The sequence below is a fragment of the Anguilla anguilla genome, chromosome 2 (genome assembly GCF_013347855.1).
Source record: "Anguilla anguilla isolate fAngAng1 chromosome 2, fAngAng1.pri, whole genome shotgun sequence".
Taxonomy (NCBI): Eukaryota; Metazoa; Chordata; class Actinopteri; order Anguilliformes; family Anguillidae; genus Anguilla; species Anguilla anguilla.
This window is the reverse complement of record NC_049202.1, coordinates 36,081,169-36,153,257: the sequence shown is the minus strand read 5'-3', so window position 1 is coordinate 36,153,257 and position 72,089 is coordinate 36,081,169. Positions and strand designations below refer to the sequence as shown.

General features: G+C 39.9%; 3 protein-coding genes and 1 pseudogene across 7 annotated transcripts in view; 3 read left to right on the top strand and 1 right to left on the bottom strand.

The window, feature by feature from the left end:
- The window catches only part of LOC118220332 (C-reactive protein-like), a 1,421-nt gene extending 974 nt beyond the window's left edge, over positions 1-447 (top strand). For both annotated transcript variants that reach the window (XM_035404183.1, XM_035404184.1), the window contains exon 3: positions 1-447. This exon is cut by the window's left edge. In XM_035404183.1, coding sequence (XP_035260074.1) covers positions 1-370 — 370 coding nt within the window. In that variant the 3' untranslated portion in view covers positions 371-447.
- The window catches only part of LOC118220334, a 5,983-nt pseudogene extending 5,497 nt beyond the window's left edge, over positions 1-486 (top strand).
- Positions 487-24,334: 23,848 nt separating this feature from the next.
- Positions 24,335-36,698, top strand: LOC118221581 (tumor necrosis factor alpha-induced protein 3-like). Of its 4 annotated transcripts, none has more exons than XM_035406791.1 (10): positions 24,335-24,500; positions 26,257-26,354; positions 26,481-26,601; positions 31,735-31,925; positions 32,269-32,410; positions 32,590-32,760; positions 32,881-33,061; positions 33,425-34,266; positions 34,540-34,631; positions 34,746-36,698. In XM_035406791.1, exons 2-10 carry the CDS (start codon positions 26,295-26,297, stop codon positions 34,986-34,988), a joined length of 2,043 nt encoding a protein of 680 aa, XP_035262682.1. In that variant the 5' UTR covers positions 24,335-24,500; positions 26,257-26,294; the 3' UTR covers positions 34,989-36,698. The 4 variants fall into 4 exon arrangements, with proteins under 4 accessions (XP_035262682.1, XP_035262681.1, XP_035262679.1 ...); XM_035406790.1 differs by having other exon boundaries at positions 24,335-24,711; XM_035406788.1 differs by adding an exon at positions 24,618-24,711 and having other exon boundaries at positions 24,337-24,500; positions 26,257-26,601.
- A 19,880-nt stretch (positions 36,699-56,578) lies between these two features.
- LOC118221587 (p53 apoptosis effector related to PMP-22-like) lies at positions 56,579-67,204 on the bottom strand. Its single transcript, XM_035406797.1, has 3 exons — positions 66,792-67,204; positions 61,525-61,665; positions 56,579-59,039 (listed from the first exon to the last, which is right to left on the bottom strand). The coding sequence occupies exons 1-3, from the start codon at positions 66,994-66,996 to the stop codon at positions 58,828-58,830; spliced, it is 558 nt and encodes a 185-aa protein (XP_035262688.1). The 5' UTR covers positions 66,997-67,204; the 3' UTR covers positions 56,579-58,827.
- Positions 67,205-72,089: the final 4,885 nt, after the last annotated feature.

Genomic DNA, 72,089 nt, shown 5'->3' with positions numbered 1-72,089 from the left:
CAATCAAAATGAATGGGACTCTGTCTGCTGTACCTGGGACGGTAGAACTGGACTTACTCAAGTGTGGGTGAATGGAAAACGCAGCATAAGGGTGAAGATCAGCACCGACACAGTCCTAGCTGGAATTCCCATCATAATCCTTGGCCAAGAGCAGGACAATTATGGTGGGGGCTTTGCCAAAAACCAGTGTTTTGTTGGAGACCTTACAGATGTGCACATGTGGAATTATGTTCTTGATATTTGTGAAATCCAGAATTACATGAATTACTTCAGGTTTAAATCAGGCAATGTTCTGAATTGGAAAGCACTAAATTACAAAGTGAACGATGAAGTGCTTGTAGAACCAAAACAATCAGGTGGCTGTAATTAGCAAGCATACCCACTGTAAATTGTGCAAAACAAAACAAAAAAAAAGTGCTAATAAACAAATACCTTGCTTTGAGGATACTCACGTGTGCTTCTCTTATTAGGGCAAAAACACAAAATCAAAAAATATCTAAAGCTGCGTTTCCACCGCAGGAACTAGGGTCTAAATTTAGTTCCGGGGGCTTTGTTTTACCCCCCAAAATGTTCCTGCTCGGGGGGTAGTACTTTCCGAAAGTACAGGAACTTTTTGGGTGGAGCTTGCAGCGCTGAACATTTCTGATTGGTCGAGTACTCGCAGCATTTGTGTTGTATTTATTTTCCGCCATTACCCGCCATGTTTGAAAATATGCAGCGGCAAACCAATTTATTTTCATAATAACTTCAAATCAAACTTGTATGTTATGCGGCGCAGTAGCCTACTTTTGGTTATAGCCTGCCAACGTCTTGGAATTATAACGTGTGCTCTTCTGTTCTTTTCTTGCTTTAGTATTCGTTTTATAAAATGCTAAGCATTCGTGCTGGGACAGCATATTACGTACTAAAACATTCAAACGGATTAATTCGGTTGCTGAATATTTTCTTCCGGATTTTCTTTGTTAGCCCGTTGTAACTGACTCAAAACGTTTGATACAGTTATGTGAGGTATGCGGTAGTTCTGCGTAATTCACATTGGTGATACAGTAAAAGCAAACTGGAAATCACCTTCCGCACTTTTTGTCAGGGTAAAATAACAGGTTAATTCTAGTAATCGTACCTTTAGCTTTTTCAGACTGCCGTAATTTTACTCTGCCATTCTTCAATTCCACAAAAAGACCAGGAAGACTATGGACTAATTTATGGTGCATGGTTCGCATCTGGAGGGCACACTTCGCTGCTCGGCTAGCAGTAACTTCGAAGGAAAACAAACGGTGGCTGTACCACTACTAATTTAAATTTTCACGCAAGTCCGAGTTTTCGTTCTATCCTTGTCATTTTGCATTTAGCCTATATAGAATTGACGATGAGAACGTAATCAAACAGCAAATTGTTTACAACGTGTGCATGTTTTCTGCTGTTGTTGCCAGTTATATTGGAAATGTGAATGCATTCTGTCGCTTCGGATGTCAAGACATGAAAGCGAATGTTCGCATAAAAACATAATGAATGTGTTTGAGAGGATATATAAAACAGTTACAATCTGACTATTGGTCTGTTATATCCTATTTGTTGCATAACGGTCCAAGTTCAACTACCAACGACAGTTTTGCTTGACAACGGTAAAATATGCCCAAACGGCTGCAGAAGAATATTTCAATTCCATGTGATTAAATCGATAAAAATCTATAAATACAAAAGTAACCATATATAGTCATTGTTGGTAACCCGTTGTATATAAGTGGAATAAACCCCTCCGGGCTGTCCCGGTTATTAGAAAATAATGTAGGCTACTTCGATGGTAGTATGGGGTTACAGAAGAAATCATATGAGAGATGGACCGACGACAACGTCACTTTTTCATACGTCAGTGGGCTAATTTGCCTAATCTTTGCGGGACTTTAGACCCCGGTGGAAACGCAGACAACCATTGGCTGAAGGAACCTTTTAGTTCCTGGTAAAGTAGTTCCTGGGACTGAAAGTTCCGGGTAATTTTGGTGGAAACGCGGCTTAATAAAACAGAAAACAGGAACTCAAAAACACAGGCAGGGCAGAACACAGGCAGGCAGAGTACAAGGGCAGGTACATTCAAACAGATCAAACACAAGTAGGAAACAAACACAAGGAACCAGCACCCGAGTCAAGGGAACAAAGAACTTAAATAGACAGGGGGTAACAAGACACAGGTGAACTCAAAAAACAATCAACCCAGAAAAGGAGGGGATAACAAGACACAGGTGGGAACAATGATAGAATAACGAGACAACAATAATACAATTAACAGGGGGGAGCAGGACTCAAAACAGAAGTCCCGCCATCTGGCGGCCCAACAAGGGAAACACAGACAGGAAAACACAGAACCATGACAAATACATTTACACATGAAACACTTTGTATTTAATTTATTTAAATTATTTTATTGGAAAACCAAATACTTCCACAAATAGTATTTAAAAAATACATTCCTTTAAATAAATACTTTCTTTGGAAACCAAATACATTTTCAAATAGTATTTAGAGCCTTTTAAAAAATACATTAAAATACAATTACAATTTTAAAAATTAGCTACAAGCAGCAATGAAGGGGCCAAGCACTACAGGGGCACCAGGTAGACAAGTAACCAGAATAACCCCTGAACAGGACACCAGTCCATCACAGGGTGAACAGACACATTGACACACACTCTTACAGTTACACTTATGGGCAATACAGCATGTCCAATTGACATTACCTGATTGTGTTTGGACTGTGGTAGAAAACCAGAATACCAAGAGGAATCCCACATGAACACAGGGACAAGGCACAAACTGAAAGCGGATGCACCCCGAACCTGAAACCTCCATATTGTTAGGCAGTAGTGCTATCCATTTCCACCACTGTACTGCCCCCCACTATATATATGTCAAGCTTAAACATAAGCAGTGCCATAAAATGCAGTGTGCCTTCTTGGAACATTGCAATAAGAAGTGCCAATGCTGTCGGAGTGCTATTTTTGGGTATCTGAAAAAATCCAAAATCGTGAGAACATACCATATTAGCTGAATATAATAACATGTCCCTGATTAGAAAAGGACCCCCCATTTTTCAACACCTTTTTTGGTAAAAGACTTTGTGAAGATCATATCTTAAGTTTTAAAGAAAAGAATTTCATTTGATATGAATTTAATAAAACTCACTGAATAAAATAAGGTATGCTGATATATTTTCTACATGTTTTAAATGAAATTGTCACATTTAAAATAAAATAAAATGTAATCACGTTTTCAAATGAATAAGTTATTTAAATTAAATTAAAATTAAAATAAACTAGTCAGTCTACTGGGATTTCTAATACCATTAAACCATCCACTTGTGAAAAGCAACCATTTTACAGATAAATGGCGCCATCTGCTGTTGTTAATGTATAATTTCATTAAAAAGTCTAGTCCTCCCATGTAAGACAACCTCACTTTTCAGATGCAATTTCTGAAAAAAAAAGAATCTTATATTCCGGCCAATATGGTAAGTCCAAGTGTTTCTTCAACACTATTTAGTGTATTAGTTGTGGCAGTAGGTCACAACTTTCCAATGCGCCCATTGGCAAATAATATAAATTGTTTTAAATGTTCCAAATTTGATTAATTAGATCATGTATGCTTCGCTAAACTTTACTCATTACTATGTGAATTTCGCTCAGCAGGAAGTCCGCCCAAATCGCATTCACATGTTAACAACATTATAATTACTCTCCATAGAAGGAGACTAAAGGAGGGGCGATGCGAGATCCATGTGAGAAATGCCAAATCTGCGAAGGCGGGATAGAATGTCACAGAGTGTCACCTAATTCACTTCTTTTGAGGTGAACATTTCGTTTAATTTTGGAAAATGATCCGTCCGGAAGCCGACACTGATGAAGAGCGGTGTCATTTCGAACAGCGAACTGATCCAGCTGAGGATCAACTTCATGCGTAAGTATATTTCTTATGTGTACTGTATTGCAACGTATCTGTGTGTTTGTAGGAATATCCAGAAATGTGCGCGTTTGTAAATTCCCACACTACGAACGATTCGAACTATTGCATCTCAAAATTATAGGCTAGGCTCTCTGCGTCTGGTTGTGTTAGAAGTATCAGGTAGACTGTATGTTTTTCGATCATATTCGTAATAAATAGCTCATGCCTGGCGTGTAGTGGCGTGGCTAGGATTCTAAAACTGATGTCCTTGCACAATCGATATTAGCATACTCTAAGTAAGTTCGGGAAATAGCAATAAAATAACCACTTAGCTAAACAGACCTAGCCTAGTTCAGATTGAGGCATTATTGATGAGTTGCGTGTAGTTTAGTTGGAATATCAGTGTTTATTTAGTTAAGCTAATGTTTTTTCGTTGATAGCTTGCAGTATTTGTAAATGTGTGCTGTATTACATTCTCTGTGTGTTTGTAGGAATATTCACTAATATGCGCGCTTGTAAATTCCCACACTACAAATGATTCTAAAACCATTGCTTCTCAAAATTATAGGCTACCTCTCTGCATCTGGTTGTGCTTGTTTGGTTCTTTGTTTGTATATGATGTCACATTTCATAAATTTTGTTTTCATTAGTTAGTGGTTTGTCCCTTTTTTGTAAAGCACATTTAATTTTTACCTGTTGAAGGAAATGTGCTACATAAATAAAGTTTGATTTGATTTCACATTTCCTAACAATTTTGTTTTTATTATATTTGCAGAGATGTTGATCAGGAAACACGGCCTAGTTCACCACTAGCTAAGAGGCCAGGCAGACATTGCAAGAGTACACCAGTCTCATCTCATCTTCCATGCAGTTTACTTCAATAAATGTTCTAAAATCAAAAGTTGTCTTTGATTCTGTCTTCTAAATGGCTCACTGAGTCTTTGTCTGGGGTGGTGGGGAGGCATGCGGCCAGGTGTGAATAGCCTACTTAGCTGGCAGGTATTCCTACCAAATGCATATTCATTACAGAAAGGCCATTTGCCCTCCCATTCTCATCTGGTGTTGAAAAATAATAGTCACAACACTAACTTTTAGCAATTTATTTTATATTTCTCATTGGATTTGCTAAAATATTTTGTCATCTTTTGATACCCAAGACCTTGAAGAACACATTTCAGTGACCAAAAGTCTTATTCACAATTGTTTAGTGTGTTTTATTACAACATTCCTGTGCATGTTCAAAACTACTGTTTACAGTTTGTGTGTTTTTAGAGCAGTTTACAATCCACACATTATTATGACCTACTTACTGCTGCCATATTGTTGTAGCTGAGTTTGTGCTGAAAACAAAGATATGAAACACTTTGGAATCACTGTATATAAAGTTGATGAAATTTACACAAATGTCAGAGCATCGCACAATCACCAGTGTGCCTCATTTTACCCTTAGACCCCAGAGAGTTAAAAGCAAAAATGTACCTTGAAATTTGGCCTGTTGGTGGCACTACAGAGATGGATGGATTGACCCCAAAATTGATACCTGGATACACTGGACTGTCCTTTATCAATGTGCCAAATTTAATCAAAATCCACCAAGGGGTTCTATGGGCTGCCATAGACTCCCATTGCGGAAAGTATAATAACAATAATAATTATAATAATAATAATAATAATAATACTATTACACGATTACAACAGGTGCCCTGCACCTTCGGTGCTTGGCCCCCAGTTAAAGCCACAAGCGGCGTTGGGAGGGGTACAAGCATTGGCACTATTGGCGCGATTTTAAAATGGTTTTGTCCTCATGATCATGTACCTTCACCCAACATATCTACTGAATATCATGATGATTGTATAAAATATTGATGACTTATGGCCAATTTTGTGCTAAGAGACATGCGCTTTGACAAAGTTCAAGAAGTTCGTTGGTTGACAGCGGCCATACCTTTTATCCGAAAGGGCCCATTTATATTGTGTTTATGTAGGTTGTTCCCCTGAGGCTCTGTATCCGATTTGGTGCTGATTGGGCCAAAATTGAAAAAGCCCTGTAGAAATACCTGTTTTTCAAACTAGACCAGATGGTGTCGGATTACTTAGTCACCAAGGATGTCTCCTAGCCGCTTGCCGTAAAGGGCTTTACTATGTCGTAACACTTAGATGGCATGTCGTAACACATGGCCCGGTGCGTATGTAGAGCTACAGCACTTCCGTGCCGCAAATAAAAAAGGCGTAGGACACATATTCCATTCATTGCTCAACTTAGCAGAGAATGCACATTTCAGAGTGCCTCAGAGACAGATAGAATAATAATACATATTTCAAATAATAAATATGGCATTGAGACAAAACGAAACAAAAAACGAAATATCAACTTACCATCCCTGCTACCTGTGTGCTGCCCGCTGAGTACCGTATTATTTATTAATGAATAAGGCAGGATTAATGTGTTCCCTGGTCCCCTCCAAATAATGTCATCCCGGAGCCTCCTCCAATTTTCCATCCATAGCCACTTCTCTGCTCCTGGGTTTGATGCTGAAGCTGCTCCAACTCAAACATTTTTTATTTTGGTTTAGTTTTGTTTGGTTTCTCTCCCTGTACTGCGGCCAAGGCCGCTGTTATCGCTCCCTGCATGGCTGCTCTTTTAGCCTGTTCATCTGTGCACCTATTCCCTTTGGTGTGTGTCTTTACTTTTATTACTGCTACTCACTTTGGTGCCCATACTTTTTTATATAGTCTCTCCAGCACTACTCCCCCATTTTGAATTGGGGATCCTGCACTAGTCAGGAACCCCCTATTCACCCACAAATAATCGTGTCCTACCCCAAATGCGTAGTGTGAATCAGTGTAAATGTTTGTCATAGCCTATCATTGCTTCACATGCCTCTGCTGCTGCATACAATTCTGCCACTTGTGCAGACTGTCCTGTTAGCTGCCCATATCTTATCAATGCTCCGTCCTGTGTGCATACTGCCCACCTTGTGTGTTGTTTCCCATCAACATAAAAAGAAGATCTGTCCACGTACAGATCAAGTGCCTCTGCTATCAGTCTTCCCATTACCGTAGAAGTGCCACCTGGTTCTATTTCAACACACCAATGATGAGACACACCCCCATCTGGTGATGGCAGCAGTGTGGCTGGATTCAAACAGCTGGCACATTTCAGATGAACGGATGGCATAATAAAGCTTGTTTCCCAACGGGTCCACCGAGCCACATGGACTACAGAAGATTTTTTCCTGACAAAATATCAAGGACAGCGTGAGACATAACAATTTCCACATCTTGTGTTCCTATCAGTAGCAGTGCTTGTCTTAGAGCATCTGTAGCCCGGTCTACTGCCTGTAAGCATCCAGCCTGTATGAAAAATAGGCAACCAGCCGCCGCCGGTCCACGTGCTTCTGTGTGAGCATCGCAAACATATGCTCCCCCGAAACATGAGTGAAGAAAGTGAACAGGAGCATAGAACTTGACAGTCCCATTCCTGGGGCCACACACAGTTTTTGCTTCAAAGTGGTGAACGCCACCTCACAGTTCGACATCCACTCAATTACATCATGGGGCCCTCCTTCCCCTTGAAACAAAATATTCAGTGGTTATACAATCTTAAAGTAGTTTGAAATATGCAACCAAAAGTTAAATAGTCCCATAATATTTGCATCCCCCAAACGGTGTCCCCCAAGGTCCTGCATGTGATTCTCCTTGTCAGGAGATGAGATAAACAAATCATCAACATATTGAATCACCTCAGATGGGCATCGAGCCAACACATCAGCCATTGCTCAATTAAACAACATGGGTAAGTTATGGAATCCTTGACTTAGTCTTGTAAAAAGTGTATTACTTTTCACCTATAGTGAAGGTAAACCAAAACTGGCTGTCCGAGTGCACTGGAACAGAGAAAATACCATTGGACACATCCAAAACCAAACAATTCAGCTCTGCCTTCTCCTAACACTGCTGCATGACCTGCTGTATTGCTGCCTCATAGCTCATCACAAAACACATTACAGCATATTTCTCTTTTTCCTTCCCATCTGTAAGCCTTATCCACAACTTGTCTATAGCCTGACCTTCAATCTCCCGCTCCTTTCCCACTCCAGGGGACAGGGGAGTTCCAATACCTAGGCACTACAGACTTTAATGCTTTGTCTCTCCTATTTTTGCACTGCATATTTGCATTCCACACTTTGCCATTTTGGCCCAGCATGTCTGCTATATTCAGGTTCAGTTTATAAACAACGAAAGGGTTAGTAGATGAAGTGCACTTTACTTTCACACTCAGTTTGCTTGCCTTCCTTCCTTATGTGACCACCCTTATTGTCAGTGACTATGGGGATGTTGTGTTTGTGCACAGGCCTCTTTATATGTTTTACTCCAAGTAGGTGGTTTATATTGCTCCCGTTATTATCGGATGTTGCCGATTTATGCGGGCTCCCTACCTTATCTACGACACAAGAGGACTAGGAAGAATGCAGCAAACTCCACTCTCAGAACCACACATACACACATACACACATACGCAGATCTGCACAACCATCACACACACACACACAATGGCCTTATGCCTGACGTCCAATCTGCTCATCTCAAATTAGCCTTCTCAAGAACAATGCTCATCAATGTTCCACAAGGCACCTGATAGCACTAAAAATGGTCCTCAGCCTGCCACAAGGCACCTGATAGCACTAACAATGCTCCTCAGCCTGCCAAAAGGCACCTGATAGCACTAACCTGGGAATGACAACTATGTGTCACACTAGCTTTTCAAAACCATGACATTCACAACATGTCCTGTCCAAGCTGTTCCTTTACGAAATGATTTAGGAGTCACCTCGAATTGGTTCAAGGATCATCAACACCTAGCGAGGGTGGCAAGTTTCATAAAAATGATACTCACCCTCTCGTTGATGCTCATTGATCCAACTGAGAAGATATTTCCAAATCCTATCCTCCCAAACTGTTAGGACCCAGCTTCTTCCCATGGAATCAAAGTCAGGACAATGCAGGAACTCACTAAGACAACAAACACTTTACTGAAGAAAGTAAAAGTTTATTGTAAATCACACCGGCCAGCAGGAAGGTCACTGAAACACAACACAAGTTTGCAATACAGCACCCCCCCCCCTTCCCCCCCTCCCCCACACTGATCTTCTAGCCTAGTTTAAATACCTTTTTGGGCCTTGACTGGGTACGCATGTCCATTCTATCTGCGAGGGCCTATCTCTTTGTTCCCTAATGACGTCTGTTCTGTACATAAACAAACTATGCCCTTAATGTTGCCTGATACCATATGGCGTCACTACTTGCAGAGAGGAAAAACACTCTGAACCCATCAGCGCATTCATGAGAGCCAAAGACTGCTCTCGTGTCCCAGTATAAAATGGTTTACTTTAATCGAATCACTGAGTGAACCAGCATTGGTGTATACAGCCAATTAGCTAATTTGGCCAGGACAACTGGAGGAAACAAAAATCTACATACAGGTCACCAGCTCTCCAGGACTGAAATTGCCCACCCCAGCTCTAGTGGCAATACCTTTTTCACTCCATTGACACCCATGTACATAAAATGTACATTCTTTTCTGAGAAACAAATAAGTGTTGACCATATTTTGATATTTTCGTTACAAAACAGCTTTTAAATATACTGATGCATTCCATGTGTTAATTTGCTTATAAAGCAATCAGGAAAATGTCTGGCCTCTATATTATCCACTCCATAAGCAGATCTGTGGTCAAATACGTGAAAAACCATTCAAATTAAATATAACACAAACTATCAATTTTAATTACACTCGGGAAATTTATTGGAATTAATTCATGTTGACTAAAAATGCATCTAATATAATCTGACGATTCTTTAATTTAAACAGTGAATTTCTTTCCCCCCCTGAATTTACTGAAATGGAGTTGACCCATAATGAATTGACCCCAAACTCAGCTAGAGATAAATGGTAAACAATGGCTCCTTCTGGTGGCCATACAGAGCTTTGTCAGGCCTGGACTGCAAGATAATTATCACGTTGCTTTGATAGTTGTGCTGAAGCAGTGTTTCTTGTTTTAACCAAAATGCAAAATACGTAGTACAAGCATAGCATAGGCAACCTGTAAAATCATTAATATTGTATTTTGTTTCATGTTTCATATTATACTGTCCTGCATTTTAAATTCTGCTATGCGACAGTAATTTATTTGTATGTTTTTTAAAAAGCCCTTGGCTCAAAATCCCACCCGAATTTTGGAATGTCCAATTCGTAAACTATGTACAAGCATGCTCATATATAGCCTAGGCGGCTGGCTCAGGAGAGTGAAGGCAATCTACATTTCTCCTTCCGAAAAACATGCGCCTGCCAGCCAGCTGCTTCTTGTCACACCACAGCCATCAACCTAGCATGTGCAGATTATATGATCGAATATTTTTGTCTCATTGTGCCTCTGGATAAATAAAGGATTGCCACGGTGACACCCCTGGGAGAGAGATGCGGAAGTTCCGCGAGTGCACTTCTGGTTGCCACACGGAGAGAGAGAGAGACACCCACACCAACACGAAATGAGATAAACAAACACTTTCACCCTTCCCCCTTACGGGTTCTGGGCGATAACACTAAAACAACAAACTGAAATAATAAAGACTAAAGAAAGTAAAACTGAGCGACAGTTTTCACCTCACTTCATAGCTTGCTCGCTTTTCAGCTGACCAGTTCCTCCAGCTTTTGAGCGGTGGGTTTTCTTTCCGCCGACACAGCCAAGACCAATCCGCTTCCCAGGCAGACCGAATGTGACCAGGGGGAAAAAAATTAAGTCACGCAGAAGTAAAAAAAAAAATGTTTGCATCGGTGAGTCTCTCTTTTTTTAAAATGCAGTCTCTCTTTTTTTCAGCAAAATAGCCAGTGTTAATTCTAATGTTAATAATTAGTTGAAATTGCCTTTATTTATTGATTTTAAAAGATTTTATTGTTGTTTCAGGAACAAGAGTAGGCCTACACATGAACTTCATACATTGTTTCAATACAGGGTTTGAATGTGAATCTGAATGTGAATGTGAATCTCGTTGTACCCTTGAGCAAGGTACTTAACCTGCATTGCTTCAGTAAATATCCAGCTGTATAAATGGATACAATGTAAAATGCTATGTAAAAGTTGTGTAAGTCGCTCTGGATAAGAGCGTCTGCTAAATGCCTGTAATGTAATGTAATGGAGACGGCTGGTACTGATCCTCTTTTCAAGTTAATGTAGTCAAAGCTGAGCTCCAGATCTATAACAATGAAAAGGGAAAAAAATAAATATGTTTTTATTTATTTATACGTAGTCGAGCTAACTGAGGATATGGCTTTTCTGACTGCATACCCTGTAGAAATTAGTTCGTTTGTGTGTGAGTCAATGATCACACTAACTTGGAACAAACCGCCGATTTATTAAAAATATAAAACCCATGTGAGCAAAACCAACGTGGAGTGAGTCCACTTGCATGACCGAACTAGAGGGAACTAGAGCACGTTGATTAGCCTAACCATAAACACACATACAGGTATGGTGGCTCATAATGAACAAACAGAGCCAAATGATCTACATCCCCTTCCTTTAGCTCACACCTCCTATATAAAACAAAATAGCTCTGGGTAAATATCAACATTACCAAACATTTCTTTCTTACCATGTTGTTATCCGATTTTCATGATAACAGTGATAGGACAAGCCATAGGCAGAGATTACAGGGCCAAGGGATCTGGTGTATAAGGAGAAGAGAAGGGGACTGAGCCCTGGGGAACTCCAGTGGCGAGGGGACGGGGCGGCGATACTTTACCCGCCCAGGCAACCAGGAAGGAACGGTCGGAGAGGTAAGACTCAATCCAGTCAAGGACTGTGCCGCAGATCCCTGTTGCTGCCAGGGAGGACAGGAGGATGGAGTGCTCCACAGTGTCGAATGCAGCGGAGAGGTCTAGAAGAATCAGGACAGAGGAGAGAGAGGCTGCTCGTGCGGCATGGAGTGACTCACTGACCAAGAGGAGTGCAGTCTCTGTCGAGTGGCCAGGCCTGAAGCCAGACTGGTGGGGGTCAAGCAGGTTATTCTGAGAGAAGAAAGCAGAGAGTTGGTTAGATGCAGCACGTTCAAGTGTTTTGAATACAAAAAGGGAGGAGAGATACCGGGCGTTAGTACTGGATGACTGAAGGATCTAGTGTGGGCTTCTTCAGCAGCGGGGTGATGTGGGCCCTCTTGAAGGATGAGGGGAAACATCCAGAAGATATGGAGGAGTTCACGAGGGAGGTGACAAATGGGAGGATGTCTGGTGTGATTGCCTGGAGGAGAGATGAGGGGATAGGGTCGACGGCGCAGGTGATAGGGCGGTGGGAGAGCAGGAGCTGGGAAACTTCAGAGTCTGTGAGGAGAGAAAATGTGGAGAAACGGGGGGCGGAGGGGGCAGAGGTCGTGGGGGGCGCAGAGGGCGCAGGGGGCGCGAAGGGGGCGGAGGGCGCAGAGGGGGCAAAGGAGCTGCGGATGTCTGCAATCTTTTCATTAAAGAATGCTGCAAAGTCATCTGCAGTGAAGGAAGACTGGGGTGGGGGAGGTGGCACGCTGAGGAGAGAGGAGAAAATAGAGAACAGTTGATGAGGGTTAGAAATGGAGTTATGAATTTTAGTTTGATAGAAATTTGCCTTAGTGGCAGTGATAGCAGAAAAAAACTCTGTCAGGAGAGACTGATAGGTTGAAAGGTCAGATGGGTCCCTGGATTTGCCCCACTTCCTCTCAGCAGTGCGGAGGCTGGCCCTGGAGGTGCGTAGGATGTCAGACATCCATGGACTGGGAGGGGATGAACATGCTGGCCTAGGAACAAGGGGACATATAGAGTCTAATGCTGAGGAGAGAGATGAAGTTAGGGTGGAGGATGTAGCGTTAGTGGGGAGCTTGGAGAATGATTGAAGAGGGGGGAGGGAAGCAGTCACTCTGGGAGCGAGAGGGTAAGACAGTGACAGTGGGGGTGGATGGAGGAGTGGGGGTGGGAGGAGGAAACTCATTCAAGTTTCAATATTACTCGTCTTGCAAATTACCTTTGTTATTTAAAGTACTTCACACAGTACAATATGTCATAAGGCACTATACAGTGCAACAGTGCTTTTGGTTTACAGAGTACTCCTTATATTATAAGGCTTGACTTTAACCCTCTGGGGTCTAAGGGTAAAATGAGGCACACTGGTGATTGTGCGATGCTCTGACATTTGTGTAAATTTCATCAACTTTATATACAGTGATTCCAAAGTGTTTCATATCTTTGTTTTCAGCACAAACTCAGCTACAATAATATGGCAGCAGTAAGTAGGTCATAATCATGTGTGGATTGTAAACTGCTCTAAAAACACACAAACTGTAAACAGTAGTTTTGAACATGCACAGGAATGTTGTAATAAAACACACTAAACAATTGTGACTAAGACTTTTGGTCACTGAAATGTGTTCATCAAGGTCTTGGGTATCAAAAGATGACAAAATATTTTAGCAAATCCAATGAGAAATATAAAATACATTGCTAAAAGTTAGTGTTGTGACTACTATTTTTCAACGCCAGGTGAGAATGGGAGGGCAAATGCCCTTTCTGTAATGAATATGCATTGGGTAGGACGACCTGCCAGCTAAGTAGGCTATTCACACCTGGCCGCATGCCTCCCCACCACTAAGACAAAGACTCAGTGAGCCATTTAGAAGACAGAAACAAAGATATCTTTTCATTTTCAGAACATTTATTGAAGCAAACTATACGCATGGAAGATGAATTGAGACTGGTGTACTCTTGCAACGCTTGCGTGGCCTCTTAGCTAGTGGTGAACTAGGCCGTGTTTCCTGATCAGCATCTCTGTAAATATGATAAAAACAAAATTGTTAGGAAATGTGACATCGAATCAAACTTTATTTATATAGCACATTTCCTTCAACAGGTGAAAATTAAATGTGCTTTACAAAAAAGGGGCCCACTGATGAGGCTGAAAAATGACCCTTTTCCAAACCTGCGGCAAGCCCTGCAAAGACTTCTCTTAGAACTACTGTGCAAGCCTGTTGAAGTTGGACTGCATCTACGGGAGCAGCCCCATTCTCCCCACCTTGGTGACTGACTGCTGCCCTGGGCAGGTGGATGGATAGGAGTGAATGCCTGCTGTTCTTCTGCTTGACTGACGAACAGTTGCAGGTGTAGGCAGCTCCTCTTCAAGCTCATCCTCATCCGTGTCTTCCTTCTCAGACCTCTCTCCCTGCTCTGACTGGCTGCTGGCCCTTTCTTCTGAACACCCCTCCTCCAACAAGGGGGCTCTGTTCCTCCGGCTTGATCTTCTGACACACACAACACTATCCTCATCCTCATCCTCACTGCTGCTCCCTGCTGGCCGAGTGGGCAAGTTGGGTGGAGAGTCCTCATCATGCCCCCGCACCTGAACTCCAGGACCGCACAGTTTTAGCTTGGTACGATAGACATTTCTTGGGGGTTTTGAAGACTGGGGCCACTGAATAAACTGGTTTCTGCGGGTCCAACTGTGCAATCACTTGATGTGGAGTAGGGAGCCACATATCCTGGATCTTATGCCTCCCAGTGAACTTGCGATTGCAAACATACACTAACTGACTCGGCTGTAGTGCACTGTCCTTCGCCAGAGGCCCTGCATACTTGCGCCGGGATTCTGCTGCCAGCTCCAACTGCCTCCCAGTCTGGTCATAAGCCATCTGCACCCACTCATTCACATCACCTTGGAATAGATCTTCCTCTTCCTTCCCCAGCATGACATCCAGGGGCACACATGGAGCTTGCCCAAACAAAAGAAAATAGGGTGAATATCCTGTACTTTGATGCTCAGTGGTGTTATATGCATAGACTACCTCCGGGAGATACTCTACCCATCTCCTCTTCTTTTCGGGGGGAAGGGTGCGAAGCAGGTTGTGCAGAGTTCTGTTAAAGCGCTCGTACTGCCCATTGCCCTGAGGGTGGTACGGAGTTGTTCTACTTTTCTTCATACCATACAGTTTACACAAGGACTGGACTACTTCAGCTTCAAAGCATTTTCCCTGATCAGAGTGAACCCGGGCAGGAACCCCGTAGGGCTGAATCCAATGTTTCACCAAGCACTTGGCCACTGTACCAGCACGTTGGTCACGGGTGGGCACGGCCACCATGAACTTTGAAAAAACATCTGTAAGAATTAATACATTTTTGCACCCATCAGAGGAGGGCTCGAAGAGAGTGAAATGCATTGCTACCACCTCCAAGGGGCTGGATGCCAACAAGCTTCGCATGGATGTCACAATCTTGGGCTGTGGGGCTTTGGAAACAATGCACCTTTCACAGGACTTACAGTACTTCTCCACATCACTGTACCTGCCCGGCCAGTAGCAACGACTATGGACTAGTTTAAAGGTTCTTTCGATGCCCTGGTGTCCATGCCCTTCATGCATTCGAGCCAGCACCTCTTTCTGTAGGGAGACTGGCAGAACAAGTTGCTTTATCTGCCCTTCCTTTTGATCCCGTCTCTCCCGGTACAAAGCACCATCCCTGCTCACCACCTTCTCCCACTGCCTCACCAGCTCCACAGTTCTGGATGACTCCTTCATCCTCTCCTCCCGACTCGGCTTCTGGCCTCTGGCCCAATACTTCAAGAAAGAAGAGATCACTGGGTCAGCCTCCTGTAAGGTGGCCAAGGACTACTTACTGTAAGATGGGAAACTGAAGGTGGAAGCTTGCTCTGTGCGAGTGGCTGCAGCAGTTTCCTCACAGGAAGCTCCCTGATGAGGGATGGAAAGGGCACCACGGGTCTCTTGGAAAGTCTGAACCACTTGACTCTCTGGAGCCTTGTCTTCTGTGTACTGTCTGGACAGAGCGTCAGCAGCTGCATTCTGTTGGCCTAGACGATACAGAATCTGGAAATCAATCTGAGCGAGTTCAGACACCCAGCGCTGCTCTACGGCACCTAGCTTCGCTGTCTTTAGGTGGCTCAATGGATTATTGTCTGTCAATACAGTGAACTTGTTCCCAATCAGATATTCACAGAATTTGTCCGTAACAGCCCACTTCAATCCCAGCAGCTCGAGTTTCATTGCGCTGTAGTTCTCCATATTCCGCTCAGTTGGTCGAAGGCTCCGGCAGGCATAGGCTACAGGTTTTCTCTGGTCGTCCACCTGTTTCAAAGGCATGCTCACAGGCTGAACTCCAGTTCTGGCGAAACAGGTGAGCGGGAAGATGTCTTTTGTTGATCTTCGATGGTCCAAGTGCAGTTAGGGCAGAAGGGGAGCAGCCAAACTTGCAAAGTTTTTCACAAACCTTCTGTAGAAGCTTGCAAAGCCCAAGAATGATTTCAATTCTGACAGGTTCTGGGGCCGCCGCCATTCCGCCACAGCACGGATCTTCTCGGGATCAGTAGAAACCCCATCGGCAGAAATGACATGACCAAGGTAAGATACTTGAGACTTAAAGAAGGAACACTTACTTAGCTTGACTTTAAGATTGAAGTGCTCAAAACAAGGCAAGTCAAGGTCCAGGCGTTCAAGGTGTTGCTCGAAGGTTGAAGAGAAAATCACCACGTCATCTAAATACAGCAACAGGGACTGAAATCTCTGGTCTCCTAAAATCCGCTCCATCAATCTCTGGACCTGCTAGCCAAGTCCAGTGTTGAGAACCACCTGGCATTACTCAAGGAATCCAAGGACTATTCAATGCGTGGGAGAGGGAATGCATCCTTCCTCATTTGAGCATTTCTTTGCCTATAATCCACGCACGTCCTCATCGAGCCGTCCTTCTTCTTGATAATCACCAAGGGGGAGGAATAAGGACTACTACTTTCCCTGATCACACCCTGTTCCAAGAACTGCTTAATGTGTTCTTTAACCTCCTCATACTGACTAGGGGGTATCATTCTGTACCTTTGGCTAACAGGGGCATCATCTGTAACAGGAATCTCATGCTGAATGACATTAGTACAACCTAAATCATTATCTGACTTTGCAAAGACATGTGCATATTTACAGAGTAACTGCTTTGCTTGTCCTGCCTGCTCCTCTGAAAGCCCTGCCAACTGTAGCTGTGCCACCTCAGGCGGAATCCCTTTACCATCACAGCTAGATGAATGATGCTTCAAAAGTACAACCTGCTCTTCCTGAGTGCCTACTCTCTCAAACACCACAGAGGTTGCACCACCTGCAACAACCTCTGCTGGATGAAGGGAAGCAAGGCGTGTTTGAGGCTTCAAACTCACAACAGTGGTTCCTACATTGACCACAGGCCCAACTAAGTGCCAGTACGGGTTCGTACCAAGGCACTAGAAACCAATAACCCCCCGGGTAGAATACCACTGTCCCTAAGGCCTCTACTAAAACCAAAGACCCTGAAGGAATCTGACTTTCAACCCCTGTAGCTGGAATAAAACACATAGACCCTGCAGGTACTTCACACGGAACTGTGGTTTTAGCAAAGGCTATACTGTCTGTCAGGACAAACTGCTCATTTTGACATGCTTCAAATGCAGCCCTCCACCTTAGGTCACACTGACTAATGGAAATGGGTAGCCGGGCAGGGCCATCATGGGGAAGCAATAACTCATAGCATTCCTTAACAACATTCATGCCTATAAGGCCTGGAACTGCTTGTTTACGTACTCTGGTGTCATAGTCTGTGGGGTCCTTCACAACCAACACCCCTCTCCTTGGTATGGTCTTGCCCAAGGCCTCAATGTCTATCTCAAAGTAACCAAGATAGGGGATGGTGATACCATTTGCTGCCTTCAAAGCGAGCCATTTACAGTCTTTCAACTCTTTATGCCCCTTAGACTGAAAGTGTTGGTAAAAAAGGATTCTGTAACAGTGGTAACCATAGAGCCAGTGTCTAAAAGACACTGTATCTTTACTACCCCCATTACCACCTGCACAATGGGGCTCTGTCCCACAAGGCATTCGTGAAGCTCCTCTTTACAATTACTACCTGAGCCTAACCCTGCCCCACCTGTGGTTTGGCTCCTCACCACAGGGGGGGGAGTTTCCCTGCTGCTCTGATATATGGGCAGTCCCATCGTTAGCACCTGAGGGTATAGGTGAAGAATTATTACTAGAAGATTGGCAATGCCTTGCAATGTGACGAACGGTTTGGCATTTAAAACAGATAGGTCTACCGGAGGGGTCAAATCTCGGCTGTTGTCTTTTATTTCCTGCACGCCTGCCCCCTACCCCCTGCATACTGGATAACTGTCGTGTCACGTTATCAATTTGAGCCTGTTGATTTTTAAGGGTGTTCAGGATCTCTGTTAGCACTGGGTCTGATTTAGGAGAAGTTACGGCAACAACGGTATTCACCTCGACTGGCTTTGCTTCCAATTCGCAGGAACTCACTACCTTTTTAGCACGTTCCCCCGCCACATCGTAATCCTCCCCCCATTGAAATGCCTTATCAGGAATATCAAGAAACATTGGGATCCTGGCGAATTGCCTTCCTAAGCTCTCTGCGAAGGATAGGATCACAGACGTTCTCTGCAAATTGGTCATGCAGGGCAAAATCACTATACCAGGACCTTTTCACATTACAATAATTAATCTCTTCTGTAATATCCATGAGAGCATGAGAATATTCATGAACTGACTCCCCTCTGTCAAAAAATTGTTTCTGCAATTTAGTGATCGACTGGGGCTGCCCATATATCTCTTTGAGAATCCCAAGAACACAATCTGGGTCCTTCCTATCCTCCTGAGGGCGGTACCTAATTTCTTGCTTTGCCTCACCACCCAGATGTTCATAAATGTACACCGCTTTTTCAGCACCAACACAAGGGCGGTAACTCAAAGTAGCATTAATGTCATCTAACCACTCGTAAAAAGACATACTAGGTCCATCAGTAAAGATTTTACATTTCCTCTCCTTTGGCAGAAAAATTACAAACTCATTAGGCTTTGAAGCCAACCTCTCACTTGCCCCACCAACACTACTTGGGGGTCTGACCCCAGGGGAGGCTGGTTGTGACTCCAACTTGTCTAGTAATGCCTGGTTTGTATCTTTAAGTTACATTACATTACATTACAGGCATTTAGCAGACGCTCTTATCCAGAGCGACTTACACAACTTTTTACATGGCATTTTTTACATTGTATCCATTTATACAGCTGGATATATACTGAAGCTATGCAGGTTAAGTACCTTGCTCAAGGGTACAACGGCAGTGTCCTTACCCGGGAATCGAACCTGTGACCTTTCGGGAGGGAGAGAAAAGAAAAAAATACTAGTGTCCTTTTGTTGTCCAAGTATGTCTTGGACCTTGGTTAGATGCTGTCCACGTTGCAGTTCATCTTTGTTGCCCCAGTCATCCAAGTCTTCGTGTTTGCCACTGCTTTAGTCTCAAAATATTCAGAAAAAAAAGAATCTTCAGAAAATAATTAATTCACACCTCAAGCACTGTGCCGATCCAACCTGCCTCTTATCCAACTGTTTATTTCCAAAATGACCCTGCTCGCAGTGCCAAACTTGGTTACATATCATGAGCAGGCCCCGGACCTCTCAACAGGTAAACAGTACAACATACAAAAAGAGGCAAACTGGATATGAAAAGGAAATTACAATTAAGTATTTTGGTAGCTAAAATATATTAAACTGTTCTCAGAATCTCATTCAAGTTTCAATATTACTCGTCTTGCAAATTACCTTTGTTATTTAAAGTGCTTCACACAGTACAATATGTCATAAGGCACTATACAGTGCAACAGTGCTTTCGGTTTACAGAGTAACCCTTATATTATAAGGCTCGACCTTAAATAACTGAGACCCAAAAAAGCAGTGGCTAAACACACGCCGCCAACCGTATTAGCACATTGGCTCTCCCCACGTACCCCACAGCATTCTGGCACTGTGTAGCGCTGACTCATGCATACCACGCCTGTCCGTTCGCTTCCTCACCAACTAAGATTACACTTCGTTACACACAGGAAATCAAGAGCCAGGCTAACAACGTCTCAGCATCTCCAACAAAGAAATGTTTGATGTGGGGGAACATGGAAGCAAGTTATCACCTGTGCATGGACTACGTGCCCCACCTTATGCTTCCTACCTGACCCACTAGGATCAATATTACTTCCGCTGGGCTACAGATGTATAATTACTGAGTGTAGGCCTATGAATTACCTTCTCCTGGCTTACAAGGAGGATAGCTAACAGCTACATTCATCAACATTAGCTGGCATAGATGAAAAACAATCTTAGAATCAACATAATTATCACATGAAATATAAAGCAACAATTCAGGAAAGCCAAATATTATTTATCTAACTAGCTACGGAGATTTGTTGACTTTGTACATTTAGCTTTACAGGGTTTTCCGCAGCGCCTTAAGCCAAATGAACGTAAACACACATATCAGATTCAGAATGAATGTAAAAACAACCGTGAGAGTTCTATGCGCTGACAAAAAAATAATAATAATAAAAAATAAATAAATAAATAAATAAGCGGAGAGGTGGCTTTTGTGGTTTTAAACACTCCACGCTATGATGACATTATAAATAGAAGTAGGTGATTGACAAGTGTTTTTATGCATGGTAGGTTTGAACTAAATGAATTTACAGAATATAGCGTACCAAATATGGTATGTGCGGGTCAGTCACTCTTCATGGTAAGAGGTAATTTTAGGGCTTCCGATTTTGCTTGTGTCAAAAGTTCTGCGACGAAAACAGCGATAGATTTACCCACTAGCCACATCTGTCCAAAACGTAAACAAGTAAGGCAGTTTTCACTGTCGGGATAAATTTATGACAACGTTAGCCTGCGAAGCTAGTTAGGCTAGTTGACGTTACATAAAGATGCCTCGACTGAACTAACGTTAGTAAGCTGTCTAACGTGACTTGGTCAACAAACTTAGGCTATGTTCACACCACGTCTTTTTCTGATGAAAACCGCTGGTCAAAGAGTTTTTTCATATATATATATATATATATATATATATAAAACACTGTTACAAAATATAGTTGAGAGTGCCTAAGCCCTCTGAAAACCTACGTAAAGCCCTGCTTTACCTATCTACTGAAATGTAGCCTGTCACCCTATTATTTTATCTTGATGGCTGTCACAGTCAACATTTTCCCACCATCTGCACTTTTATTTTTTTTCCCGCCATCGTAATTAGAATTTGCCCGAGTTCATTGTAGGCTACTAGCCTACTGGGAGGGAATACTGACTTCAGCTGTCTAGCCTACTTTTCTGTCATTTTAAAATGTATTTTTCTGCGTGCCGTGGGAAAAACCGGCGGTCACTCCAGCTGTAGTCTCAGCCTCAGACGGTCCGCCCACTAGCTGCCACTCAAAACGCAAGGAGTACGCCCTCGATCCCGCCAACGCAGTATCCGACCTCCATAGTAACATGATAGTAACATTTTTGTGATATGTCCAAAACTATACATTTTTATCATTAATAATAAAAAAAACAATTTAAAAACCATTTAAAAACAATTTTGCAATGGTATAGAATATAAATAATGATATAGTATTTCAAATTTCAGTCAGACTTTAATATTGACAGGGAGGGTGAGGGAGTGGACCCACGTGCGGAGTCAAAAAAAACTCAAAATCCAAAAGGGTGCATCAAAACAGAGAACTTTAATAGAACAAAAACAAAAGGGAACAAAAACAAAGCCGCGCAGGGAAAGTCTCAAACACAAAGCAAAGTTCTTAAAACGCAAAGACAAAGAAAATCCTGAAAAACCGCCCCCCGTGGCCTGGGGGGCGGATAAACAGGCCAACATACTGGCCGACAAACACGCGGGCAAACAGGGAGACAGGCAAGCGGGCAGACAAATAGACAAGGGGGCAGGTGAACAGACAGACCCACGGTTGGGAACAAGGATGGGGCGAGGTCTCTGGGCACTGGGTGGGGGCAGCGACGGCTTGGAAACACTAGGGGGCGCGAGAACACTAGGCGGAGCACGGACACTAGGGGGCACGGGAACACTAGGAGGAGCACGGACACTAGGGGGCGCGGGAATGCTGGGGGCAGCGAGAACACTAGGCGAAGAACGGACACTAGGGGGCGCGGGAATGCTGGGGGCAGCGAGAACACTAGGCGAAGAACGGACACTGGGGGAGCGAGAACACTAGGGGGAGCGAGAACACCAAGGGGAGCGAGAACACTAGGCGAAGCAGGAACACTAGGGGGCGTGGGAACACTAGGGGGAGCACGGACACTGAGGGACTCGGGAACACTAGGGGGAGTGAGAACACCAAGGGGAGCGAGAACACTAGGCGAAGCAGGAACACTAGGGGGAGCAAGAACACTGGGCAAGGCATGGACACTTGGCAAGGCATGAGCACTGAGCAAGACAGGTGGCTTCGCCTGCGGGACAGCAGCCAGGGCAGGCCGTGGTGTCCCCTGCGGGACAAGAGACGGAGCAGGCGGCCTCTCCGGGGCTCTGGACGGCTCAGGGGGCCGGGCGGACAGCTCCTGCGGAACGGCGGACCGAGCGGGCAGCTCCTGCGGCACGGCGGGCTCCGGCGCACTGGGTTGGGAGTACTTCTCGGCCAGAGGGGGCATATCCGCGGCCCCCCGGAGATACTCCTCCCAGTGGAATGCCGTTGCTAATAGGGCTTTAAAGTCACAGCACCCCTCCAGGCCAGAGTAAATTAGCCCACCGTGGAGGCCCCTTCATGTTGGCCTTGAACAGCTGGCACACTATGGACTGGGGCAGGTCCGTCTGTGTGGCCACAGCGCTAAACTCTGTCGCGTAGTCCAATAATGGACGCGACCCCTGGCATGTATCAAAGAGTCTGTCTGCCATCTGTCTACTGGACAGAGGGGCCTGTCCAACAGCAGGACTTGGCCCGGAGGTCCTCCCAGTAACCACCGGCTTACTTAAAACCGGCGGCAAGACTAGACAAAAAACAAACCTCAGGAAATGGGAAGAGGAGAAAAAAAAAAAAAAACTCTGCTGGGTCCGATACTGGTTGGATCCTTCTGCCAGGGAGGGTGAAGGAGTGGACCCACACGCAGAGTCAAAAAACACTCAAAATCCAAAAGGGTGCATCAAAACCGAGAACTTTAATAGGGGCCCTAGTGGTCAGCTCATGCTTTAAGCGCGGAGGGGTCGAGGGACCCTCACACTGTAAGTGCCGAGGGGCCCAGGGGCCCTAGTGGTCAGCTCACTCTTTAAATGCCAAGGGGCCTGGGGCCCCTCACACTGTAACACATCATAATGCAAAAAAATATCAAAATTAAATAAGATTGTAAGATTCTAATTTTTTTAATGCCTGTGTTTTATTTTTCAGTGGAACTTTTTTCAGTGCCAATACTTGTTTCAGTGCCAATACTACTTTTTTTCCAATACAAATGTTTCAATGCCAATGTTTAATTTTTCAGTTCATGTTTTGTTTTCAATGCCAAATTTTATTTTCGATGCCAGAATTTAACTGTCACTTTTCTAACCCCAAAGGAAAAAATAATAAGTGATTTTTCCTAATATAATGCATGGACTTAACATCAACATTTGAGTGGAAGTATTTTATTTGTGCCGTCAAAAATGAATGGAGCCCAATGGGGAATCTGGCTTTTTGGGTGAAAATCGTAGATATCAACAGGGGGCGACATTACATTCGGTGCTGATCGCGGGAGAACCGAAAGCTGGTCCCTTGTTTAAAATCACAGGAAGAGTTCCTCTCCTAACTTTGCTATACTTTTTATTCACCATTGCTGATTAATACAGTTTTTGTTACGAATGAGTATCGCCTTTTCAGGGGGAGCTCCGTTGTTTTGCCCTCATAGCACAGACGTGCCAATACTTTTTTTCAGTGCCCATACTTGTTTCAGTGCCAATACTACTTTTTTCCAATACAAATGTTTCAATGCCAATGTTTAATTTTTCAGTTCATGTTTTGTTTTCAATACCAAATTTTATTTTCGATGCCAGAATTTAACTGTCACTCTTCTAACCCCATAGGAAAAAATAATAAGTGATTTTTCCTAATATAATGCATGGAGTTAACATCAACATTTGAGTGGAAGTATTTTATTTGTGCCGTCAAAAATGAATGGAGCCCAATGGGGAATCTGGTTTTTTGGGTGAAAATCGTAGATATCAGCAGGGGGCGACATTACATTCGGTGCTGATCGCGGGAGAACAGAAAGCTGGCCCCTGGTTTAAAACCACAGGAAGAGTTCCTCTGCTAACTTTGCTAAACTTTTTATTCAGCATTGCTGATTAATACAGTTTAGTTACGAATGAGTATCGCCTTTTCAGGGGGAGCTCCGTTGTTTTGCCCTCATAGCACAGACGTGCAGTTCGGGCTTGCTTCCGTGTCCTTCACAGCTTAGTTGACAGGGTGTGCTGTCATAACTTGTTATTCTTCTCTATGGTACACACGCGCCGCCCTGAGTTTTGAAAGAATACCTCCTTTAACCACCGGGAGTTGTGAAATTCAAACGTTCTGCCCTCGACTCTCTGGCAATGCCCATGACTTGCTCTCCCCCTAGCGTATGTCAGGTGTAAGGATGGAAATGATGTGGAAAGTCCCGTACATTGGAAATCCCCTGTCGGGTTTTTACGCGAGTAAAGCACCACTAGCTTTGCCCTAGCAGAAGTTCGGTAAGCATTGAAATGAAATATGAAATGAAATACACTTACAAGTAAACACACTGATGAGATGCTGGCCGGTGTGTTACGGCGAAAACTTAATGGCGCTGTGGATTTATGTTCTTATAGGTTACACACTAAAAAAGATAAAAAGCAGCAATTTAATGTAACGTGAAGCATCTGTGAAAGATTTCTGCAAATATTAATCAGACGTATTGTAAAGGTAAGACTTGTCTGCGGGTTATTTGGCATTTCCTCTGAATGTTTATCAGGTTTAATTAGCTGTATCAGCTGCTTGCGATTTAAGGCACTGTATGTTTACCTAAAAATCTGAAATATAACGACAGAATTCTAATTACGTTAGCAAAGTAGTTTACTAGTTTTGTTTGACAAAATTGGAGGTGATGAACAGTTCATTCATGACGTTCACCTTTTATATTTGGCAGATGCATTTTATTTAACGGTGGTAGATTGCTACATATAACATAACGTTTGGCTTTAATTTTTACGAAATAAACGTTGCCTATGTTTAGGCTTGGGAAACTTCTTTGCATCATTCAGAAATCGACTGTCAGTCATTGCGATAGGCTACTATGGGAGCAATCACATGTGCATGCGCACAGATTATTTTACATGCATGACTATTTGACGAAGATAAGTGACATAAAGTATGTTTTACATTAGGTAGATTTGTTGTCCTTTATGCTGTTCATTTATGCTCAACAAGAGACAGCCAATCGTCAGTAAAAGTCTTGAACTCTGGTATTTAGAGCTGAGTAATGTAATTTACTGCACAGTGTTCACTTTATAGTATACATTTATTATGCTTCAAAGTAGCTAAGGCAAGCAAAGTACAGTTGTGGCAAGTCATTTGTGAATGTATCAAATGCACCTCTTCCAATGTATCTAGTTTGTATGCTGCATCATCCTTATGTTTTTGTTTAAACGTTTTTTACTTTAATCTGATCAGTGTACAATACCTTATTTATCAACTGAGTATTCGTTTATTTTGACCACTACGCAAATTCATCTGAATTACATAACTTTGTCTACATATATGCACGTTAGATTTTAACTTTTTAATTTTTTTTTTTTTTTTTTTGTGAATTCCAATGACCGCGAAACTCATTGTGTATAAAATTAAAGAAAGTAATATGTGCTTAGAGTCGAGGGGAAAAAATAGACCCTATAACCAGCTTACTTTTTGCAACTAGGCCTTAGTCAAGTCAGTTTCTTTCAGTTTTACATAACTGACTACTGCGCTTTCCAGCTGAAACTAATGAGTTCCTATTTATGTTAAGGCAGATCTGATAGATAAATCATCATTGATAAAAATAGATTACATGACCTGTCCAGAAAGAAGTGAAATACATGTCTTGATATAAAATTCTCTCTTGGAAACAATGGGCTAAGGATGTAGTGAATTTGAAATTTTGGTTAGCAGTGTGGCCTGTTGAGTGTATTGTGCAACAATAGCCTAATGTCAGTTATAAACTGCTGTAGCACCTCTGGAACTGGAATGGCATGAATGGACTAGGGGATTCAAACTCTCCTTTGGAATTTACCACCATTGTGTAGGGGGTGTCATGTGACTCCACACTGCCAGTTTGGGTGGAAGGTGTGGGGAAATTCTAAGAGCAAAAAAAGAAGCACGTGTTTCTTGGTTCCTCCGAAGGATATCAGTCACCCAGCACAATGGAGACCATGAAAGGACTCGCTGCTTACCACCAGCAATCCCGTTTCAGTCGCCTCTCTCCTTCTTTTCCAGGGGCCACGTTTTGCACATACATTAACCCAGACGGTACCATGTCCCAGGGCCACAGCTTTCTGCCCAAGTTCCTGTTTCTGAGCAACCTGCTGAAAGCGGTGAGGGTACAGGAGCGTGTGCCCAATGACGTGGTCAAGCCCTCGGCCAGTGGTGGCGTGGTCCATCACCTGCGCAGCATGCACAGATATACGCTGGAGATGATCCGAATCAACCACTTCCCGCAGGGCTTCCGTGAGGTCATCCAGGCAGCCATCCTGGACCGTGCCATGCAGGTCTCCCTAGAGCAGGAGAAGATGCTCAACTGGTGCCGGGAAGTCAAGAAGCTGGTGCCGCTGCGCACAACTGGTATGGATCCCACCCGTTGTAAAAGCATTCCCACCGTCAGCTGTGTGGAGGATTCTGGGAAACTGTGTTTACAATGTGCTCCTTGATTGGAGCCATTTTCTGAAATTTCTCGTAATCTTGAGGGGTGTCTTCTCTACAGTGATGTCTAATAAGTCTGTAGTATTGTAGATATTGACACGGAACACCGTAAAAATTCTCAATATTACATCAGCTCTGAAAGAGTGAGAATCTTGTTCTGAACCCCGCATGCTTTCTGTAGGTTCCACAATAGCTAATGCGAAAGGGGGCTTTTTCTTGTTACATTTGAACTTGTTAATACCACAAGGGTAAAAGTTTCTATCTATTTTTGGAGCCTTTAAAGTCTGGGTCATTGCAGGCCCTCTCTTCTCTTAGTGCTTAGTTTGGCTTCTAGTTTTGTGTACGCAGCTAGACAGTGTTGCCACGGCAGAGGTGAAAACCTCCTTCCTTTGCGTGTACTATTCACAGGTAATTGTTTGGCTTGTCCATTTCTTAATGGGGAGCTGAGTCAGTTGTAGACCACATAAGAGCAGAAGAAAAAGGTTATTTATTGTAGGCTTTGTGTCATCAGAATACTCAGCCTTATTTTGTGGAAAACCCACTTGCAGTACGTCAGACGTCTATCTTATTGTAAATTGCGTACATACATGACACTTACGCTGAAGCACTATGCAATGTCTGTGTGGACTGGGACTTACTGTCTGTCTGCCCTTCCACCTGTCTCTTCATGACTCAACTGAAAAGAGGGCGTTACACTTAGGTCGTTGTTCATGTATATTGCATTAACTTTACTGTAAGTAATTTACAAATAATTTGTTCATTCACAGTTTGGTCATGTCATGTGTAGAGTGTGAGACTGCATACAGTCATTCAAAGAAGCTTGGTCAGATTTTAGTTATTTTCATCTACTGTACTAGCAAGGTGTGATTAAATTATTGGATTCAATATAACTGCTGTACATGTCAGCATGAGGTATAATGATATGGTGAATACAGTCATGGTAACATGGTCTGGAAAGGAGCATGTAACTTAGTCCATTAATCAGTTAATTTCCCCTGCTCTTAAAACATGAATGTGAAATGAAATGACAGTAACTGTGACATGGCTTTCCCATCATAAAAATAGTAAAATTATGAAAGAGTTGAGTAGTATTCTGCTTTCCATTATGACAAGCCTGGAAATTCCTCTTTGATGTAATACGAAAGAGCATGTTTGTTTTATGGTTGACCAGTGCCTGCATGTCACACAGGTTCAACTTTCACCAGCATGCATTCCAAAATGTAGATAATTCCCTGATGACTAAGTAGAATTCTCACCATCAGATGACTCCGTAATAAGGACAGGAAACTTAGGAGAATGTGACCTAGTATCTGCCTAATGAATGAGCATTTGCTCATATAAGCTTTTTAAGAAAGGCAGTCTAACCTGAATGTTTATTTTTGTTAACAAGAACTTTGGAATTTTGAGATATTGGCCTTGGGTATTTCCAGACTGGCATCCCATGTTTGTCATGCGCCTTTCTATTGCTGTAGAATTCCTGTCGTCACATGAGTGTGGCAGCTATAGAAGTTCAAATGTTGGACTCTTAGTGCGACTGGTCAAATGGTGTCCAGCCCTGATCCTGGGGATCTGTGGACTGCAGGATGTTTAACCACTGGCTGTAATAGTGCCTGTGATTGAAGTGCCCATCCGTTCCAGCTCTCCAGTGGAATAATCCAGAGGTTCACATTGCAGACTTTGGTCAAGTGGGATGTGATAACTCCCCGGGGGGGTCCATGGGCAAAGTTACAAAGTTTAGGAAAATGGCATAAGCAATATGGGGCTAGCTGGTTTTCTGTTTTTTTGTTTTTTGTTCTAAAGTGATCGCCATAATTGTTTCAGTGTCTGCCTTGACTGATTTACACACCCACAATATTAAAGCAGGCTTTTTTTGTCCTTGTTAAAGTACAGTATTTAATGTGATCTTGTTAACCTAAACATTGTATGGGCACAAGATATTGAGTTCGTTATTCACAGATTTCAAAAAGCAACAAAAGTTCCTTTTACAAGCTCATTGATTATATTGAAAATAAATGAATATTAGGCTAAATAATACATTTTTTTTGGCATGGAATGCCTTGTAATATGTTTTGAAGTTTGAGTATTGAAATAACAGTTCTGTAGGAATGACTTCATTTGCATTTTCATTGCTTCATCTGGGTTATTCCAAGATTATACATACTTCCAAGCGAGTTGCACTGTGATTCATTACAAAAAAGTATCAGCATATTTATAAGTAAGCTGTTTGTAAAAAATAAGTGTGTCTTAATGATACAAGAAAACAGGACAGTCCACACTCCTTTTGTATTTTTTTTATTTCTTGCTTTATTCAGACAGTTAGAAAGCAGAAAGGGTAACAGATGGAGAAGGACCCACAGCTGAGAAAGTGCCATGGCGGAGGATCAAACCCCCACCCATGCAGGGGACTCGCGAGATTCAGCCGCCCATGTAGGCCTACTACTTTTCCATAGGAAATGGCCCACAGTACCTTTTGTTTTTGGTGATTTCTCTGTTCTTCTGACACCTGCCACTGGTAAACTGTAAGAAATTCCATGGGCAGTAAAAAAATATATATATATATTTTGAAATCAACCCTTGAATGGGCTTGTGATGAGGAGGCATTCCGGCTGGGCCAAACCCCACCCCCCGGGAAACTCCACTGCCAATTCATGGCTCTGATGTCTCAGGGTAGAGGAAGAAAAAGCTCAATGGCGGCCACCCAGCTCTTAGTCAGAGAGAACCACATTCAGGGAAATTCCTCTGTGCTGCACTTTAGCTTGAGTGTCTGCTCATCGCACTTGTGAGTGTTGCTCAATGAGAGAACAGACACATCTTAACAGGTCAACTATGAACAGTCATTAAGTCCAGTATTCATCAGTTTATGGTTTCTGTGAAACATAGGAAAAAGTTAGCCTCCCTGCTAATGCTGTAGGATCAATGTCAGAAGTGTGGGGGCTCTTAGGGAGATATAAAAAGAGTCCACATGAAATTGTCATTCTAAATTCTTCTTTATGCTTCTTTTGAGAGAAGATGGTAAAATAGTCAATTTATTCATTTACACATTGTCTACAATGTAGACAAATATAGTCAGTTTCATAAAGATACAAGGTGGGCTACTTTTTGACATACACCGATCAGCCACAACATTAAAACCACCTGCATTTTTCTGTTTTTTTCTGGTTTAATATTTTATTTTCTCTGTATGTAATCCAACAAATCACACGTGGTCAAAGTGCAGACTCAGAGCTTTTATTAAAGGGTATTCTTATACATTTTGGTTTGACCGTGTAGTAATTACAGAACTTTTTATACGTAGTCCCCCATTTCAGTGTTTTAGACAAATGAACTTAATGTCAAATAAAAGAGTCATGTTTTGTATTTGGTTGCATATCCTTTGCATGCCATGACTTCCTGATGTCTGTGACCTATCAACATCATCAGAGTCTGGATATCCTTTGCATGCCATGACTTCCTGATGTCTGTGACCTATCAACATCATCAGAGTCTGGAAAGAATACAACTTTCTTTTCAACTCAAGTCTTCAATTTATAAACACAATAGTTGAGATCTGACACAGTATGATCACTCTGTACAGATATTCACTTAAAATGGACAGGCTCTTAAATGCCAATGGTTACACTGCTGAGTGTATACATGCAATGCTATTTACACAAGGTCACCAAATGACCGGTATATAATCATCATTTTGGATTGGTCATATGTCAGTCTGTAACATTCTAATAATCTTTTTGTTTTCCTGCAAATGAAGGGAGATTTTGGGATATATATTATTAAAGCAATGGAAGTTCATTACTAAAGGTCTAGATGTATCCTACATCCAAATATAACTCACAGCTACACTCTCATGTAATGCTAGTTACACTTGAATCTATATGATGTTATGTTACGTAGCTACCTCACTTTAAAACATAAATTCAACCTGCAAACTGTTTTCTAGTTGGAATAATCAACATCCTTCAGCACTCTGTGTGAAAGTACGCATTTGAAACCATCCCTCAAAGCTTACTCTGTTAGCAATAAAGTATGCCTGCATCACACCAATGGGTCACAATTGGCCAGTTGAAGCTATTAAACCAGGGCGGTTCTTGATCATAAATGTGGCAACTTTCATTTGTATTCTGGATTTATCACTGTGGTCTAGTGGTTAAGGAAGTGGGCTTGTAACCAGATGACTGCAAATTAGATTCCCAGATCTAATCAGAGTTATGTGGCAATGTACCCGTTTCATGAATTTTTTTCAGTTTACATAGACCTGTATAAATGGTGTAACATGTAGAGTGTAATCTACTTATTTCACTCTTGGTGGAGATTTGGAGTTACTTGCTGTTCAGTCCATTTCTGTTATGTGGAATGCTAAAAATGAAACAAAAATACTGAACACTTGGATTCCATTTATTTGTCATTCTGTTTAGCTGAGATTTTTGCCTAAGGAATGATGTAGCGCGTAAAATCAGAAAACAAGTCTATTGAGTTATCATTTCAATTGTGCAAAATGTCAAGCTTATGTTATTTATAATAATGTAGTTATTGGTAAAGCTGTTAAGACAGGCTGTATTAAAAATAATGGAACATAGCTGATGTAACTGGTAGATTTTCACTTAGTTTCATTATCAGATTGAAGGCTTCCTGCAGTTCCTGTTTTATGTACCATAGACATAAATAGTCGGACCATCATGCACAAGTGTAAGAGTGGGGTGGAAATCCCCACAGCTATTTTCACTGTTTTGTGCCATGGTGTAATTTTTAAATGATTATTTTTTAAATTAATTTGGTTTAAACTGATATTTTTTCCTTGGATAGCACCATTACTAGGTTGTCTTTTCAATGAATGCGGAAAAGTTTTAGTTTCTGTATGCGTGTATAACAACTGAAATATGAAGATGGGGGTCTACCTGTTAATTTTAAATGTCTACAGATATTCATGTGAGCTGCGCTATTCAGTGAAGGTTTAGAATGTGTATTGAGGTATTACAATAAAGTGGTGGGCTACTGTATATAAGTGGCCTTCAGGAGCGCTTTAGCCTAGCTCATGGGTTGCCTGTCTCTCTGTTGCAGGTGATGGAAACTGCCTGCTCCATGCTGCCTCCCAGTACATGCTGGGGGTTCAGGACACCGGTCTGGTTCTGCGCAAGGCACTGTACAGTGTACTGACGGAGACGGACACCTGCAATTTCCGCAAGCGATTTCAGACAGAGCTGCTGCAGTCACAAGAGTTTACGCGAACCGGGCTGCGCTACAACACAGTAGTGAGTGCCCATGCCCTCGTATGGACATCACCAGCGCAATTGTGTGTCTTTATAGGCAGGGTGCTTATGATTCCAAACTTGTATTTAAAAGCCTTGATTTTATAGTACTGTGGACATTCTGAGCTTTGGAGATCTTAATAAAGGGACGCAATTAAGAACTAGGCACAGTAGGCGCTACTCATGGGCTGTAACTACTTATTTGTCCCCACTCCTTATTTGTGCATTTTTCCTTCTACTTCTTAAAGGAGGATATTGAAGTTACTTTGGGGGAGATGCTCAGTCAGTGAAAGAGTGAGTCAGGAACACTGGCATAGAGTGAACTTTGGCCTATTTGTCCCCTCAGAACTGGCAGGAGGAGTGGGAGAAGATCGTAGAGATGGCCTCTCCTGAAATCAACCGCGGTGGCCTCCAGTATGACTCATTGGAGGATATTCACATCTTTGTCCTGTCCAACATCCTCCGCAGGCCTATTGTTGTCATTGCAGGTAAAGGCGCCCTCTTACCTCACAGGGGAGCCAGGAAATGCCAGGGGTTGGTTCTGTTTGACCGGCATGATGTCAGATAAATCAGAGAGAAACAAATGTGTAGGTGCATAAAACTACAGATGCAGTAGGTACAAAAACACAACCAAAAAGATCAAATCATTTCCCTTTTGGATCAACAGATCAGGTGCTGAGGAGCATGAAATCAGGCTCCTCCTTTTCCCCTCTCAATGTGGGAGGTGTTTATCTGCCACTGCACTGGCCCCCGGGAGACTGCTACAGGTATCCCATAGTGCTCGGCTACGACTCCCAGCACTTTGCGCCCCTCATCACCATCAAAGACAGCGGCCCAGGTATGCAGACTGTTCAAAGACTCTTTATGGAAATCCCAAAGTGTCCTTGGGACTCAAAGTGAGTGAGCCTCTTAAAAGAAGGACAAATGTGAATGATTGCCCGTCCAATGTGTGCTTCAGAAATTCGAGCTGTACCGCTGGCCTACCCTGGAAAAGGTATCTTTGAGGACCTCCGCGTCCACTTCCTGACGGAGAAGGAACAGCAGCAGAAAGCCAAGCTGATCCAGGACTACCTGACTGTGATTGAAATCCCTGTGAATGGTCTCAGTTATGACACAACGCACATCATCAATGCAGCAAGGTTTGTGGGAAAGGAGGGTGCATCAGACACTAATTCAAACATATGAAATTGTGAAAGCTCTACAGTGCTAAATTTATAAACCTAATGTTATTTTAATACCTCTAGGTTGAGGTAAAAAAAAAAAAAAAAAAACTCTAAAGCCTCCATTAGCATTTTCAAGAGGAAATTATTTAATTTGATCTGAGTTTCCATATCGGTTAAAAAGCATGACTTTGTGACTTTGATTGAAATGACTAGACGACTACACATACATGTCACGATTAATCCTCATTTTGGAAGAAATATGCAACCCACCCTATAACACATGTCAGTCAGTAATGTTGCTAAGATGCTCTTCAAATTACATCTGGTTCTTTCTTGCAGACTGGATGAAGGGAACCTTCCAGAAGACATGAACTTAATGGAGGACTACCTGCAGCTGGTCAATCATGAATTCAAGCTCTGGCAAAAAGAGAAGGAGCCGGCCTCAGAGGCCAGGCCTCAGGACTCCCCTCGCTTCTCTGTCTCCCAGCTGTCCCTTATGGAGGCTCGCTGTGCCACCTCCAGGTGCCCGTTCTATGCATCGGTGGACACCCAGCCCTACTGCCACGAGTGCTTTGAGAGGCGTCAGGACAGAGGGAGGCCAGAGGTTGAGCCCTTGGGAGATCAGGAAAGGCTTGGAGGAGAGCAGCCAAGGGTGGGTATCAGCTCAGCAGCACCTCTGCCAAGCCCTCGCTCAGCCCCGCCCACCGCACCCAGCCTTGTCCTGTACAGTGAGACCAATGCCATGAAGTGCAAGACGCCTGGTTGCCTCTTCACACTCAACGTAGAGCACAGTGGACTCTGTGAGCGCTGCTTCCATGCTCGGCAAACCGGCCTGGCAAGGCAAGGGAGTAAGAAAGGGGAAGGGGGCATTGGCCTGCGGGAAGTGGAGAGGTGTGGCCTCTGCCGACAGGAGACCTTCAGGACTTTCAATGGGTTGTGCCCCCCATGTATCCAGAGGACTGTCACCATAGGTGGGGAACAACAGCAGCACTCATCCTGGGGTGACCTTTTTTCCTGCACACAGTTAAAGCCAAATGGCCCTGGGACCGTCGTGGAACCTGGACCCTACAAGCACTCGCAGTCCGGCAGGCCTTGCAAGAGGGCAGGCTGCCGATATTTCGGAACCATGGAAAAAGCAGGCTTTTGCACCGTGTGTTTTGTGGACTATGAAACCAATCGCCGTAAGTGATATCTCTTAATACTTGTGGTGCTGTCCTCTCAAGGGGTGCAAAGTCAAAGACTGAGTGAGATTGGGATAGTATGTGATGTTTCATTTGAGGAATTTAGCATCAATTCTTATGTAGTGTGACTTACAAAGCAAAGTGGCAAAGAGCATGCAATAGGATCACAAGACTACCATACCAGTCTAACAAGCAGTGGTAGAATAATTACTGTCCAATCCTTTCTCTGTATGGTGACATACTGTTGACATGCTTTTCTCTTTGCTGTTTCAGGGGAGGACCGACCGGTGGTCGCCTGGAGGGGGTCTCCCCCAGCAGGCAGCACCTGCTTGGAAGCAGGTTTCCAGGGCTCCTCACACGCCATGGTTAGCTTCCAAAACACTTTCCGAAAATATTCTGAAATGGTTCCAGACATTCCCACGTGGTGTGGACAATCTGTTGTTTGAGTCACAAAGCATTCTGCACTTGCTCCTTTTCAGAGAGCCACTCAACAGGGACAGACGCAGTGCAGCCGGCGCACCTGCAACAATACCTGCATCGGCTGGACGGGGCTGTGTCAAGAGTGCCACGCTCAGAGCCAGAGGGAGGGGGGCAGGAGACAGACCCCAGAGGAGACGCCTAAACGCCGCTGCAGGACCCCAGGCTGTGACCACTATGCAAACACGGAGAAGCAAGGCTACTGTAATGAGTGTGACCTCTTCAAGCAAATATATAGTGGGTGAAAGTGAGTAAGGGAGGCAAGGGCAGTTGGCCCACACAGTACCCATCATTCAGCATGAATTTGATACAAGCACACTATTCATCAAAGCTAACATGAGTGTTTAAATAGTCAACCTGAACACAGCCACTGAGAAGAATTTGGTATTTTAGTTTGTTTGTTAAAACGGATTAGGTTTCTACAAAGGTTATTTCTTAAGATGATACATTGGCATTACAGGTGCAATTCAACTTCTGGTTTCAGGGACGGTTATAGGGTACAAAAACACTCCTCTGTTTTGTTTTTTTGTGACAATGGTTTAAATGTCATTTTCAGTTCCTTCCTGTCTTTTGATGTTATGTTAAGTTTCAGAAGCTTGTCACTTGTCTGTCCATTATCAATTTTCTGAAGTGTGAACTGGCCTCAGCCTTGTGATTTTAGTTTCACTGTGTCATTTCTGGCCATGCCTGGAGATGCACAGTGTGGATGGATTTAAAAATGTAATTCAACAAGATGATGATTGACAACAGGACTAATGGGTTAGTCAGGATTCTATCCAACCAATGCATGAAATGAATTAAACTGCATACCCAGTTGACCAAACCGCAATTGATGTTTATGGCTTTCGTTTCCTTTGGTTCTGCTGATAACCCGCTGAAAGATTAACCTTTGTGTTCTTTTCTGGTTCACATTTTACTGTGTGAAGACCATCTGTTGCTGTATTAGAAGTGAAAGCAAATGATTGGCCCTTACAATAAAAACAAACCAAGTACACATGCTGTTCCTCAGTAACAACCCAAGGGCATTTCTCAGTGGAGCTTTGTAGTCATGGATTCTTAACTTGGGAATACATGTTTTTTAAAAGCTTGCACTGAGCAAAGTTTTCATGCATGCACATTTCATCATAATTACATCTTAAGTGAACTCAAAGGAGGGGGAACTCCCTTTCGCAAGAAGGAAACGGAAACCAAAAACGTAGAGAAAAAAAACCCTGTTGAAATGCTGGTAGGCACTTGAGTGCCAAGTGCTGTGGTGATGATTGTTGAAAGCAGCCAGCCCCTTGAGTACAATTCTGCTTACCTTAGCTTTTCAGTTTGTTAATTTCACAGACTAAACTGAAAAAACCTCACTTTATTTATTACCAGTGCACACAGTGCATATGCACAACTGACAACTGACATTTTTGCATTAAGATATACACCTCTTGTGATGACTCTGACATTGATGACAATCTGACATTATTGTAACTTGTAGAAACTGAATACAGAGTAACCATGTAATGTGTATATCTGTGATAACTGTTGATCTTTATACTGGAAAATGAAATGAATGAAAACGTGATATAGCTTTTATATAATGAAGTTAATACAAAGCAGAAAGCGTTTGACAGCCTATGCCTAGTAACTATAGGTATTTATGAGTGAACATGATTCAGATGTGCATAATTGCACCAGTTTAATAAGTTTGTTCTGAAGTAAGGCACGGTTTTTCATTTTGATTTAGCTTGAATGTACCCAAGTTAGACAAGGTCAGGAAACATCTAACGGCTTGACAAGATAAAGTTTATTTTTGAATGAACATTTTCTAAAATGTGATATTGAATGGTTTATAAATTGTTACTTTGTGATGTGTTGAAGTGTTTAGAAAGCTGATTGTTAAATATTTATTCAATTGAAAAAGTAATATGTTTATAAATTTCTATTCATAAATACTCAAATAAATTATTTTAGTAATACATGTGGTATTGACTTCTTGGATCCATAATACATTGACTCATGTTGTAATATAGTGGCAGCAGTATATTATTCTCAAAAATAATGTACTGTTCTATGGTTTGTCAGCACTTCTCTAATCTGTATTTCATTATCAAAATAGAAACTGTCCTCAGACCAGACTTTTTGTAAGAGAGTTAGGTAAGCTAGCCAACCTAATTAGCTACAATTATGGTTTGCACTGAACCAATCATTGAGGTGAACAAGTTTTGAACGCAGGTCTAGAATGGATTTTTATATTTTGGGTTTGCATTTAACTCTCACAATCATCAGTCTAATTTTATCGTGGAAGAGGGAGAGGGCATAGTGTATACTGTAGCTTACAACAAAACATCTTGAACATCATCAATCAACAACCCATTTTTTTCCTATTACCACAACAATCACTTATGTATAATGTAAAGGTGACATCTTATATACTGACCTCTGTCACACTCAAACCACCTAATCAGTCAAATTGCCTTATTTCTTGACTGCAAATTCAGATAAAAGTCGAAAGAGTATGAGATGAAAGTAGACCTGCTCTTAAACACATTGCAGGATATATTTATCCAGCTGCCAAACATCTCAGATGACAAAAGCTGGAGGTTTCTGGAAATGGCCCAGTAATCACACTTTGACTGCATACACTTTGACTGGCAAACTAGCTATTGGGATGGCAGGTATGGCATACCACCAAGTTACGGCTTAGTGGGGAGGCATACCCCATACCTACAGTATACAGCACAGAGTGGCACTTTTCAGGGTTTCCTACAGAAATAACCACAATGGCCACAGACTCTCAGCCCTTAAGGCCTCATGTAAACAAACAGAATTCACAAGAACTTCACTCATCCACATAGTCTTTTCTCCATCTTTTTCCTGCCAATTACAACACACTTTCAGAAATCAATAATTCTACCCACGAGACATTTGGCTGCATATTCTGCCAATAACAACATCTCATCAAAATAGTAAAAGATCAAAGTAGCCAATTTCAGAACACTCAGGTAGACAAGCAAAAGGACATTGTAAAAGCTTTGTGGTCATCATCTTGGTTTTGAGTGGAAGCTAGCTTACATGCAAACTAATAATTGCTCAAATAATTTTAAATGCTTTTCTAGCTGAATAATCTTTGTGGGAAGCTCACTAAATGCATTCTCTATCATTTTACATGCAAACTCCACATAATATTGTTTCATGACTTAGATAGGTACATGACTACAAGGTAGGCCATGAAACCTGAATTTGTAAATGTGAGACTACTATTAACTAAAACATAGTGTAGCCAGCTACATAGCCACATTTGTTTCATACATACAGCTGGATGGCTACTCAACTACACAGGTTAATTTAGCCAGCTGCATGGCTAGTTAGCTTGCTAACTTCAGCTTGGTTCAGTTAAAATTAAACTAGCATTACTTAAGTGTAGCTAGCTAGCTAGCCAGCACTGGCATATGGCATCAATGAAATCACTAATGTTAGATTCCTGCATTAATGTTGGCTAACTAGCTATCTGCTTAACGAGTACAGCTATCTAGCTATTCTTCATACTTTTCTAGCCAGCAACCTTCTGTTCTGTTAAGTTCTAATTGAAACTAAAGACACTGAACAATAGCTAGCTATATCCAGTGATATTAACATAAAAGTTAACTACAGTAAAATATATATATATATAGGATATATATATATATATATAGGCTATATATAGGCTATATATATATATATATATATATATATATATATATATATATATATATATATAGGCTATATATATATATATATATATATATATATATATATGACAACATGATATTTTTTGTCGCCACCAATCACGAAATTCATAACAGTTATAGTCGACATTTTAACTGCTTGTCCTAGGCTACTGTAGCTACTTTGCAAACACCAAGTTTTTAAGTTTAATGTTAATTAGGCCTATAGATCATCTACTGACAGTTTTTTTCATAATTTTTTTTTTTTTTACCATCTATACGATACTAATATAAGTGAACGGTTGATATCTCAATTTCTTACAGCAAATTTACCAATCAACCTCTGTCTCAATCAGATGCCATTAGAATGCATTTTACACAATCCCTACAATCTAACATTAATTCACCAAATGTAATCAATTTAATAACCTACTGATCTAGCTTACGCTTATTATCCTAATACTGGCTTACATGTAAGGTGAAAAAAAAAACCGAATCATATCCAAACCGGCTAGCTGCTGAGATTCTTGCTTACCTATTTTCAAGGTTCTATTGGCATTAGGACCCATTAGCCATGCACCTTACAGGAAATCCATCACAGTAATAACATCCCCTAACTGATAATACGTCCTGATACGCTAAGATAATTATTTAATCTATCCTATTTACAGATATCCCATGTATCACATCACACAAATTCTGTGGCATTGGACTGATATTTTTCAATATTAATAATTGCAACTGCTGAACAAAACAATTGAGTTAACCTCCAGTGCAACAGGGGGGGGGGGGGGGGTGAATAAATTAATACACATAAAAATTATGAATATTTAAGCCTTATCTTACAAACCTATCCAGACATACGTTTGCCCCATTAATGTATTGTATGTTTCTGGGTCCGATATACTTAAGTTAATTTTGTTATTTAATTAAGTGCAATTGTGTCATTTCTTTTACAATGTAAAACAATAAAACATGCTATTTTTGAACACAATTTTCTAAACATCATAATAATAATAATAATAATAATAATGCATTTTATTCATGCTTTTCATACACCCAAATCACAGGATGCACACAATCATTCAAATGTAGCGCAAAATATTTTTAGTTGTAACACAGCTGAATTGCAGATTATTTCCACTATAAATTATTGGAATTTCACACTTTCATGTGACATATAAACTCTTGTGACCACATTCTCTTCAGATGGTAAGATGAAAAAACAAAGGGCCAAGTTACTTGTTTAAATTATGTGAGCTAAGATAGCCAATATTTTTTTGTTGTAACTTCAGCCTCATTTTGATATCAATACCTGTAATGGAAGTTTAAATTAATTACTTATAGGCAGTGTTTTTTATGCATGAGTAACTTGCTATTTTGTATATTGGAAACATATTTTTTCTCAGATTTCTCATACTGTCTGAAACAAGCATTATGACATTGACTATGCTTAACAGTAATTAAATGTACTTAGCGTTCAAAACCCCATGTACAACGCCACAAAATCCCAATATCCTCAACCACACACACACACACACACACACAATAATTTATAACTATACTTGTGAAGACTTTCTATTGACTACATTCATTCCATAACCTCTAACCCTAACCCTAACCCAAACCACTACATGCCTAACCTTAACCCTAACCTTAACCTAATTGTAACCCTAACCCTAAGTCCTAACCCTAAAACAGCCTCTTGAACTTGTGGGGACCAGCAAAAGGTCCCCACCTTGCATAATTTTCCTCATCTTTCTATCCTTGTGGGGACATTTGTTTCTCACAAAGATAGTAGTACGTGTCCACACACACACACACACACACACACACACACACACACACCGCTTATGCCTGGCTTCAAATTTTGGGATTTCATTTTAATTCTTCATTTCAATTTCCTACTTCAACTCAGTCAAACCACATTGTTAGTCTCACACAAGATCAAGGATGGTTGCTAAATTCACTTTCAGTACATGGGAAGTGATTTGATGTTAAAATTCAAACAAAAATGATGATTGAAACTTTTGAAATACCAATTATGATCAGGAATCTATATTTTGATCCAAACAAAGGTATAATCCTCACTCTAGACCACACTTTACATCAAGTTGAAATCATGTTTTTGAAATATCAGAAAAGATCTGATGTTTTTTTTCCATCTTATCCTATACACAGACTCATATGGGAAGATAGTCATCACTAAAAAATATGACCTTACTTCAGTTTCAAGTTCTGTTTGTTGAACCTGCAATGAAACAGGTTAATTTACTTAACAAGGCTTATGTGAGCTCAGCAGGGATGTTCACTGGGTCAGAGTAAGTCTATAATTCTGCTGTGCTGTCCCAAACTGCAAACCAGGCAATCCCCTTAACTCCCCCCGTATGAAAAAGCTGAATCACTTTGGAGGCCGGAGAATCTTTCTCAGCCTGTGCTATTGATGAAGGTGGGGATATTTGCAGTGGGGAAGTGGTGACATTTCTAAAGTGTGGGAGAAGGGAAGCAGTTTGTGTGGGCAGTCAGGTGTGGGTTCCTAAAAAAAAAAAAAAAAAAAAAAAAAAAAAAAAGCACCATTGTACCAAGGCACCTAAAAAGTGAAATGCACAAAGACAAAACCCCTTGGATAGATGAATACCCCTGGAATATGAGTACATTACCATGTGATGTAGGTCACGGCTGTGATGTAGGCCACTATACTCCAGAAACTGTTTCATGTGTGCCTAATAGTTTGTTCTTATTTCTACAGAACACAGTCTAAAGGTCATATTGTGCAATAGGAAGTGGCTCTTCTTGCCTTGATATGAGAAGCCAGCAATTGTCAGTACAGAACTACTGACGCACTATTCATTGTAAAATGGAAAAAAAGGACTAAGACAGAGCTTACCGTAATATTGTAGGCATGTAAGCATTTCTAAAGGCCAAGTATAAATTACATTATATCACAATATGGTATAATACTGCACTTCTTTTAAAAGTACGGTATGTTCACTAAAAGCAATAATAGACTATAACTTCACTATTGCTCCCATGTAATTTAGAACAAAGGGAATTTTAAGTATAAAAATACAGGTGTTTTGTGTTAAAGTACTGTAGGTGTAAAGGATGTAAGAAATATTTGCTCAAAATGGAATAAACACAAAATACAAGCCTACTACTACTACAACTCTAATGTTAGCAGAAATATTTCAGAAATGATCTGTACCAGAAGGAACTTGATATCTGATCAGCCATACATAATGTTTTATATATATATATATATACATATACACACACACACACACACACACACACACACACACAGTTAGCATACTTTGGTAGAAGTAGTTTGCGAACTGTGCATGAATTAAGAGACGTTGCTGTGGAATTTTTTGAATTTTCTGTTGCAAGGGCCGTTTAATAAAGGTGAGCTGCAATGAATATCTAGAAAACTAATCACATTTCAGCAAACAGACAGGAGACAAATTCACAACATCAAAGACCAACATAAAGTGTCGTAGTAAGGTGTTTGGCCACTGATGAGGGGGGTGCTTGATCATGAGCAGTACCTTTCTTTCTCTTTACATTCCTTTTCCCTCAGTTCTCTGCAGGTTAATACTCATCTCATCTGTCCAAATTACTTTGTTCTAGGACTTATTAGTGTACTTTAATTTTTGTTTTAGCAAACTCTAACCTGGCTGTTCTGTTCTTTAGGCTGAATTAATGATGCAACAACACACAGCTAGCCACAAAATTATCCAATTACTTTTCATTCCCTAAATAACATGTTTAGCTGTTTACAGCATATTACATTAAATTATATTAAATATAAGAACAACCTTAGAAATGCTTTTTCCCCCCTTCTTCTTCAAACTATTTTGTTTGGGCCTATTATTTGCCGGAAATTGTACGGAACTGGTTTGTATCCTGCCTCCAGAATGTTCTCATCTTCCTCCACTGAGTGAAAATAGTGGTCTCATTTTTATCTACTGTACTTCTTTCATTTCAGCACTTATTGAATGCTTCCCCTTTTCAATCCCTGTAGAAACTACTTGGACATACTAGCCTACACAGGAATTGAATACGCCCCCTACACCTGTGCATCCATTAAAACCCAAATGTATTTCAGCATGAAGACTACACCATGAGCAAATTTTGTGGAGAGCAGACTATAAACAAGATGCTGACTGAGCCTATATTTAGTATGGGATTTCAGCCCTTTGTCCATTATTTTAGTATGAATTTCCCCTAAGCCTCCCTGTTTCTGATACTTCATTTATTTAGTAAAATCTTTACATTAAATGCATTAAATAGAAATAGAATTTTACTTTTTGAATGACAATGTAAACAATATATTGTAATTATACTGTTAATTTCGTTGAGACTTGCTTAACTTGCTTAACAGTGCTTTATTTCCAAAGTGCTCCTTGGAAACATACATGAATTAAAACACCAGACACTATGAAAAACACTGAAGAATAATGTATAACCAGACAGATGAGGGTGTTTCTGGTTGCATCATTGCCATGTGTTCACAGATGAGTCAACCAGCCCGCATTAGCTGACCTAAAGACAGCATGAGCTCTCTTCACAACTGACAGTTGACAGTAAACGCCTAGCAGCTAGCTTTAAGTTTGAACTGTGTCAGTGCCGAGTGAAGATGTCACAGAAATGGTGAACCGAAAACTGCTGAGGGTGAGAGAAAATAAATATGAAAGGAAGCAGGCCTTGTGAAAATGTTCAAGCCAGCTCAAGCCAGTTGAGTACAAGAAATTTGACAAGATATATGTTCAGTGTCTTCACTTTGTTATCAACCTAGACTGAAGAAAGTTCCACACACCAAGGTGTAATAGACACAGGATGGAGACCATTCCTTACACCAAGGTTTCACAAACACAGGCTGAAGAACATTCCAAAACCCAAGGTTTCATAGCTACAGGCTGAAGAACATTTTTCACATCAATGTTTCATAGACACAGGCTGAAGAACTTTCCACAAACCAAGGTTTCATAGACAGAGGATGGAAAACATTCCACACAGCAAGGATTTATAGACACAGGCAGAAAAAACATTCCACATGCCAAAGTTTCATGAATGAAACATTGCAGTTTTCCAGATGATCAATGCACTTTATAGTGATGAGGGGGAACTCTGAACAGATGGGAAGCTAAGCATGACCTGTTTCTTGAATACACAAAGAAGCTTCCTGGTTCTAGTCTGATCATGACCAAATGTACACAAGCAAACCAAGCAGTGCACCACCAGAGATTGTTTGCAGTGTTTTTTCAAAGTACACTAGGACCTTTACTTTCTCTCTGTGTAATAATTAGCAATTGTCAGTTCATAAAAAAGCAATACCTGTGTACTATGTATTGTCTGACAGTCCATTGATAAATATGATGTAACTTAGACAGCTTACACTGCCTGCTATAGGCTTCACTTCATAGCTAACTTCATATTAGGAAGGCAGGTATATCATACCACCAACATCCCACTAAAAAACTACAATGACGACACTTTCATTCCTTGCAGACATTAACTTGTTTTCTGTGACCTTGTGGATGCAAGGAATCCATACAGATGTGGGAATATAAAACTAAATAAAATAAAACTCCAAAGCTGGGAAATTTTCTGTTTCTTCTGTCTTATAGCAATGTGGGTTAAGTATCTTGCTCAAGGGTACAACGGCAGCATCCTACTGGGGAATTGAACCTGTCACCTTTAGGTCACAAGGCCAACTCCTAACCTATTATACTACACTGCCGCCAAATCAGACAGTTATTAATTTTCCTGTTGATCAATAACTACACTACATGGCCAAAAGTATGTTGACACCCAAACATCATGCCTGTATGTGCTTGTTGAACATCTTCCAAAACCATGGGCATTAATATGGAGTTGGTCCCCCTTTTGCTGCTATAAAAGCCTCCACTCTTCTGCAAAGGCATTTCACTTGATTTTGGAACATAGCTGCAGGGATTTGCTTCCATTCAGTCACAATGATGGGTGATGAGGCCTGGCTCACAGTCAAAATTCCAATTCATCCCAAAGGTGTTTGATAGGGTTGAGGTCAGGGCCAGTTAAGTTCTTCCACACCAAACTCAGCAAATCATTTCTTTATGGATCTTGCTTTGTGCATGAGGGCATTGTTATGTAGAAACAGGAAAGGGCCTTCCCCATACTGTTGCCACAAAGATGGAAGCACACAGTTATCTAGAATGTGATTGTATACCATAGCATTAAGATTTCCCTTCACTGGAACTAAGGGGCCTAGCCCAAACTATGAAAAACAGCCCCAGATCATTATTCCTCATCAACCAAAATTTACAGTAGGCACTGTGCATTCAGACAGGTAGCTTTCTCTTGGCATTTGCCAAACACTGATTTGTCCATCAGCCTGCCAGATATTGAAGTGTGATTAATCACTCCAGAGAAGGCATTTCCACCGGAGTCCAATGGCGGCGTGCTTTACACCACTCCTGCTGACACTTGGCACTGCGCATGGTGATCTTAGGCTTGTGTGCAGCTGCTCAGCTATGGAAACCCATTTCATGAAGCACCTTCCGCCTTAGCAGTATGTTTGGGATCATTGTCTTGGTGTAGGATGAAGCACCATCCAAAGACTTTGGAAACATTTAATTGACCTTAAGCCCGAGAAGCTCCTGTACACTTCAGAATTCACTCTGTTGCTGCTATCAGCAGTTATATCATCACTGATGACTAGTAAGCTAGTACCAGTGGCAGCCATACATGCCCAAACCATAACACCCCCACCACCATGTTTCCTTGTGCTTTAAAAATTCCTTTTTAGCTTTATCATTCTGAATGACAGTTGATGCCCTGCAACAGAATGACGGCCTGTCCAGGGTGTATTCCTGCCTCTCGCCCAATGCATGCTGGGATAGGCTCCAGAACTCCCCACACCCCTGCCCAGGATAAGTGTGTATAGATAATGGATGGATGGATGGATGACTCTTGATGAAGTACATGATGAAGTACATGTTTGTGTAAAAAAGTCCCCTAATATAATATAATATAATATATAATTTTGTAAAAAGATGTTGATGGTCTTATTGATGTGAGGGAGGGGAAGTGTGAAGACCAGACGCGACCAAACAGGGGATCTATAAGTTACCAAAGGGGCACTCCAGTAACCACCGAGTCTCGTGAGAGACGAAATAAGGGGGTGCTATACTCCTAAGGGACGTATCCCAAAAAATGAATAAACCCCTAAACGGGTAACTGAGGAAGAAGGAGTATATAAAGAAAATAAAGGAACAGGGAAATGAAAAAAGAAGAATAAACGACTTCGACCCGAAGCAGAGAAAAAGAAAATGTCTTTTCAAAAAACAAACAGAAGACGTTCTGAGGCCAACTAAAACCAGGGGTGAAACTGGTTAGTAAGAGGCAGAAAGGTTTGTGCCCCAAAGGTGACACAATAACCCCTTAAAACCGCCAACCTCAGAATCTGGACATATACTGTCCTAATACCTTTTTCCCAAAAAAACAAACAAACTGAAGTCAGAATTCTTTTAAATTTCTTGGTTCCTAAATTCCTTACACCTTACTCAGAAAAGCGACAGGGAACTAGCTAGAGCAAAACACGTTACACTCAAGCACCTTTCCACTGCCTACTGACGCTTTAAATACCCAGCCACAGGTGTGGCTGGTAATCAGCGGAAGATGTGAGCTACCCACAGGTGAAACAGATCAGAGGTAACCCTGCAGGAATGCACGGAATGTTAGAGCAGGAACAATCCTCCCACAGGAACCAAAAATAACGATTAGCCGAGTGGCTAATCTGCAAGCTCGAAACTAATCGTCCCCACACACCAAAATAACGATTAGCCGAGTGGCTAATCGGAATGCTAACCACTGAGCCGGTGCAGGCACAGAAAAATGATCTACCCTGCACAGAAACCGTGACAATTGAGGTATAACTGTGGCAACATCCTTAAAATATGCCACACCTTAAGCAGAGATGCTCCTGTACACTTCAGAATTCACTCTGCTGCTGCTATCAGCAGTTATATCATCATTGATGACAAGTAAGCTAGTAGCAGTGGCAGCCATACATGCCCAAACCATAACACCCCCACCACCATGTTTCACGGACGAAGGGGGTGCTTTGGATCTTAGGCAGTTCCTTTTGGTCTCAATAGTTTGCTTTTGCCATCACCCAGATACAAGTGAATCATGGTCTTATCTGTCCACAAGACCTTTTTCCAGAACTCTGCAGACTCTTGTTACCAAAAGAAGTACCTTACCAAACAGTAACTTAGTCATCCTGTTTTTTTTGTGACTGACTAGTGGTTTGCAGTTTTTCTTTCTTCTTCATTTTTTCTCTTCTTTTCCTTCTTTCCTTCATTTTTCTTCTGCCCTCTTCTCCCCTCATTTTTGCTTCTAGTAAACTATTGTTCCCCAGCCCCCTGTGTAGCCTCTGAAGTTCTGTTCATGAAGCATTCAGCAGCCTACGGTAGTAACATAAGTTGTACTATCTATGAACTTTTTGAACAAATGGCGTAGGCCTCCTATCAAATTCAGTATGAATAAACATAGATTAGCTGGCCAACTATGTTATTACAGGCTTTGAGTTCTGTAAATGAGTGTACGTGGGTGAGGGTGACAAATTCAATGGTTTTTTCTGGCAGTAGCCATGTCTACATATAATAAATGAACCACTTCCCACATAATAAAAGAATGGGCAGGGCACTCCTAAAAGTCAAATTAGTTATTATTTAAAAGTAATCAGAATAACATACAGTGCACAGGGAACAAAAGTCTGAAAACATGACCAACACAGATTCTTTGCATTATTTATCAAGGGATAATACAATTATGATACTCTGTTTATACTTGTTACTCAAGGATACATTAATTTTTAATAATATGAGTCAAAAAAGTGTGTAGCTATTTATTTATAATGTAAGAACACTAGCTGCAGCGACATTAACGGAATAATGGCAGATTCATTCAATTAATAGAGTGTTTTAGTTGTTAATAGCCCAGATATTTGCATACTGAACTTTAGGAACACACATTGAATGGAATAAAGAGTGTGACAACAAAAAGACAAATGCTTAGCTTATGGTGGACAAACCAGATACCCAGGCAAATAACAGATTACAAATGCTATCAAAAGCCTAGAATCAGGACTAGATACCAAAAGTGCTTATACTAGCACTAAGAAGCAAATGAACTCATCTGACTAATCAGAAACACTCATGAAGCCATTTGTCCCAAACATTATGGTGCCCTGAAATGTATTAAAAAGTGCTGTAATTTGCTGTAAAATAATGGTGACACCAAAATATATGAAAAATACCCAAATAAAAGCAAAAACTGAGAACGTGCACTTTGACTACATGTAAATTGATTACAAATCTAAAATTGTGGAGTACATCCAAAAAAAATTATTTGTTACGAACATCATGGAGCTCACTGTATAAAGAAAAATATGTTAAACATTTGTTGAAATATTAATATTAAATATGTGTAAAATAAATAAATATATGAAAGTATAGATAGAAAAAAACACACAAGATAAACTTCCGAAAACACAGTATAGCACAGATATTGTCATTCAATTATAATGGGTGACGGTGTGATATAACTATATTTTTATATTATACTGAATGAGAAAAGCATGTTACTGAATGACGGATTTCCAACTTCAACATATTTTACAGGGATTTTCCTGATCATCTATATCAAGCAATCACCAGGAGGTATAAAGTCCATATTAATTATTCATATTAAGTAGATTAATAGTTTTTTCCTGAATGATGTGAGATTTTGTGACACAGAATACCAGACCCTAAAATGCTGAATTTATCAATCATTTAACAGATATTTACTAACCTTGCTTTTTTGTCAGAGACAGTCATGTGACTATCCTTGTGCTTTAAAAATTATTTTTTATCTTTATCATTCTGAATGACAGTTGATGCCCTGCAATAGATTGGCGGCCTGTCCAGGGTGTATTCCTGCCTCTCGCCCAATGCATGCTGGGATAGACTCCAGCACCCCCCACACCCCTGCCTAGGATAAGCGCGTATAGATAATGGATGGATGGATGACTCTTGAAGTACATGTTTGTGTAAAAAAGTCCCCTAATATAATATAATATAATATAATATAATATAATATAATATAATATAATATAATATAATATAATATAATATAATATTGTAAAAACATGTTGATGGTCATATTGAGGTATAACTGTGGCAACATCCTTAAATATGCCACAGTTTGGTTTGGTTTGGTTTTTAATTTTGTTGTGAATGTTTAGTGATTTTTAATAGATGCAAATGTTAGAATTGTAATGCGGACTTATTCTCTATGACATTTTTGCACTTTAGAGCTCTGTTTTGTCAATTCATCATTTTTAATTTCCCATGTTACTACTTTTATGATACAACAGAGGAGTAAGAAAGGAGGGATTTCATATAATAGTTATAAATATTCAGAATTTTATGTGAATTGAATTGCCTGTGAACTCAAAAATTGACAAGTTATATCTTTAATCCATCCATATATATATTTAAATCAGAGTTGATGCTGAAATGCATAGTATCTTCAAAATGGACTCGCTTTTCCTTTGTGTTGTTGTATATGTGATGCTCTACTTAACACTCTGAGGCTATTTACCAAAACACTTGAGTGAGTTCCTGTACGTGTTATAAAGTTTTGTTTAAGTCTGGCTTCTAAGCAAGGGCCCACTCTAGTTTCATACCAGCCTAAAACTGATGCAATGTGTTCAGAGTTTATGCTGGAATTTGTTCAAAAATTATTAGGCACATGCTTTAAGTATGATGATGCCTATTAAATGTGCTATATACATCCTTTGTATATATCCTGTGTATATGATAGTTATTGGTCCGCCCATGGTTTCTTGAAGAAAATGCATCAAAGTTGTATTGTTGCTGTACTGTAGCGATAAAAAAGGAAGTTAGTTACCTGCTGGTAGCCTAATGCAACTGGTATAGTTTATTATTATCAGCCGGAGCAGTCACCTATTAGCATATGATCATAATATAGATGTTCTTTCAAAAGGAACTGTATATGAAATGTATATGTGGCGGTGTGCCCATTACTGAGGATCAATGTTCTTTGGATTCTTGGGTAGGGCTTTGTGGGGATGAGGGGTGTTTGGGGGTCTCTCATCCTCTCATCATGACTGGCACCCATATGTGTGACAGGCTAGCTCTGCCCCTTGTTGGATTGGATTTTAAACAAGCTGAGAATGATAATGATCTCTTTTTCCAGAACATTAATCCAGATAAAATTAACTGAATCCAAATCAATCATAATGCTTTTGAAAAAAAGTCAGTATACTCTGCTTTTCAGATCACTTTAATGTTACATTTCATGGTGCAAATTTTAAAATATGACTGCAGATTTTAGTGGCTGCTTGCCTACCTCTACCACAAGATTATTACCTATAGCTTCATTAGGATTTGCTACACTGGATTTGCTGGAACATATATTTGATCACATGACTAGCCTAATCAGATATTCAAGACTCATTTTCTCTTCTTAGGAAACAGAACAAGCACTTCAGAATTCCAGTTGGCCATAAAGCATCTGCCACAACAGAAATGGTTTCCATACAAACAAACAATAAATAAAGAATGAAAGAAAGCCCCATCTGTCATGAAAGAGGAACATGGTAGTAAAATAATTTCAACAGCAAATCCCTGTTCTTTTCTTAGCATCAAGTTTTTCTGATGACACCACAGTAAAAATGCCCATTTTTTCACTTGTTAAATAAACCATGGCTCAAATGGAATGTTTAAATGGAAGTTCTTGCAATAGTTAACCGATACACAAATGAGAATAGCAGTTTATGTCATTACAGTTTTGAAATATGAGGAAGCCCCATTTAGAGATGTCCAAATTAAAGCCTTATATTTTCAAAAATTTCTGTCGGACTATGAGATACAGACACAGAAGATACTCTATATCCTTGGGAGGAAGATTTACCTGACATGAGCTGAGGCCACACAGAATTAAAAAGGAACAGTGGAAATGTGCCCTCCATCAGAAGTGTGACTTTTTATGATCAGTCATTCAGTCAGTTTGCAGCCTTATTTCCCAGTACTGTGAAAAAATATTGGCCACTTTCCTGATTTCCTCTATTACTGTATATATGTCACACTGAATGGTTTCAGATTGTTAGACAAAATGTTATATTAAACAAAGGGAAAGTAAGTAATCACAAAACATGGCACTGTATAAGCATACAATAAATTTCAAGGGTGTATTATCAACAATCATAGAAAACCAGTACGCTTAATTATTTGTTGAAATGTCTTATACCTTATGTAAGACATTTGAACACATAACACTGTATAATTCAAAATGTCCAGAAGTATTCATACCTTTTACATTTAAATCACACTTAACAAAAGGCTACTTTAGTCTAATTTAATTCCTGTTCAGGTTTTGTTTTCAGAGCAGTGAAATCAGATTACCAAAGAAAAAGTCCACCAAAAAACATATTTAAAAAAACCACCATTTCTTTCATTGAGGTATGTATAGTACAGTTGTCTCACAACACAAGCATTTGATTAAGAACATATCTTTACTGAAATGACAATCGGGTCATTCCTTCGCTGTTAGTCTGAGCTGTGTGTCCTGCTCTGAGAATGGGACAATTCCAGTTATGAGCTGTCAGGAGACTTGGGGGAATGTCGGAACATTCCAGAAGAGTTTCAAGAGCAGTGGCACTGGAAATCACCCATTTCTAGAATTTACTGAACTGCAAAGTTGTACCAAAAGAAAAACTACAATATGAAAAGTGTTTTTATACATTTTTAAAAAATCCCTTCCAAAAATCGATCATTGTTGCCACAGAACTCTTAATGTCAACTCTCAGACAGTTTAATAGAAATGAGGGCCATTTCTTTAAGAAAGAACACTGTCTTTTCCCCCTCTTTCTCTCTCACTCTCACTCTATCAAGATTCTTATCAAAAGGTCACCTTTTCTAAGAACAAAACTGAAAGCCAATCACGTGTAAATCTCACAAATGGCAAAAAGAAAGAGGGCTCAAACTTGATTTGCATGTTCATATTCAAATATGTGCACTTCTCAGCAATCAAAACCGTGCCCTGACTCATTCTTAAAAAGTGGGCTGCTGGACATATCCCGTAAATCCGAAGCTTTTCTTATTTAAGTGCACAGTAGATTTTGACTTGAGGGGTTGTCCCTCGCAAATGACAACAAAATACGTTGTTGCAGGAGATACAATTGAAACCTAGAGTGGCACTCCCCTTGTTAACTCTGGCTGTGCATCAACCAGCCTTAAAACTTACAGCCTCAAGAATTATTGACTGTTAACTAAGATAGGTGTATGACATGATTATGGACAACGCCTAGCCCATTGTAGTATATCTATATAAAGCACATGGTCAATTAATAGACTGCAGTCTTAAGTCCCTGACTAGTGATTACTTGATTCTTATACCACCAACATTTCTCATCCTATTTACTATGCCCACCATCTCATCTGATCCACATACTAACATATAATAGTACCACATACTTTTTTCTGGACTGCCTGTCCAGTAAACTGGGGAGTTAGATACAGGCGCAGTTAATTATGCACAAGCATGGATAGAGGGGATGATGGGAAGTGAAGTCTAGAGCTAATGTAAGCATTTCACACCTGTCTGCTCATTAGATAATTTTGCTTAATCTTTGTAGTGACTCACATAGAATTGGAGAATTTTGTAGAATTTCACATTCATGCAAAGCATGTTTTCACAAGAGCAAATCATGTCACAAGAGCAGTCACGGATTGAGTACCACCATGACATTTACAGCATGATTGATTTCACAGAATAGGGGTTATACCCAGTGGAGTTATTTTTGGTCAAACAAGGCAAGGAATACGCCAAGGGTTTCAGCGTTTTCCCACTGATTTTAATCGGTTTTGTATGCATACTAATATCAAACCCCGTGGTCACATTAAAATAAAATTTCTTAATAAATAACGATTGCACATTTTCCATAGTGAACCTACTGTCAGCAGTAGCTTCCGCACTCATTTTATGTCACAGTTTCAAGGGTCACTGCCTTCCAATCTTATCATAAGTTTCGCTTTGTTTTGCTATGAGAATAATGCTATTATGATAATAAAAAAAAAAATATGATCAAAAAACATGAGCGCCACGAATGTTTCTGCTGTTTACTGTCTCAAAAATTCACACAACTGAAACAATATTAGTCTTAATGCGATGATATGCTTAAGGCAATTAGTGTTTCACTGTTCAGACTTAAGAATAGGCTTTGACTCTTAATAATACATCAAACTGTGTAATCTGAGTCAGGAAGAATATGGACTTCAGTAATACTTGGGTGGGAGATCTGTATGCCAATAAGGGGCAATTTTTCTCTCTGGACCAAAAAGGAAAAAAAAGAAGAAGCTATTTCCCAGTGCATTCACAGTGGCAATGGTGTAGTATGTGCTATTCATTGGGATAGATGTTGAATTTACTATGGACTAATGTTTCTGCTGTTTACTCTCTCTAATATATTCCATAGTATTTTTTTGAAATCAATGGGGTTAAGTCTCATCAAAATTCTAATTTGACTTTAGAACTGGCTACTTAACCCTTTTATATTTTTGTCTTCTCAATCCCTTGCATTCCTTATCCACGTTGATTCCCCAGGCCATAAACTGAACAGTGCAGAAAAACAGGAGCAAACAGAAGCTCCTTTCCCAAATATGGTTAATAAAAATTTAATAAAATAAAATAAAATTTTTTAAAGAGAAAATAGAAGGCATTTACAACATTATCAAATAATATGTAAAAGAGGGAGAGGTGTGGTTACAGTTGGATAAGTCTTTGGCTGGGATAGCATTGGTTTTGAATGGTTAATTCCACCACTCCTTCCTTCAACAGAAATGCAGACAAAAAAGAGGTGGAAACTGAAAGAGATTCCTGAAACAGCTAAATACAAGACTGAAGTGTTAAACTGATTTTTAAGCTAGTAGAAAAACTGGTTTGTCCAGGTTTAAATAGCTGCATAGAGATTACCTGAAAAAGCAGTCTTTAATCCTCGGTTATAGGACCCAGGGTCTTTGTTTGTTTGTTTGTTTGTTTTTGTTCAATGACTTAAAAATGTTACAAAACATATTTTAACTTCATTATGCTTAATTTTGGTAATCCTAATATGCCAGACAGGCATGTTTCCCTTATGAAACACCACACCAGAGCAAATCTACAATATACTACAAAAAGAAATAATACTTTAACAATCTCAAGCTACTGACAAAGGTGAGGCAGGGTTAAATGCAGTTGGTGTGAAAGCAGGGCAATTGTAGGTCTGATCCAGATTCTGCCCGTTGTACAATTAAACCTAATTTAAAAACTTTTATATACTCAGTTAATTTTTTATTGTAACTAGAATATGAGTACACTGCTGCCACCTACTGTACAGGTCTCATTATTAGAACTAGATTAAAAAAAACAATGTTGCTAAATAAAGCATTCAGACAAGTAGATAAGACTGAGATAGAGAAGACCAAGTATGCATTTTGGTCAGATCATCTTGCCATTATTGAAGGAACCATGAATTCTGCTCTGTACCACAAAATTGCTTAAGCTATACAAAAGTTAAATATCCCTTTAATCCTAAATGCTGAGTCTTATTCACAAAACCTAAAAGCTTTGTTTGTTCTTTCAACCATTCATAACTGGAATCTTGAAAAGCTGTGTTTCAGAGAACAAACATTAAATGTCCTTTTGCATGCAGACTTTGCATTTCCATAGCTTTTGGCAAAGGCAAAGGATGTGAACCACTCAATCTGAGGAACATGGAAAATGTTTTTATTCATTTAAAAACAAGCTTCAAGAATTTATCATGCTTCTAGAAATTTAAAAAAATCTGCTGAGAATAATTTAGGAATGTAAATACGCAGCCAAACATAACATTTTAACATATGTTATGGCTATTATACATACATTTTGAGCATGTCGAGCCCTCAATGATAGATAAGTATTTTTGTAAAATATCATTTTATGAATGATGCAGAACAAAATGAATGCTGGACATAGTTTCCTAATTTCACATAGTTGCACAGTAATGGGAGCATTCACAAACTGCATAAAAGATAAAGCAGAGGACGGCAACCCTGGAAAGCCTGTTGGTTTTTGTTTTCAGCAACCAGTTCAGGCCCAATGAACAAGGAAAGGACTTAATACAATTAACTGTTTAATATACTGCTTGATTCAGCATTAAGTGCTGTGCATCAGCAAAACCCAGCAGACCTGGCTGTCAAGGAACTATGTCTGGGACCCCTGATGCAGAGTATTGCCTTATAGCCAAATAAGAGTTGGACACATAGGTCTCTGTTGCCACCTATTGGACAATAGTTGCCTCATACAGGCATGAATCAGATAAACATTCAGAAGGTAAGCTTAACCCCTCTATTCAGCTTGCAGTAACAAACCCCTCATTTAAAAAAAAAAAAATCTGTATCAAAAAAACTTTTGTTGACAGTTTCAATGGAAATATACCATCCAATGACACAAATTAGACAACTGCTTAGTTTCAATTAACATTTTAAATGTTGATTCACAATTATTTTAAAGTGTTTGTCTTTATAAATAGATCAAGAGACTCAGCAAACAAAAAATGAATTTGTGCCTATTTGAAAGTTAAAGGAAAGGTTTTTATTGGGTCCTGACTACAGTCTTTCATCACAGTCACTGTTTGACTGAATATCAGATACTTTCCCCAAAAAATGTCTGAGTTATCAAATTATCTTTGAATAATACCAGAGTCACTGTGAAATCTGTGACTTCCACATATTATTTGAGACAGTATATTAATGAAGACTGCACCCTTCAAACTAATTCAATCAAAACCATTTTATCACAAAATGCATTGTATATATACATACATACATACATACAGACGGCTGACAAATTAAAGGAAAAACCTGAGTAAATGAGTGGCGAAACATAATGAATGCAGATGCACAGGCTTACTGCATGATACAGTTAAGCAATTAACATACTATCCCGCTCTGTGGGATGTATAAAAATGCTGAGCAGGCCAAACTGATCTCGATTTTGGATCAAGATGGCAAGAGGAAAATATCTAAGTTCAGTTCATTTGAGAGTTCAGTGGTGCAAAAACCATATTCTCGACAAGTGGGCGAGTGCATGTGTGGCGTACACCAAGAGAACGGTACACACCTGAATGTTTGACCCCCACAGTGAGGGTGGCTCACTTATGCTGTGGGAGGCATTTTCCTGGCATGGTTTGGGTCCACTTGTCCCCTTGCAAATCAACAATCAGCAGTCACCAGATCTCAACACAATTAAACACCTATGGGAGATTTTGAACCGACATGTTGGACAGCGCTCTCTACCACGATCATCAAAACACCAAATGAAGGAATATCTTTTGGAAGAACGGTGTTCCATCCCTCCAATAAAATTCCAGAGACTTCTCTATGCCAAGGAGAGTTGAAGCTCTTTTGGTGGCTTTAATTTGTCACTCATCTGTATATATATATATATATATATATATATATATATATATATATATATATATATATATATATATATATATATATATATATGCCCTGAAATCGGGGGACTATACATAAAAAGTGCTGTTCTACATGGTGAAACCAAAATGTATAAAATACCATTTAATAAAAGCTAAGACTTTGCACTTTAACCATGTGTGAATTGTTTTATTACAAATATCACGTTATGGAGTACAGAACAAAATCAAGAAAAAATGTCTTTGTCTCAAACATTATGGAGCTCACTATATATATATATATATATATATATATATATATATATATATCTGCCTTTCATGTGATAAGGTCATTCTTTACACATGCTGTTTGATTGGTCCATTCAAAAAACTTTTTTTTTTTGATTGCCCAATACTTACACAACAGCTTCCACATGACTGTTTGACTCACCATATTAGGTGGGTCCACACTCATCTACTCCTGTGTTCTAAAAAACATTCCACCCATCCTTTCTGGGGTGTGGACCTTTCAAAAAAATATACTGCATAGTATGTTGGAGGAAGCCAAAGGTAAACCTAGCTACCATCCTTCTGTTAATACAGCTATTTAAATTCTGGGATTAGAGGAAGAGGACATAGAGGGCACATTAAGAAACAGTAAACGTAATGGGAATACCACATTTTATTTCATAAAAACGTTCACATCTAATGACTTAACTTGTCAAGTTCCAAAATTATTTAAAAAATAACAAAAATAACTACCCCTAATGAATGTATTCATTTCTTTGCAGTACCAAGTTATGATGTATGTGATGTTAATTTTTGCAGGGAAGAATATGGGCTTAATTGTATATGAATATTTTGTCCCAACTGACACAACATTCAGCAATATTTACAAGAAATTCCCTCCATTTGAGACAGTATTGTCACCCATAGTGAGCAGCCAAAGCAATTCAATTATTCCTAATATCGACACCATTTACAGTTGCATACATAAAGAACCCCCATTATTACACTGGCATTCTAAATACATACTGACAAAGTTTATATTCTGTACCTATAGGGGAATACGGCTGGAAAAAATTATAATTAACATGTAATATTGCATGCAATACAAGGGCAATTTCATTTACAAGATAATACAAAAAGAACATTTATGTATTTGGTAAATGGATAGTAAGGCACAGTTATATGAGATGTTCTGCCTCAGTGCATGTTGTTGTCAATTTACACTAAATCACACCCTTTCAAGGCATATTCTGTGTCAGGCAGAACCTAATGTAATTTATGTAATCACCTCAAAATACTTTCAAACTTAAAATTTTAGTGTGTGCAAACAATAAAATAACACATGCAATGAAACAACTGTATGGCTGGGCTGCTTCCTGATACTTCAATTTCAATCAATCTGCTGTTTCTGTCTGTTATCATTATTTTATCAGGAATATAACAATTCATACCTGCACAAGAAACAAAAATCATTGCTTATTATTATGTCAAATTATCAACATGTTTAATATTTAAATGCAACCCCCAACCTGCCCCCCCCCCCCCCCCAAAAAAAAAAAAAACTTTAAATGAACCAGTGTCACTAATATTCTACCAAACTACCAGATATGTAACCCTTGTGCTCATTTTGACATGTTCTGTGGCATTTGGGGACAACATTTAAAGCATTAATTTAATTTTTTATTAGAGCAAAAAACACTGCGATTTAGTCTTTTCAAGATACCCTTAAAACATTAAATGACAGAGGCTGGGTACAAATTCAGTCAAAATGCAACACTGTTTGGCCTTTAACCTTCAATAATACATCTGTGGAAATTCTTACTTTTAGTAGTGTGACCACACTGCTGACCAATTATTGTATTTTAACCACACTGTTTTGCACTTTGATTGAAGTAACCCCTTTAAATCACTGACTTAGGCCTAACTGCATTGACCATTAAAGGTAACAGCAGGATTAAATCTACCACAACTCTCTTCACACTGTAACAATATAACAGTTTTATTCTCCAGTTCATACAGGCTGCACATATTTATGTCCAATTAGATTTTTGGGTTATGTTCTGACAGAACCAAAAAATCAGGCATGGTGAGCACTTTGTAATAAGCCATTTTAACTTATGTAGCAACAAAAACTTGCCGACTCTGTGGCTCTCCAGAAAAAGGGTTGCAGACCCCTTCCGTAAACCATGAATTGCCAATTAATTTTTGCTTTAGCTTGAACCTGTATGATATTGAGCCACAATAGCACTGCATGCATATAAAAATGGGTTTGTATAAACAATAATGGGTGTCTAGCTCATTTTGTCTACTCACAGGAGGGGCCAATCTGATCTACAGAATAATAATAATGAAACAAGGGGAAACGGACACTGGGTAATATATCTAGAGTTGGAAAATCCAGGATTCAGAAAGTAATGTCTTCCCGTGTATTTTTTATTCCAATCACCTGGATTTGCGAATTAGTACAATTTTTCAGCAAGGAGGTATAACTAATTAGTGAAATCAGCTATGTGTGAGTTCATGATAGAAAGAAACACATGGTAGGACCTTTACTTGCTTACCCCTGTACCACCTTTGAACATATCACAAAAACTCTCTGGGCTAATACAGATGTGCCCTGGGACAGATTTAGGTAACCTACATTCACCAGACAGTGATGGGAGGGGAATGTGATGGGCTTTGTGAATGAAAAATGGGTGGCACTAAGTGTCATCAGCCCTTTATTGATTTGGATATTGGTTTGATCGGTTAATATAAGTCACATGGGTTTTTAAACAGTGTCTGATAGCTTCACTCATCTCTGAGTACAGGAAGCCTCACTCCTGTCATTACCAAGCAGTGGATCCTGAGGCATCAGTGAGTGGGGGGGGGGGGGGGGGGGGGGGGGGGGGCTGGCTCTGGCCTCTAGGCGGAGCTGTAGATGTACTTGGTCTTAGCTAACCCCGTGACCTCATCCTCGTACCGGGGCAGGCAACAGAAGAGGATTCCGCAGCCGATCATCAGGACTGTGGCTCCCCAGCCGAAGCCGTAGGCCCAGGTGTAGTAATACTGACCCTCGTAGATCAACTCGTTGAACTTGACAGGGTAGATAATCAGGGCGATGAACTGAAGGATCACTGCAAGTAAAAAGGAAATTCAGGAAATTTTGAGTGACCACGTAGATGGCGCACACACACACACAACAACTGCCATAGCAGGTACCCTCAGAGATAGGATTCTCAGACAAACACCTTAAACTGTTTATTTTAATATTTACTGATATTATAACTTTGGATAGCGTCATAGCATATTATATATCCTTACATCTACAAATTACATATTGAGGGCAAGCTAACCACTTTATTGGCCATTAATAGCTAAATCAGTGTCTGATTATCAGTAACTATCTTAGTTATATAGTTATATTAGCTAGATGTATGCGTACAGAGTATATTTTTTAACACACTCTTAACACACTTAACATAGGTAGTATGTTAAGTATTTATTTTATGATCTGATTATGCGGCTGGTTTTTAGCTTTGATTTAGGGGATCTTTTCTGGAACTAACTGCAAAGATATTTTCACCATAAAACTGATTTTTACATTTTAAATATCAACCTGAGTACCAATTTACTGATACTGATGCTATGTTAATGCAACTAAAGAAGCCATATCCCAAAGCACTGACTGCCCTGTTTATCTGGCCCTTTAACATGGGCCTGTCTGCATTTAATACATATTTAATATAACACCAACACAACCAGATTGTGTGGGTGTGACATTACCATCAACATCAATAAGCCTGGAAAAATTATTGTATTGTATTCAAAGTATGATTAATGTGTTAGATTTAATGCACATAATAGTAAGTATGATATACTTCCCCGCATGGGGTCATCTGTAATGTCATTTAAATGAACCAGTGACATTATGACCAACAGTAATGCACTAACGATTTTATCCATGCTCTGGATAACACCCCGACACCCTGTCTTTTCACTTTACTGTCATGAGGAATTACACATCCATATAAGTGACAGCTTGAGAAACCTGCAGGGTGTAAGGAACATGCAACTTTCAGGCACATTTCAGATGACCAGAGTTGTACTCGGGCTTTAAAATCCCCTGGACAATGGGCAACGATGCTCAGGAAGTGCACCATTGAAGTCAAACCAAGTGTAGCTAAACACTTAAACTTGCTTAGGATAAAGACTTACTAACTTTATTCAGAAAAAAAAAAAAAAAATTCTAAATGAAATTATATTTACAAGTAAAAAGATGGACTTGTTGTTGAATGTTTGCTATTTTCTACCTAGACAAGGGCATAGGTGACCATTTAGAGGCAGGCATTATTATGATCATTGAGGAACCTTGGGGAATTTGTTTTGTCAGCATTTGTTTGTATGGTTGTAATACACTCAATGACTACTCAGAACAGTCAGCCATTGCTCACACATGATAGCATATGACAGAATGGGAGGGAGCGATAAAGACTGATGAGCCTCATGCTTTTTCTCACAGAGGCTTTGTAAATGTCGGGTGACACCCTTGTGCCATGCCTGGCGGCAAGGGTGCCGTAAAGGGAGTAGGCCGTGGGTGGGCAGTGACAGATCTAAAAAGAACGTGCGCTGTTAGAACTTATGCAGGCAGTCAGGGTGGAGTTTGAAGCAATGTGTTCTTCCAATTCCCATGAAAATGCAAATCCACTGCTGCCTCTGCTTAAAAGAACCTGCTGTATTAACATCACATTTAAGAGAAGGAAAAACGTGTTAAAGCGTGAACCCTCAGATACAGCTGTTTTAATTCACAACGTAACTGTTCACAACAAAAACTATAAGCTTTGCTTCACGCCATTGTGTCATTTATCAACAGCTAGCAGGAGCCCAATTCATTTCTAGCCCAATGCAGTCCTCTCTCGCTGCTCGCACGTCACTCCCACACAGTGATGACTCATTCTTGGCTGTGCAAGGGAAGAGCCATGAGATCTTTCTTCCTCCATGTAAAAGGTAGAGAAAGGGTGAATTGTGATCCGGCTTTTATATTTGGTGTGTTGTATCAAATGTTCATTTTTTCTATTTTTAATTATGTATTGAAATCGTCACACCCCTAGTGATTACACAATTGACTCGCCTCACCTGGTTGCTTGGGTCTGAATGTGTTAATCATTTTAAGCTTAAAACAAAAAACAGCATGCCCCGCTGCTCTCCTGGGGCAGCACTGGTAACCCCTACATTACACTACATGAGCTTTGTACTGTGGGCCAAATTAACCAAATATTTCAAAAATGTTCCAAAAACTAATTGTTGGTTTCAGAGAACAACTGCAGCAGCCAAGTAAACCAGAAACATTTCCCCATTTATACAGCTGTGTATTTCTACGGAAGCAATCCAGATTAAGCACCTCACTCAAGGGTACAATGGCAGTGACTCAGCTGGGAATCAAACACGCCCAGTTACCTAACCCTTGCACTACTCTGCCACCCAACACTGTAGTGATTGGCTGAACAACCTTAACTTCAGAGGAATGAAATTTTCACTCCCATGCAAGAGGCATAGAATTTGGTATGTTACCAAACATATCAAATTCAAAGACGAGAGTGAAGATGATTGTGATAATATTACCGGCAATGAAGAGAAGGGCCCCAACGACTGGCAGGAGGGAGAAGTTCAGGCTACAACAGAGGGCCAGGCAGGAGATGATGAAGGCAATGATGAGGAAGATGAGGCCCAGGATCATGAGAGCTGCCACTGCTTGTGCCCAGGCTGAAACACACACACACACACACACACACACAGATTAACAGACCGAGTAAGAGCTACTTTACTTTGGACTCTTTCACCTTTAAAAACAACTTAATGCTGGAAACATGACAGTAATATGAAACATCACTATTTATGTGTAAAAAAAATGTGCATTAACGAGCACACTGTTTCAGCTTCTGTTCTGAGTGGCCATTAGCTCTCCTCTGATGGACAGTGCCAAACCATTAACTGTAATAACCCCCTCATTCTTGGGAGAACTTACATATGAATGGCCAAATCTGTCCAGCATAAATAGGACAACAGAAGAAATTGCCGACCAGAATCACAATCAGAAGCCTGAGAAGGTGACACTGTAGCTTTGAATTCATTATATGCTTAATGTATTCTGAAACGGAACCAAGCTGACTAATTATTCTCGTTATAGAGCAGTCCAGACATGCTTATTGCTAATTTCCTGGGGAAACCTGATCTCCCTGCTGCGTTCCAACACTCGTTTGAAGAGTTATAAAGTGATGGTATATGTTCAAGGCTGCTCAGCTCTGATTTGGAAGATTAGTTTATAAGATCTTGTGTTATGTACTGAAATGTAAGAAACTGTGCTGTGTACAGTTGTGTTTAGTGTAGCCAGCTGCAGGATTGACACCCCCTGATTGAAGTATGGTTAAAGAATATTAGCAAACTAATAATTTAATCAAAGAGTATCAGCAGCCATCCACCTTGTTAAATTGATAACCAGTGAAAACTAGGTAAAATGTACTCCAGAATATTTTTTTTGCTGTAATCCAGAACCATGTATTGAGGCCTTATGCACACAAATTCATGTTTAACTCAAATGCTCTGCCTTATTTTCAGTCTTGTCCATTGACAGACATGGGGCTGGTTTAAAGCAAAACTATCCTTAAATTACACTTACAAATGAACCTAGGTGTATTTTTATTTTCACAAGCACAATTAGCCCATTTCAGCTATTGCCGAAGTGACCTCACCAGACTGTTTTTCAGAAAAACAAACACCTACATTTAGCTGTCAGTCAAAGTTACCGACAAATGTTGACTGAATTCAGGCCATTGTCGCTGTACTGCATTAAAATTTCCAGTGAAAACTGGCACGTTGTAACCAGTCCTGTACCTCATGTGAAAAAACCACTCCTGATTTACTGGTGATACCAACCGCACTTCAAGTCAAAACAGAAACGAATCCCAAAGGCAAACAACAAACATGGGGAGGGACATACAAATGCTTGCAATCACTATTTCCATAAGAACTACGGCTACCATTTTTCTCTGAGCACACAACAAAGACCTCCGTCAGCTCTCTGGCACACCTTAAATAATACACCACTGCAGATGGTATTCAGCAGTAATCCACACCCTGGCCTAAGGCATCTCGTCAAGCAGACACCTGATGCAGAGACAGACAAGCTCTCACAGGCTGAGCGTGTGTAGGGAAAACTGTGGAACCAGTATGACGGTATAACCAAGCAGAGACAAGGCAACAAAAACTAAATTAAACATTACCTTGTCAACGTATTCCAACCCACACAGAATGGTGACAATCATAACATCTCATGTAGACACTCATATGGGGTTATTAAATATTTGTGAAATGTCAGTGTAACTAACTAGAAACTAGCAGCTTTAGATTGAACAATTCAGATAACAGCTAAGGATTAGCAGGTTTGAAAACTGAGAGAGAGCTCTGGGCTGGAATCTTATTTTGCACACTGCTGTCGTTCATTTGGTAAAGATACAGTTCAGTTAATATCTGGTTGTGTGAATGAACAAACATGCAAATATTAAATATACATACAAGTCACATGGGATTAGTGCAAAATACTTAGTGTAATGTAGTATGAAGGCACAGTACTGATGGACCAGCTGTACTGTAAAGCTGTACATTCCTATTCCTCTTGAGCTAGGCACATACGATAAGACCCGCAGTCTGACATTCACCAGACGTTAGGCCTCAAAGGGAACTTCTGACATTTCTAACATCTCACTCCCAATGAAAGAAGCATCTCATGAAAAGTAAACAGATGTTTTTTATCCCCGACAGGATCACCTCCCGTAAATCATTTTTCCAGTTTAAAATTCACTAGTCATAACAGAGAGCTGAAGAAGTACTTGAGCTCTAGATTCTTAAGACACAAAAGTCTTAAGTCTAATAGTAAACGAAGGACTGAACCCTTTTATTGTGAGATGGTTTTTGTTACTTTCATTCACCAAATTAGTGAGTCACTCAAATATTCAGTGGGTAAAATAAGTATTCAGCCCTCTTGGACTATTTCATATTTAATTTTGAGTACCTTGCCCACTGCAATCGAATCATGATGCCTTTCCATATAAGAAGTGACTAAAGGATGCCTTGAGACACTCTTTCACAAGAAGGATCTGTGTGTTTCAGGTCTGTTGTGTAGACTAACTTGATTTACTTAAGTGCAAGTTAAATTATATTCAGTGCAAATTTACTTAAGTGCAACTTACATTATATTGATGTTATATTGTTGTATTTTATGATATAAGACTGATATAAGACAACTAATTTCTTGGGCTCAGTAGTAAACCTGTTTAGGTAAACAATAATTTAAATAATATAATTATGAATCTAAACATGAAAACTAACAACCTTTAATCCTCTCACTAATATATTCTGAACAAAAATATGTAGTAAAATATGAATTGTAATATTTAAAATTCAAATCATTCAAAGGGACAATGAAAGAAATAAGTATGTCTGAACAAAACGCATCAACCTGTTGTTCTGAACAGAATATTCCTGAGCTTCTAACACAAATTCATGGAGTCTGGCTGCTTTGGTGCAATTTATTAAATCCAGGACTACTAAAAGATTCATCTTAAAATATTAAAATTATAACTGGAATTAAAAGCAGACTGGATGGTACATTAAAAATGGACCTTAAACAACACATTAAAAGAATATGGAGAGTAACATAATTGTATAAGTGCAATAGGATCACATTACATGTCTAAAATTCGTTTCTAATATGGAAACTGTAGCCACCTCTAAATAAATCCAGATCTTGTATATTAATATAATTACTTAGGTCAAGTCTAAGTTAAATAGACGTGTACAACACAAGCACCTACATGTGATTAGGGTTTCAAATAATGATTACAGTGAGGGTTTCGTGGTGCAGTCTGCCTACACCCTGGTTTAATTATACACTGTGCCAGACCTACGTGAATTGACAACTTTGTTGTCCTCAATCATTTACTGTCCCTCATGGAAAAACATGCTAGTGCCACTGGACAGTTTCCAGATGCTAACACTTCACTTCCATTTTCTCTCTAACTAGTACTTTCTTTCTCTCTTATCCGTAACACATACTTTGATCAAGCGGCAACAGTTTTAGAATTGGGTGGGAAGCAAGTTAAAGACCAACATTTGTATTTTATTTTGCAAGTAAAATTAAGAAACACAGTTTGCAGCTAGTTTTGATTCAGTGGGAAAATATTGATCCACATCAACACAAAATTACAGCTATACTAAAACCTACAGACAGTTTATCTCTGTTCAAAGTTCTTTAGTTGACTACTTAAACTCCTCTCTCAGGCTGTATTAAGGTGGGAAAAGGAGGCATGACACATTGTCACACCCAGACAACAGCTCAACAGCGACACAACTTTGAGTCATTTTTTTTTTCTGGAGAGATAGCAATTATGGCATTTACTCCACTGTTCTGAAAATCTGAATCTGCAGTTACTTTGTATAGATTGTAATCTGATTGATGACACATCTGAACACAGGCACTGGTGAACTCATCAGTTTGATAAGAGTTCAAACTTGCCCTCTGCAACAGCTCATCCAACTTCTTTGGAACAGCTCATTTACAACAAATTCCAGATATGGATTTCATCTTAGCTGCATTTTGACAATGAAGGAGAAAAAAACAAACAAATAGACGTTTTCCCACACAGCTTTTTTTTCTCATATCACCTTTCATTTTATTTCTGTATTTCTGACTTGCTACAGAGCACTGCAGGACATCTAATCTTAGCACTGAGCAAATTCACAATTTCATGAGGAATCCACGAGTGGCTTTACACACAGATATTAAAAGGCCGAAAACATTCTATGTCTGCTTCACCCATAGGAAAGGCACAAGGGGCCACTAACCCCTGATGTGAGAAAAGACATAATGGCATGTCAGTGCATGACACACATGTGTTGCTCCCTTCAAATACACTTTATGCAGAGCACATGAATACTTGACATTCACACACTCAGATAATAGATCTGGAGTTGGAAAGACCAGAAAAGGCATTAAAGACAGTTCACTTACTGGAGTTTTTTTTTTTTTAATTTAAATTTTAGTGTATGTTATCAATTGTTCCAGTTCTGTGTGCGATGAAATATAATTTAGATAATTACAGAAGTTTCTGTTGGCCTGCAGCTAACAGTAGTAATCCTAATTAATATTAGCCTTATGTGGTAAAATGAAATTGCACAGAAGGATTGAAAGCATACAATGACTAGAAAACTCAACTCTTATTATGCCATTGAGAACAGGCCAGGGGGCCTAGCATTTTTCATGCTGAAAACTAACTATGCCCTCCTTCATTTTAGATTAGATTTAAGCACTGTAACAACATTATGTATACTAATACCAATTGTGGTCAACTCCTGTTAATATCAGGGTAGTCTTGACTGACACATTTTCACCCTTTAATTTACATATAGGTGCTAAAGCATTTAAATTTCCAATAGAATATTAGTGTAAATAATGCCAAAATGTGTGCGTGCGTGGGAATTTTAGTTTACTGAATGAACTTAGTTTACCGAAGAGGCAATAGAATACACTAAACACATACATAACATAGCCTATGCGAATGTGTGTAATTCATTTGGACTTATTTATTATTATTCTTTACAACCATAGGTTGCAAAGAAAAAACATTGCCATAGACAGTATTTTGTACTTTGGCCTCTCTTAAAATCCGATCGTTCGTCCTTCCGCACACTTTGTTTGTGTTTCACTGAATAAGATCAAACATTAATATATTATTATTATTATTATTATTATTGGTAGGTTTGCCTAATTTTGTTAATCCTACCACTGCCATCGCAATTACTATGATAGCAGCAATTATTTTATTTATACTTACAATTCTCCATAAGAGACTTGCAGTCCCAGTTGTCATTTCGGCCTCGGCATTGTTTCCACATGTTTGCGTAATGAGACTTGGCGTCCTCATCTTCCACCCATCCAGAACCAGCGGCGATAGCAATAATAAGAAATATGATAGCAAAAAGTAGCAGCAGGGGTAAAACCCACCTGCACCTCGGATAGGCAATTCCACAGCGAAACATAATCGTTACACAAACACAAACTCTTTATCTGGAACTTTCGCCTGGTAGAGACCGTCTGACCCGTTAAAAACTGGAAAGTTATAACAACTTGATGGTGGACGCCCCGCCCGAACTGAAAGCGTGAAACATAACAAAACTATTCAGAAACCTGTAGTTCAGAGGGTTGGGCTCAGTGGGCTTGGTCGGGTGCTATACTGTGTCGGAAACAGCTACGCCTGTCTTTGCCCAGCCCATGGGTTCAGGTTACTCACTGTGTAATGTAACCCTTTGACTGCCAATTTTTCCTGAATAGAAGACATGTTCGTGCGGTAGCTCAGAAATAGGAAATGTGTTATTTCGCTTTTTGTTTAAAGTAGGTTATAAGATGGGTATCAAAGCTCACATAACCTTCTCAGAAAGAATATAATTTTGAATCATGAAAAAGAAAATAAATCATAATGATTTATAATCATAAAACAAAATGTTGTTGTATCTGATTCTTTAAAAAAATAATAATAATAACGCAACACATGCATGGCTACGGTATACTTTGCAGTGCATTTCATAATAGAATGAACTTATATAAAGTATAGGGATTAAAACCTGCACTTTGTCATGTTCAGTAAGTCACCCTGCAGCATGGTGTCTTTCAAACAAATGAATACTTGATACACTATGTGACCAAAATGTATCTGGACACCTCTAGGTCTGGGGCTTTTTTTCATGGTTAGGCCTAGTCCCCGTCCAGTGTTACAATCAACCAACAATATTTGGCTCTTAGCTCATATTTAGGAAACACTTGGTAGCATTGCTTAGGAAGACAGCTTGTTTGATTTGTATGAGGTTAGTTGGCCTATATTGTTTGTAGTACAGTAACTTGCCGCAATTTTGATATCAATACTTTTACTGGCAGGCAGTGATTTTGCCCGTTTGAATGAATGACTTATAGTCCGTGCTTTGTATGTGTGAGTAACTTGCCATTTTTGTACGTTAAAAATGTATTTTTCATCAGATATCTTTTTGCACTCTATTTATAATGAGTAAGATATAATAGTAATTCATTTATAAATGTAGACTATGGCAGACATGCATACACATAAATGCATGCAAACAGACAGCCTACATTCTGAAAGAAACATATAGGAGGATCCGTGGAGGACCTATAGGGCTAGCAAACATTAATTTAGAAAGGAGGTGTTGTCAGGTAGCTACAGTAACATAGTTAAAAGAGCAGTCATCAGTACAGGGGCAGCGGTGAATGTGAACCGTTTTTGAGAAACTTGACATACCTGGCGTGAAATAATTATCTTGCAGCAGGTTCTATAACGTTACCTACCGGACCAAATTGCAACACAGATGTTAAAGATCAATTTCGGAGATGTCTGTATGTGTACTAACATTTTCCTTTACCATGAATAACTTAATGTTCACCAAAATTAGTGAGGTCATCCAACCACACTGAAGGGGTATATACATACTTTATCACCACAAAAAAAAGTCACTGTGAAATGTTTTAGATGTTAATTGTTTATTATTTATTCATACGTTTTACATACATTTAGGTGTCTGAAAAACATTACAGCTGCTAGCATTCTATAGCCATTTCAGAAGCGAAATGGCACAAAAAGGCAGCTTGCTATCTTATTCAAAATAACCCCAGAAGGGATTTTGTATTGCTGAAATGAAATGTTATTCAAATTGTAGCCAACCCGTCTTGACATCATCCGGATTGTTCAATTCCAATTTGACCAATTTGAGCTATGCCAGGAAAGAGGGCCTATAAAATGTTTTCTGACATGGCTAGACAGCTAAACCTCAATTGAACAACAATATTTTTATATGTAGGCCTATATATTTGCCAACATCTTGTCTACATTATGGCATAAAGCATTTTAGTTTTACGAAATCTTTTTAAATTTTATATTTTATTTTTAAATTACGATGAAAAGAAGACACGCGCCGCCTCTGGATTCCGAATCTCCAGCGGCTAGAATAGTAGGCCTATGCCACAACCACCTAACTTGCTGCTAGTGTACATGTTTTCTGGTGGATATGTCAATGGAAATCTAGATCTATGCCACAGCCAGCTAACCTGCCTGTGTAGCTCCATGTTTTCTGGTGGCTAAATCACCGGTTAAACTAGTTTGAACAATAATACTTTTTCATGTGGATCGTGTCTAATGTGTGGTATGAAGCATTTTAGTTTAACGAATGGTTGTTTATTTTATTACAGTGAAAAATGGTCGTGAGCCTCGTCGATTCAAGTCCCCAACTGCAATGGAATTCTGAAGCCATGGAGCTGCTACGTCTAAAACTGAGACCCTTTGGCACATATAGCATTTTGAGAGTATGTATTTTATTAAATGTTTCACCCCATAACAATATACCAAAGCAAATGCGTACACTACATTGGGATGGCAGCTGGCAGGTATGCCATCCTGCTAAGTTATTGCTTTTTTCAGTACCTTCTGACCCCATTTCAGCAGACAGAATTCACAAACAACTTCACATGTCCACACAATAAAGCCCCAAACTTAGAGGATTTAGTTTTTTTTTCATTCTTCTTCTTCTTCTTTTTCCTGCCTGATTACATCATCATAAATGCTCCAGGCCCACGAAGAACATGTCTCCCCATTGGACATTTCGGTACATCAGCTAATAAAAACATTGGATAAACACACAAAATGGACATTACACTGGCTTGCTGGCTAACTAAAAATAAAACATTTAAACTATTGCTTTTGCATCTGTAGGCTACAATCTTTGCGGGAAACTCATTTATATAGATGGAATCCAAATAAAATACACCCACACTTTAGACAGTTCCGCTTTCCGCATTTTTTCATTGAGTTTAACGTTAGCTACCTAGCAAACGACACGACAGACCGAGTGTATAACATTAGTACCAACACATTTGAAATTAAGCAGCAACATCTGTGTTAGCCTACAATTTGGTCCGGTAGATATCGTTACCAGTCATGTAGAAACTGCGGCAAGATAATGACTTCCTCACGCCAGGTAGCCTATATCGATTTCCTTTAAGTCGAAATGGTAATCGCTACAGTTAGAGGGAAGTGCATCGCCTATGCGACTTTTAGGGTGGGGTTATCTTTTGTTGTCGTCAACAGCATTAACCAATATTTAGTGGTATTCATAGTACAGTAAAACAAGTAAAATGTCAAAAAAAAACCCAAAAAAACTTATTAAACACGCTGTATTCCAAAGCAATGTTCCCTATATTGTTTCCATTAACTTGGCCCTGTGTTTTTTAATCTTACCAACTGAAGACAATGTCATCATTCAAACTTTGTATCATATAAATGTGTCAAATAACAAAAATTTCCTCATGCAAGACATTTAAATGAATGTATGATATGCAATGCTTCACTATCCCCATAGGGACATTACCCTAGCAGCATGTAACATTCACATTTATAGACATTTATACCAAGAAACATACAATCATTCACACTACAGAATGACAGGCATGGGGGCAGCAATATTGAATCTTACAAACCTATCCAAACATTAATGTACTGTATGCTTGTACACACAGGGTCAAGTTATTTGAAACTATTTAGGAAACCTTGGGTAGCATTGCTTTGGAATACAGCTTGTTTAATTTGTGTGTAAGATTTTTTTCTTCGTTGCCATTTTTTTTTTTTTTTTTTTTCTGTACTATGAATACCACTAAATATTGGTTAATGCTGTTGAAGACAACAAAAGATAACCCGACCCTAAAAGTCGCATAGGCGACGATGCACTTCCCTCTGACTGTAGCAATTGCATGCCGAGGAAAGCGGATCATTTTTACCATCGTATTAAAGCAATCAACTGTTGTATTCTAACAAGATAGCATTTTATAGGCTGTTATTTCATTATACTGTAGCATTCATGACATTATGCATGGAACATATGTTTTCTTAAATATCGCCAAAAGAGGTTTTACCTTCCTACTGATTAGCAACTTTGTTAGCTTTGTTGGTGAAGTTGGCTACACGTAGCTAGATAGCATGCATGCTGTTTCAAATTCAGTTCCCCTGATTTTTTATCATCAGTAATAAAACCCTGGTGAGGACAGTAGTCTTTGTTGGGAACTTCATTAGCTTTGTTAGTGAAGCTACACCTAGCTAGCTAGATAACATGCATGCTGTATCGAATTCAGTTCTCCGGATTGAAATAAATGCAGGTGAATTACGGAGCTAGGTAAATTGCAACTATAAACAGTAACTGCACCTCCCATAGGGGAAGAAGGAATCTTGATGGGAGAATAGAATTTGATAATAAAACTTACCCAAATTCTGGCATCTAGCTGCCTAATTTAACTAGCTAAAAGTAACATTACTTACAGGTCCAACAGAAAACAGGCCAACTCTGTGATGCTTTTCATCCCCTTGGCAAACTTCACCTGACGACGCCGAGGCAAACCAATTCCAATGGGGAGCGTATCTATATTCCCAGTGTCCTATGTTCCCCAGTTCAATATTCTGTTAACACACATTAACCCTCCTATTGTGTTCTGGTCAAATTTGACCCGTTTCAAGTTAAAATATTTCATAAATATTATTCAGTTTTTTTAAATTTATTGGAACAAGGCTTCAAAACGGCTATATAAACACAACAAACCCCCATTACGTGCTATACAGAGCTGGGGAGCATAGGACCCTGGGAGCGCACATATGTACAGCTGGGGAACATATGACCCTGAGAACATAGGACCCTTTGTCATGTTCCCATTATGTGCCATATAAATCTGGGGAACATAGGACCCTGGGAACATAGGAATCACCCCTTGAGCCCTGTCGGTTTGTGTTTTTGCTGCACTGTATCTAGGCTTCTTAGCATCTGCCATTGCAGCAGCAAACACTTTGCTGAAATCTGATCCCAAACCACTGGCTCTGTAGCCAAGCCCACCACACCCAGAAATGTCCCAAACTAATTTTTGAATAACAAATATAGGTGAAAGGTGCACAAATTTAGTGAAATTGCATAAAGACTGAGATTGCCAGTGCATCATAGATATGCCTTAACATAGTTAAAATATTTTAAAGTGAAAAATCCTGCATAGTATGTCATTAATGGCCATAATTTTGGATGAGATATTGGTTGTCAGA

Bases quoted from the DNA above. Each gene is read 5' to 3' on its own strand.
- LOC118221581 (XM_035406789.1), top strand. From the start codon at position 26,295: ATGTCCCAGGGCCACAGCTTTCTGCCCAAGTTCCTGTTTCTGAGCAAC. The intron at 32,761-32,880 runs GTATGCAGACTG...TGTGTGCTTCAG, and splicing joins CATCAAAGACAGCGGCCCAG to AAATTCGAGCTGTACCGCTG. The intron at 34,267-34,539 runs GTAAGTGATATC...TTGCTGTTTCAG, and splicing joins GGACTATGAAACCAATCGCC to GGGAGGACCGACCGGTGGTC.
- LOC118221587 (XM_035406797.1), bottom strand. From the start codon at position 66,996: ATGTTTCGCTGTGGAATTGCCTATCCGAGGTGCAGGTGGGTTTTACCC. The intron at 61,666-66,791 runs GTAAGTATAAAT...TGTGTGTTTCAG, and splicing joins CAAGTCTCTTATGGAGAATT to CCTGGGCACAAGCAGTGGCA. The intron at 59,040-61,524 runs GTAATATTATCA...TTTTACTTGCAG, and splicing joins GGCCCTTCTCTTCATTGCCG to TGATCCTTCAGTTCATCGCC.